The 72,089-nt window shown below is 35.4% G+C and overlaps 2 protein-coding genes across 2 annotated transcripts; both read left to right on the top strand.

The window, feature by feature from the left end:
- The first annotated feature begins 19,551 nt into the window (after positions 1–19,551).
- Positions 19,552–35,964, top strand: LOC144421870 (uncharacterized). Its single transcript, XM_078111378.1, has 9 exons — positions 19,552–19,968; positions 20,663–20,715; positions 25,207–25,247; positions 26,914–26,971; positions 27,871–27,931; positions 32,367–32,419; positions 32,934–32,992; positions 33,299–33,430; positions 33,903–35,964. Exons 1-9 carry the CDS (start codon positions 19,942–19,944, stop codon positions 34,133–34,135), a joined length of 717 nt encoding a protein of 238 aa, XP_077967504.1. The 5' UTR covers positions 19,552–19,941; the 3' UTR covers positions 34,136–35,964.
- Positions 35,965–37,819: 1,855 nt separating this feature from the next.
- Positions 37,820–63,286, top strand: LOC144421944 (uncharacterized). Its single transcript, XM_078111555.1, has 14 exons — positions 37,820–37,854; positions 39,895–39,953; positions 40,166–40,408; positions 40,874–40,922; positions 46,173–46,231; positions 46,550–46,684; positions 47,152–47,200; positions 51,519–51,550; positions 52,363–52,408; positions 59,935–59,995; positions 60,388–60,428; positions 61,071–61,330; positions 61,852–61,933; positions 63,001–63,286. The coding sequence occupies exons 1-13, from the start codon at positions 37,820–37,822 to the stop codon at positions 61,911–61,913; spliced, it is 1,131 nt and encodes a 376-aa protein (XP_077967681.1). The 3' UTR covers positions 61,914–61,933; positions 63,001–63,286.
- Positions 63,287–72,089: the final 8,803 nt, after the last annotated feature.

Raw genomic sequence — 72,089 nt, 5'->3', positions numbered from 1 at the left:
AAGGTAGGTATCTCTGTAAAAGTCAAGGCGGTGCCGAGATTCGGTTTCATGCATTTATTGAACTCGTATGCGATTTCGAGTCCACGTCATTTTTATCCATAATCTACTCTAATTTACGACTACGTTTTGTACTTTCACACCTCTAAAGCTCAGTACATTTCATATTTAGTTAAAATCATGGATTGTGTTTTAAAAAAATATGCATATATATAGGTAATGTTTCATTTATATGTAATATGAATTATAAATGTACTGAGCTTTACATGTACTGACCGAAAACCACCACACAGTTTTTAGTATAGTATTTTGTGTTCTGTAATATTTTGTGATTTCTTGCACGACGAAATATTGACGAACTTTGTACATATATACTGTAATAGCATACATATGAATGAAATCATGAACACACAAAATCATGCATTTCGAACATTTTATTTCGGTGAGAAGTACCCAGAAAAAAATAAAATACAATAGGGACAAAATCCACGAATTTTTATTGACAAAGCAAAATGATGATATTGAAAACAAATTGGGCTACGCCCAAATATATGGACACGTCTGTTCGCAGTACAGTACGGTTTACCGTACAGTCACAGTCTACAAATATATTCACACCGAGCGAAGCAGTACAGTAGGACACAAAATGGCGTCCGATGCCCGCAGAACGTTTAATGACGTCATAGCAAACAAAAACAAATCTCACAGAGCTAACAGAAATATTTAAAATGAATAAAAGTAATAGCATTCTGGGGAAAAATTTTATCTTCAACCACTGAAAATTTCAAAGCAATTGGTCCAGTATTCGAAGAGAAAAGCGATTTTTTTTAAAAATGATGGAGACAAATAACAATAACAACAAAATTTTTAAACGATCGTTATGTCCACTAGACCACTACGTGTCCAAAAACGAACTAGTCAGAATTTTTTCTAATTTGAAAAATTCACCTTTTTAACGTGTCACTGTAAGTATTCTCATGTTTGTACTAATTAGGCAACCTTTTAATGATTTGAATACCTTTTAAACTAAATTAATAGAGCCAAAACAATACTGTACTCGTTTTTGAACAACTTCATTTATCACCCTAGGTGAGTAAATGAAAAACAAGACACGATACAAAGTCTGTCAAATTAGACTTTGCTGAAATGTTATAGACCATCCTGCAAACAAATTATTTTGGGGAAGTTTCATAAAAACCACGAATGTAATAACAGCCCTTTTTTTTTATATTATTCGAAAAGTTCACTCGAATTTTACAGGCTAATTTTGTTAGCATCGCCGATTGTTTTCTTCATCGTCGCGTGAATATTTGGAGAATTAACATCGGCATTATGCCAATTTTGATTTGATAAGTATAGTTACAGCCCGTGAAAAGTTACCCTTGTTGCAAATTCAGTAAATACGATTATACGAAATTTTGGCGCTTCAACAGCGCCTAGAATAGCGATTATACAAAATTACTGGCTCATGAATCAAGAGTCGTGGTAATTCGTTAGTATTCACTGCTTTATTTTCAGTCAAAAATGTGTGTTTCAGATTTACTCTTTTACCGATAGATAGATACGACGATAGATAACATACTACGGCGATTTCAGTACTGGTCGAAATTAAACAATTTTCGGCGTTATATACCGACGAGACCGCACCCGACTTTTCTCCCGAATATGTTGATATATTAATATCTGCATTTATTCTACTAAATAAATTATACTCATTGCAATAATAGCTCAAATTTGATAAATTTGCATGATCGCAAAAATACGAATTAAAACTGGATTTATTCGTGCAGCAGTATAGGAGTGCTTTTATTTTAACGTAAGTCGACGCAATCGCGAGATACGTTAATTAAACACAGTTATTATTGAAAGACATTTTAAAATGCTCGAATCGGCCACAAATTGAATATTTTGCGCAATAGAAAAATTATTATCAACTGAAAAAGTAGGCCGTATTATCAGCGAGTGATATCTTCACAAATCGTATAGCAAAGTATTTATTATATAAGTATATTTTATATATTTATTTTGAACTACGCGGCGTAACAAAAAAAAAATCGAGCGGCATGTAATAGTGAAGTTCACTGCAGCATTCCACGGATAGCTAAAATATAGGCAAAGTAGTGTGAATAAAAGTTGGTATTGTATGCTCTGGAAGATTTCAGTCGCCACTCAACAAAAATATAGAAATCACTAATGCGCATATGCATTATTTATACTGCTCTATTATCCGGTTAACCGTCACAATAAAATCCGGATATCAGATAGCAAAATACCTCTCGGTTATCCGGATAACCGTTATCCGGATAATCCAACCCTAGGATGTACGTTGTCGGTACTTCAGATGGCCAAAAATAATATCATGCATCGTTTTTGATATCGTTTCAATCTGTGAAAAGGCATAACGCATCGCCAATTTTGATCTGAGATGTTTTATAAATTCAGAGAAAAGTTAACCAGAGATACGACGGATAGTTACCACAAGAGACAGAAAGATTAAATAAGTATTCCTCCACTGACAGTCAGAAATTTGGTTTGCACATTCACTAGTTTGAATTATCTTAGCATTTTCCCTAAAAACTAAACTAAAATGAACAACAGTTTTAAAACGGGATATTCACGCATTCAACAGTTGAAGCAGCGCACACGATAGTCCCAGATGAACGCTTTCAGTTGAGGTATGAATACACATGCTTCGAATCAATGTAATTTAGGAGCTCCCGAAATATGTGCACCAAGATGGCGCACAACAACATAGTGTGTGTACCAGGTTAGGGTTCAGGTTGTGCGCCATCAGTTCTGTAGGCGATTAGCCATCATGGGGGTGAGAGAGTGGAAGTCATCATCAAGGCTCAATAGAATGAGCAAGCAGTTAAAGCGGAAAAGGCTCAGGCGAGAGCAGCAGCCAAGGAGAGAGAGTGCAGAGATGAAAAGGAAAAAATAGTCGAAAGGAATCCAACCCCAACGATCGGGGCGAGATCATCGAGGTTAAGAAGAGCAGAGATGAAAGGAAATAAATAGTAGCCAGCATGGGAGTCAGCGAAAATCGATCAGCGGAATGGCCAAGCGATAAGGGTGGAGTAAAAATGCAGACAAGAGTCATCGCGGCGAAAGATATAGAGAGCAGTTGAGGGGAGAAAAAGGGTCAGAGAGAGAGAGAGCGGAGATGAGAAGGATAGGAAGGGTGAGTGCAAGTCTCATCATCAAGGCTCAATAGAATGAGCAAGCAGTTAAAGAGGAAAAGGCTCAGGCGAGAGCAGCAGCCAAGGAGAGAGAGTGCAGAGATGAAAAGGAAAAAATAGTCGAAAGGAAACCAACCATCAGCGGGGATGGCCTAGCGATCAGGGCGAGATCATCGATAAAGAGCAGCGAGCAACCGAGCCATCATGGGGGTGAGAAGAGATGATAATATAATAATGAGAGTATATTATAATCATATAATAATATAATCATGGGGGTGAGAGTATAATAAAATAATAATGAGAGTATAATATAATTCGCTCAATATAGCGAATGAGCAAAAAGGAAAATGCTCAGGCGAGAGAGCAGCAGCCAAGGAGAGAGAGTGCAGAGATGAAAAAGAAAAAATAGTCGAAAGTAAGTAACCCCAACCATCAGCGGGATGGCCTAGCGATCAGGGCGAGATCATCGAGGTTAAAGAGCAGCGGGCAAGCAGCGATGGAGAGAAAAAAAAAGAGGCGAAAAGTGAAAAAAATCACATTCCCCGGACACGACGTATCGAAAAAGACCCTCTAAATATGAAAAATCACCGCAAGGCAAAAAAGTGCGACAAAAATTACGAATAGAAAGCCAGGTAGATATAGAATAGAAAGGTAGGGGCGCGATAAAAATCAGCTGAGGGAAAAATTGAGACGGAATGAAAAAAATAATATAGAAGAACACTGGAAATCCCACAGAGTACGGAAACATTCAGAACTGGCTGGGTAGGAGGGCGCAATAAAAATCAGCTGAGGGAAGAAAATTGAGATGGAATGAAAAAAAAAACATTTTTACTGGGGAAGGGAAGTCGCGGGGAACCAAAACTGGTTATCGAGCAGCGACACCCGTAGTACCACTGTTATTATTGGATGAACAATAAATAAGGTGAACAAATTCGTTAAAAACAATCGTTTACATTGGGGTAGGGGGCAATTCTCTTTTGATGACGGCATATCTTTCCCAGAATAATCTGATATTCCAAGGCTAAGCTTACTATTGTTACCACATTTCGAACTATAGTTGAAAAATTTGATAGAACATTTGTCAATACGTTTGAGAACACGCCATTAGCGCCTGGCTATGTTATGGTAGGACAAGTGCCTGACAGACATTGTGACAAAACTAGGGGATTCTGAAACATATTTTGTGACATCACGAAGCGATGAAGTTGCTGAGCAATAAAGAAAAGCCTCCCGTCCGTTTGTACTGTTTGCTTATAATATTCAGATTATTTGAAGAACTACGGAGATGCCGAATAGAAAGGAAGGCGATGAGGATCGTGGATTTCAACATGTGTTGCACGCGAGCAGTTGTTCAACGCCCTTAGCGACAGCATGGAGCATCAGAAGCCACATTAAATGTATATTGGGACATGTGTTGACGTCTGAGGAAAAATTTAAGACGTGATTGAGAAAAAAAAACGCTGTATTGCTCGCAGGAAAATGCAATTGAAAATATTTACCTTTCATGGCTCTCCTGGGCAAAAAGGTTCCCGACCCCGACTCTAAAGCATAGCTGGAGCTGTAGTATGGTATTATTTTCAGACTGTCTGTTTGTTACATCACAGAGTTCCGTAAAGTCGTATTTCACGGGTGATAAAAGAAACTGACGTCCTGGTCGGGTATATCGAGCGAATGGGAGAATGGAAATAAATTAGAAGAATGTGAGTTATATATACTCCGAATTCTGGGTACATATATGTGTTGTGTTCATCGTATTCAAAAAAATCCCCGTGTTTAACGTTTGCTCGTGGGCCATCATATCAGAAAGAAGTTGCAGCTGAAAATTTATAATTAGACTAGCCTGATCATAGGTAGGTGAAACACGATTTTTCTATTCAGCTTAAACCGCAATAAAGTTCGTTTTGAACGTAATTGGGTATAGTAATATTAGAATGGTTAATCGGTTAACATATTTTAGATGGTTACCGGTTACGATTTTTTCCACCGTTTACTGTCATCTCGGGTAATAATCACCTTTATACTGAATAATTTCTGTGCGAACCGAAAACTCATATATATTGCCCCAACATATACTTTGTTGTTCCCATATATATATGCCGAAGAGGACATGATAGATAGTTTGGGCGGCGATTTCACGGAATTTCAAAGGTAGGTATCTCTGTAAAAGTCAAGGCGGTGCCGAGATTCGGTTTCATGCATTTATTGAACTCGTATGCGATTTCGAGTCCACGTCATTTTTATCCATAATCTACTCTAATTTACGACTACGTTTTGTACTTTCACACCTCTAAAGCTCAGTACATTTCATATTTAGTTAAAATCATGGATTGTGTTTTAAAAAAATATGCATATATATAGGTAATGTTTCATTTATATGTAATATGAATTATAAATGTACTGAGCTTTACATGTACTGACCGAAAACCACCACACAGTTTTTAGTATAGTATTTTGTGTTCTGTAATATTTTGTGATTTCTTGCACGACGAAATATTGACGAACTTTGTACATATATACTGTAATAGCATACATATGAATGAAATCATGAACACACAAAATCATGCATTTCGAACATTTTATTTCGGTGAGAAGTACCCAGAAAAAAATAAAATACAATAGGGACAAAATCCACGAATTTTTATTGACAAAGCAAAATGATGATATTGAAAACAAATTGGGCTACGCCCAAATATATGGACACGTCTGTTCGCAGTACAGTACGGTTTACCGTACAGTCACAGTCTACAAATATATTCACACCGAGCGAAGCAGTACAGTAGGACACAAAATGGCGTCCGATGCCCGCAGAACGTTTAATGACGTCATAGCAAACAAAAACAAATCTCACAGAGCTAACAGAAATATTTAAAATGAATAAAAGTAATAGCATTCTGGGGAAAAATTTTATCTTCAACCACTGAAAATTTCAAAGCAATTGGTCCAGTATTCGAAGAGAAAAGCGATTTTTTTTAAAAATGATGGAGACAAATAACAATAACAACAAAATTTTTAAACGATCGTTATGTCCACTAGACCACTACGTGTCCAAAAACGAACTAGTCAGAATTTTTTCTAATTTGAAAAATTCACCTTTTTAACGTGTCACTGTAAGTATTCTCATGTTTGTACTAATTAGGCAACCTTTTAATGATTTGAATACCTTTTAAACTAAATTAATAGAGCCAAAACAATACTGTACTCGTTTTTGAACAACTTCATTTATCACCCTAGGTGAGTAAATGAAAAACAAGACACGATACAAAGTCTGTCAAATTAGACTTTGCTGAAATGTTATAGACCATCCTGCAAACAAATTATTTTGGGGAAGTTTCATAAAAACCACGAATGTAATAACAGCCCTTTTTTTTTATATTATTCGAAAAGTTCACTCGAATTTTACAGGCTAATTTTGTTAGCATCGCCGATTGTTTTCTTCATCGTCGCGTGAATATTTGGAGAATTAACATCGGCATTATGCCAATTTTGATTTGATAAGTATAGTTACAGCCCGTGAAAAGTTACCCTTGTTGCAAATTCAGTAAATACGATTATACGAAATTTTGGCGCTTCAACAGCGCCTAGAATAGCGATTATACAAAATTACTGGCTCATGAATCAAGAGTCGTGGTAATGCGTTAGTATTCACTGCTTTATTTTCAGTCAAAAATGTGTGTTTCAGATTTACTCTTTTACCGATAGATAGATACGACGATAGATAACATACTACGGCGATTTCAGTACTGGTCGAAATAAAACAATTTTCGGCGTTATATACCGACGAGACCGCACCCGACTTTTCTCCCGAATATGTTGATATATTAATATCTGCATTTATTCTACTAAATAAATTATACTCATTGCAATAATAGCTCAAATTTGATAAATTTGCATGATCGCAAAAATACGAATTAAAACTGGATTTATTCGTGCAGCAGTATAGGAGTGCTTTTATTTTAACGTAAGTCGACGCAATCGCGAGATACGTTAATTAAACACAGTTATTATTGAAAGACATTTTAAAATGCTCGAATCGGCCACAAATTGAATATTTTGCGCAATAGAAAAATTATTATCAACTGAAAAAGTAGGCCGTATTATCAGCGAGTGATATCTTCACAAATCGTATAGCAAAGTATTTATTATATAAGTATATTTTATATATTTATTTTGAACTACGCGGCGTAACAAAAAAAAAATCGAGCGGCATGTAATAGTGAAGTTCACTGCAGCATTCCACGGATAGCTAAAATATAGGCAAAGTAGTGTGAATAAAAGTTGGTATTGCATGCTCTGGAAGATTTCAGTCGCCACTCAACAAAAATATAGAAATCACTAATGCGCATATGCATTATTTATACTGCTCTATTATCCGGTTAACCGTCACAATAAAATCCGGATATCAGATAGCAAAATACCTCTCGGTTATCCGGATAACCGTTATCCGGATAATCCAACCCTAGGATGTACGTTGTCGGTACTTCAGATGGCCAAAAATAATATCATGCATCGTTTTTGATATCGTTTCAATCTGTGAAAAGGCATAACGCATCGCCAATTTTGATCTGAGATGTTTTATAAATTCAGAGAAAAGTTAACCAGAGATACGACGGATAGTTACCACAAGAGACAGAAAGATTAAATAAGTATTCCTCCACTGACAGTCAGAAATTTGGTTTGCACATTCACTAGTTTGAATTATCTTAGCATTTTCCCTAAAAACTAAACTAAAATGAACAACAGTTTTAAAACGGGATATTCACGCATTCAACAGTTGAAGCAGCGCACACGATAGTCCCAGATGAACGCTTTCAGTTGAGGTATGAATACACATGCTTCGAATCAATGTAATTTAGGAGCTCCCGAAATATGTGCACCAAGATGGCGCACAACAACATAGTGTGTGTACCAGGTTAGGGTTCAGGTTGTGCGCCATCAGTTCTGTAGGCGATTAGCCATCATGGGGGTGAGAGAGTGGAAGTCATCATCAAGGCTCAATAGAATGAGCAAGCAGTTAAAGCGGAAAAGGCTCAGGCGAGAGCAGCAGCCAAGGAGAGAGAGTGCAGAGATGAAAAGGAAAAAATAGTCGAAAGGAATCCAACCCCAACGATCGGGGCGAGATCATCGAGGTTAAGAAGAGCAGAGATGAAAGGAAATAAATAGTAGCCAGCATGGGAGTCAGCGAAAATCGATCAGCGGAATGGCCAAGCGATAAGGGTGGAGTAAAAATGCAGACAAGAGTCATCGCGGCGAAAGATATAGAGAGCAATTGAGGGGAGAAAAAGGGTCAGAGAGAGAGAGAGCGGAGATGAGAAGGATAGGAAGGGTGAGTGCAAGTCTCATCATCAAGGCTCAATAGAATGAGCAAGCAGTTAAAGAGGAAAAGGCTCAGGCGAGAGCAGCAGCCAAGGAGAGAGAGTGCAGAGATGAAAAGGAAAAAATAGTCGAAAGGAAACCAACCATCAGCGGGGATGGCCTAGCGATCAGGGCGAGATCATCGATAAAGAGCAGCGAGCAACCGAGCCATCATGGGGGTGAGAAGAGATGATAATATAATAATGAGAGTATATTATAATCATATAATAATATAATCATGGGGGTGAGAGTATAATAAAATAATAATGAGAGTATAATATAATTCGCTCAATATAGCGAATGAGCAAAAAGGAAAATGCTCAGGCGAGAGAGCAGCAGCCAAGGAGAGAGAGTGCAGAGATGAAAAAGAAAAAATAGTCGAAAGTAAGTAACCCCAACCATCAGCGGGATGGCCTAGCGATCAGGGCGAGATCATCGAGGTTAAAGAGCAGCGGGCAAGCAGCGATGGAGAGAAAAAAAAAGAGGCGAAAAGTGAAAAAAATCACATTCCCCGGACACGACGTATCGAAAAAGACCCTCTAAATATGAAAAATCACCGCAAGGCAAAAAAGTGCGACAAAAATTACGAATAGAAAGCCAGGTAGATATAGAATAGAAAGGTAGGGGCGCGATAAAAATCAGCTGAGGGAAAAATTGAGACGGAATGAAAAAAATAATATAGAAGAACACTGGAAATCCCACAGAGTACGGAAACATTCAGAACTGGCTGGGTAGGAGGGCGCAATAAAAATCAGCTGAGGGAAGAAAATTGAGATGGAATGAAAAAAAAAACATTCAGAACTGGCTGGGTAGGGCGCAATAAAAATCAGCTGAGGGAAAATTGAGATGGAATGAAAAAAATAATAATATAGAAAAACGTTCTCACAGAGAAACATTCAGAACTGGCTGGGTAGGTAGCGCAGTGAAATCAGCTGAGGGAAGAAAATTGAGATGGGATGAAAAAAAAACATTCAGAACTGGCTGGGTAGGGCGCAATAAAAATCAGCTGAGGGAAGAAAATTGAGATGGAATGAAAAAAAAAACATTCAGAACTGGCTGGGTAGGGCGCAATAAAAATCAGCTGAGGGAAGAAAATTGAGATGGAATGAAAAAAAAAACATTCAGAACTGGCTGGGTAGGGCGCAATAAAAATCAGCTGAGGGAAGAAAATTGAGATGGAATGAAAAAAAAAAACATTCAGAACTGGCTGGGTAGGGCGCAATAAAAATCAGCTGAGGGAAGAAAATTGAGATGGAATGAAAAAAAACATTCCGAACTGGCTGGGTAGGGCGCAATAAAAATCAGCTGAGGGAAAATTGAGATGGAATGAAAAAAATAATAATATAGAAAAACGTTCCCACAGAGTACGGAAACATTCAGAACTGGCTGGGTAGGTAGCGCAATAAAAATCAGCTGAGGAAAGAAAATTGAGATGGAATGAAAAAAAAAACATTCAGAACTGGCTGGGTAGGGCGCAATAAAAATCAGCTGAGGGAAAATTGAGATGGAATGAAAAAAATAATAATATAGAAAAACGTTCCCACAGAGTACGGAAACATTCAGAACTGGCTGGGTAGGTAGCGCAATAAAAATCAGCTGAGGGAAGAAAATTGAGATGGAATGAAAAAAAAACATTCAGAACTGGCTGGGTAGGGCGCAATAAAAATCAGCTGAGGGAAGAAAATTGAGATGGAATGAAAAAAAAACATTCAGAACTGGCTGGGTAGGGCGCAATAAAAATCAGCTGAGGGAAGAAAATTGAGATGGAATGAAAAAAAAAAACATTCAGAACTGGCTGGGTAGGGCGCAATAAAAATCAGCTGAGGGAAGAAAATTGAGATGGAATGAAAAAAAAACATTCAGAACTGGCTGGGTAGGGCGCAATAAAAATCAGCTGAGGGAAAATTGAGATGGAATGAAAAAAATAATAATATAGAAAAACGTTCCCACAGAGTACGGAAACATTCAGAACTGGCTGGGTAGGTAGCGCAATAAAAATCAGCTGAGGGAAGAAAATTGAGATGGAATGAAAAAAAAAACATTCAGAACTGGCTGGGTAGGGCGCAATAAAAATCAGCTGAGGGAAAATTGAGATGGAATGAAAAAAATAATAATATAGAAACATGTTCCCACAGAGTACGGAAACATTCCGAACTGGCTGGGTAGGTAGCGCAATAAAAATCAGCTGAGGGAAAATTTGAGATAGAATGAAAAAAAAAATATTATAGAAAAACACTGGAACAGGAAAGCACTGAAAATAGAAACCACAGCAGCAACTGTTTTGGCACAAAAATCATGAAAAATAGTCGTAATTCTGCCCCGAATTTAGTAATGGAAGAATGAATACTGAAAGTCTTTTATATAAGACAATAACATAGAAAACACCAGTTTCATTAATATCATTTATATATATATATAATCTGACTTGCTTAGGGCATATAAAAACATAATCCGCCTTGATATTAAGGGCTTTCCACGAATATTTTGTTCCACGAACACGACGATAATTAATTATTACTTTTTTGTGTGATAAACAAGTTAGTATATTGTAATTATCGACGACGAGATGATAAAAATAATTAATAAAGAGGTGGGTCCGCAACACAAATTTCTTGATTGAAAAGCGGCAATATAAAATATTAAAACTAAAACGGAACGGACATAAGTTTTGTTCTAGCAAACTCCAGGCAGTTTTGATAAGTAATGATTTTTATATAGTCGTAAGTCGACTCAACCACAATTACATTTAACACAATTAAACCAATGAACAATGCATCGGTCATGAACTGCTCAATTATAAATTGTACTCATTGAGATTTTTACGCCGACCCTGGGATTTTCGGAATGGCGATATTTTGCTTAAAAATAATCTTGAGGGCTGAAAAAACAACACAAATCCAACGAATCAAAATATCGCGAAAATATGATTTCAATCTAAGTTATCAGTTTAGCACTTGTTTAATGTCATTTTAGAATAATAATATTTTATTTATCGTAACAGTAATCTCAACTCAAAGGCGAGTAACAATGAACACCTTTTAATAAATCTGACAAGACAATATAAGTGTTCGCATCGGCCACGGATTGCATATTTTATGCAACAGAAAGCTCGTTATCCGCTTAAAAAGTCTTTTTTCAACGAGTGGCCTAATCGCGAAGAATGTTACCCGGTAATTTTCGATTCCAAATTTTAAACCGGCTCTCTATTTAAAAGTCCTGGCTGCGCTGCTGCTTATAGATAATGTTATATATATATAATTGAATTGTCGCAATGTTGCCATATTTTGACGCCACAGTTGTCAAATTTCATTAATGTTGTTATTGCTTCTTTAGACAGTTACAAAATTAGCCGATCAGTAATCGATTAGTTTGTGGAACCCCTAGGTTTCTTTCACGGAGCCCTAGGGCTCCGCACGGATCACTTTGAGAACCTATGCTCTACGCCAGGGGTGTCAAACTCGTGGGTTCTCGTGGGCCGCATTGCATTTTTGGAATTGTTCGGAGGGCCGCAAACATTTTCTGGTAAATATTTAATAATGTATACTTGGAGTATATTTTTAGACAGGTCTAGTTTGTGACATATATTGTGATGCAATTAAACAGCCGAATAAAGTTTTGTTATTTTTTTGAATTTTAAATGCCATTTACATATTTATTTTTCCTTTTCACTATTACTTCAATTTACTGTATTTATCATAAATATCATAAATAAAAATCATAAATTTTTATGTACAACTATCCAAATCATTTTTGAACAAAGTTTTGATAAAGAAAGAATAATACCTACACTAAAAATGACTTAATTTAAATATATAAACTTAAAATTTACAAAAATACTAACTAAAGAATAAACTCAGTGTTTTTTTTTATTACACATGTCCCGACGTTTGGCATCTCTTGTGTGCCACCAGCTTACTAATATCAGGCTGAAATGATTTTACAGTAGCAACTCTAATTAATGAGGTCACATGATCATCGGTTACTCTGGATCGTTGAGAATGTTTGATTAATTTCAGTAAAGCAAAAATATTACGTTTATCATTTCATGTATAGATCAGTGAACAAGCAAATGACTGACTTTTCGGACCAGACATTTCCCACCACATTTCGCGACATTTCCTACCATTACGTGGCATCAATTTCACTTCGAAAAATGTAATATATATCTATATTTAAATGAAAAAAAATATTACAATAATTGTTAAGCGTTCGAGGGCCGCATTGGAAGTTCTCTGGGGCCGCATGCGGCCCGCGGGCCGCGAGTTTGACACCCCTGCTCTACGCTACCATGTCGGTAACAAAGATCAGCAGCTGCGCACCACAGGTACTTTGCCAGTACCGTTTTAACCTACCGACATCTGACAACGGCCGATATCGATTATTCTTTGACATATCTTAATCGGGGGTAAAGGTAGTTTTGTGGGAAATCTTTTTGAGTGAATTTTAGCGACTGGGGTTAAATTAGATTTTAAAGAAAATTTTGAAAAATAGGCACCAAAATAGGCTGCAAGCTTGATTTCAGATATACCTAGCGTCGCAGTTTGTTATGTGATATAAATAACAATTATAATAGTTAGGTATCAAAAATTACCCGAGCAATAACAAGAACGACTTTCAGCAAGGAATTTGCAACTGATAGCGACTAATGAAGTTAATTGCTCATCTGGCATACGGCCTCGTATAAATGGTTACTTATGTTTGTTTTGTTACACAAAAAACATCCCAATGTAGCCTATATAAATAAAAATAAAAAACGAAATGCCAACATAGTTTAGTTGTTCATTATATAGATACGTGCAATTGTGATTTTCTCGGATCTCGGGAATATTTTAAATTTTGCTCCAATTTGGTACATTGTATTCGCAATGCTGCATTCAAGTGATTTTCTGTCCGTCTGGACCGACGTTTTTTGATTAGTTAAGGTTCCTGACTGAAAACCTTTGCTCGCAGGTATGTGGATCCAAACAATCAAGCCGTTCTTATGGCATGTGACAGTAAGTTTGAATTTTTTTTGCCACTCAAACTTTAATAGAAATTTATAATGTTGTCATTGTTAAATTTCTTTTTTTTTGCTGCTGAATCTTGTTACAAATCAAGAAGTTCAAATTGCAAGCTAGCGTCGACCGCTTCTACATCACAATCGAATGGTGACGCAAACAACTTCAACTCAGTTCTAAAGTCAGCAAATCGACGAAAAAATTCCTCCAGTAGTTTTGTGATTATATCCACGTATTTATAATCTGAGAAAAATAAATTTGAAGTTTTTAGATAAGGCAATTTTAGTTCTCGAAGGTGTGTTTTAATAAGGCAATGTTCAGTTCAGTATATATAGAACGAACATCGTCGAACATTTTGCAATTTAGAGATAATCTTATTTTTTTCCTACAAAATTCGTCAGTGCTTAGCCAGTGGCAGGGGTGAAATATATAACATCTTTATAATCGGAATTAATACTTTCCAGAATATATATAAATTGGCGGAGATTAACCACGACTTCGAATGAAATTATACACAATATCCATCACATGTTTCATTTGCAATATGTGCATGCCCAAGGTAAAGACCTCCTGGTGTATGATGCAGTGGTAAGTAATCAATTGATTATTTGTCGCTACCATTTATATAAAAAACGTCTGGCATTCAAACCTTGAACTCCGGCGACCCCATGGTCCGTTCGGTTGCTCGACTCGGCGAGTATGTGGCAAAGTTTTACCGGGTCCAGGAAGTGATTAAGGGTCTGACAGTCGACTTTTTTAGATGGGCGACGCATAGGTCCGTGTGGTATGGGGTCAACTACGTCCTATGAGTCGCCCTAGTTCACGATAATCAATGACAGCAGTCTCTCCTGATCGAGAGAGGCAAGAAGATAATTTAGGTGTTGTACCATTTGTCCAACACCCGATGGTTTAGTCGGTCGGGCGAGCTATGGGACCACGGAAAGACTGTTTTCTGTCATTTCCGGTTTAGTTGCTCAAACATCAAACCACTTTCTCTCCACTTCTGTCTCTCTCGCTCAGTTCAAAATTTCGTCGGTTTTGAAAGCTTGATTAAGTCTCCTGCCGCTGCGATCCGTTCACATGTGGTTTTCGGCATATGTGAAACCACGGATGACTTGTGTAAATGTGGTTATGCAAACGAGACTCTTCTCCATGACCTGAATCACTGGCGTCCGGTGATGAATATCATAAACGAGCGGCTTGATTTGGTGCAGGAGCAGATCTGGATTTTGAGTGTGCGTCTGCGGGGGTCTCCGGTAATTAAGAACTCCATCCTGAGTTCCCATCGCGTCTGGTTTGGACTTTCTGATAGTGTCGGCTCATCTGATTTCTCCCTCTTTTCCGACACTGCATTATTCTCTGTATTATTTTCTTCTTGGTATGTATTGGTGTGTTTGCGAGCTTCCGTGTGTGTTTCGTGATTCAATTTGTCATATTTGCCAGGTTAATTTCCACTAGTGGTTTCCCTAGGTTGTTTGATACCTTCGCTCAATAAATTAAGTCCACGGATTCTGTGGCACAAAATTAGTTTCGTTGTATTTTATTCCTTTCTCCACCACTTGCCTCTACAAACTCAGGCTCGGCGATGAGCTTGCGCCCACATAGATGCCATATACATATTAGTTCATACCGCTTTATTTGCTTTTTAATTTGCAGTAATTGCAACACTTTTTCGCAGGGACTTATTATCGTGTTTCCCCGAAAATAGGCCTTGGTCTTATTTCAATTTTCTTCCGAAAAATACCACTAGGGCTTATTTTCGGGGTATGTTTTATATTTTTATTTATCAAAAACAAAATTATAAAGTATAGAATTACGAAATTTTCAAGTAAACAAAATATGGAAACCGATATCCATTTACTTATAATTAACAGTTTTTATTCCAAACAACTCCAAAACATAGATTATTGATCATTTAAAACGTGTGGGAGAGGTTTCTTGCTATCGGCTAGGTAAAAAAATATTCGTGTTATTGACTAGGTCTTATTCTAGGGGAGAGGGCTTATATTAAAATCATTTTTAAAATTCAGGCTAGGTCTTATTTTCGGGAAAACACGGTAGTTTGGGTATTTCCATTTTAATCTTATACTTTATCAAATTTTTCCATTTTAATTGTTTCGCTCAGGTTGCTAGAAAAATGCGAGCGGTAAATATAATTCAGTTGCATTTTTTTATGTTTAGAATCCATCGCCGAGTTTGCCAGCTTCTCGCAACGATTTTTTATTTTGTTATTTTTTGCATATGATTTTCTCTGTGAGTTGCCCGTGTCTGACATTGACACGTCCTTTATCCATCTTAAATTTGTAGAAAATTCGATTCCATTTATATAATTTTTTAAGATTTTTGGTGGCATGAAGTGGACAAGATTCGAGTTTTTAGAAGTCAACCCTGCCGAAATCGAAAGCAACTTAGGTCTTAGTATATATGTCCCGTTGATGACGTAGTATTGAGAACTCGTCGGCGTAATTTTGCATTAGGTCAAAGGCAATTGTGGCGTTCTGTGTTGGGGAAGGTGGGGCACAGCGGAAAATCAGCTTTCACACTGATACTATATCCGCAATCCTGTCCGCGGTTCGATGTTTCAATCCGCCCTTCGTTGAGTTACAACGTCCCCGCGAACGGACAACGGACGGGTAGAGCGGCGCCTGGTTTTGGGGGGTTAAAACTAAAATTTTACCGTTCCAGTTTTTCCTTTTTTCGACTTTAGCCTTTCCAACATGACAAACCACCGTCTGATATTTTTTAGCTTTAGTCCACTCTAAAATATTCATAACGTTGGCGAGTAGATGTGCCTTCCGAATTTCGCCGTGAGATGGTATGAAAATATTTGTTTCCTATGGGGAACAATGGACCGGGGTTCAGTGGGACATGCCCTACAGGGCACAATTCGAGAGTGTTTGATACAATGAGTGCTTAGAGATGCGTTTATTCTGTGTAATATTATGGTTTCCTTCTACCCATGGCCCAATATTGAATATATTCGAGAATCAATAATATTTCCACATTTAGTCTAGAGGAAGGAAATAATCAAATTTATTTGCAAAATTTTTGTCATAATATCTGAACTATTTCAGTTGAACATTGATTTTAAAAATATTAAATCTTCAAATTTGAAGTCTCCCTGTTCTTTAGACGATTATGCTAATTTTTAAGGGCATACTTCGTTGAATTTTGGCAGACTGACCCATTGTGCCCCGGGGTCTGTCCGAATGTGCCCCACAAGTAGGGTACAGTGGAACACTTGACGGACGTTTTTCAAAGCATTTTGGTAGTAAGATGTGTGTCGCAAGGAAATTTCTTAGTCGCTGAACAAAAACTACATTTACCCCTCTATGCATTAGTCCCCCCAACTTAAGTGAATATGCAGAATTAACGGCTCAAAATATGCAAAGGAAAAAAAGTGTCCCAACGTTCCCCACTTATTTTGAACCGTATGCTAGTTCTGTTGGGCGGTACATTTAGTAAACGATGCAGTGGTTCAAATATATATATACCAATATCTTCAAATAATATCATTGCATTATTAGAAATTACAGTAAACTTGACGATTCGAGGTCAAGATATACGCAATCCTTCTGCCGGACCTTTCGCCTAAACGTATTTCCCAGTGAAATAACGCATACAAGGCTATTTTTTGTCTCAAATCATCTAGATTTTATAATTTATGTAGGTTTATTCTTTTTTTTCTGATCCCTTAACCAGTCCTTTTGTAATATTGTCGGTATATATAGACTATTTTAGAAATAGCATATATATGTGTGCTTTCAAATAATGCGGATGTGTAGTTGGTGGTCACTTCAAAATTCACAGTGACGGGTCTGAATCAAATTTTCGCAACCAATCTGCTCTGATGTCTCCATGGAACTAGACGAAAGCCTCTAATTTGAGGATCGTTTTAGCCTTAAAATTATGTTGAAGTCAATGCAAACACCCGCCCACAGCCCGAAACAACAATACCTGACGCAGTTTATCAAATCGAGTTCTTGTTTTTTTACATTTTCTATATAATTTCAGCAAGCGATCACAAGTTTTCATCATGTTTATGTAGCCTCATTCATGTCAATAAATCTTTTCTCACAAATCTTCATTATTAATTGATGCCTCATGTTATAAATATTGCATTGACTTTAAATAGGTGTGCGTTGTCATTCCAGGAATTTTGTTCCAAACAAGCCTCTGTACAAATATATCCATTGATAATCAGAGACCAACTTTGTTCTGGATGGACCCAAAAGTTTCACTTATTGTGGAAATTACACAGGATTGAACTGGGAATCTCATCTTCTCTCTAGTTATACTCCGACATCGCTCAAGAAATGATCAACTCAAAGTGTACCCTTGATGACAGCTGGGCTGTATTGTTAATAGCAGTTTGAACTGGAAAACATAAAGTATACAAATTTAATTGATGAAACTGACATACACGGGGCCAGGCTAATATCTCCACACAGATTAGTAACGTTCAGCATGCAAGAGTGTCTTGTTGCATAATAATGTGAAATGAATAAAATAAACTATACTGTATTACTGGCATTCTCATTTTACCTGGTTAACTATCGGTATCCCTCTCTTGGTAAGTTGCAATTGCAACCATTTGTACTTTAGTTTATATAACAGTGTGACTTGATAGCATCATAATTTGACTGAATATTACATCAAACAGCCGAAAAACGGAATAAAATGGTAAAGACTTACTCCAGAATCAGTCACTTTTTCCTGGTTGAAGCTCACTATATTTAAATTATGGTTTCTAAACTGGATTCATTCAGCACGTCAGGATGATATATTCAAATTATTCCTTTTTCTCGATGTTTGTCTCTAACGTCATCTGCTTTTCAACTTGGCAAACACTTCTGTCGTTACAATATTTCATGCACGACGAAATAAAATATCTGAATCTTCAAAAGCTATTGCATGTGCCGGTAAGTTCATGGCATGAAACACCAATGCTTGATCCCCTTACAGTTAGATCTTCCTATACATTAGCATTTCTGTCTTATATTACATTATTATTTCAATCTTTTTGAAACTTAGGCGACAAGGGACTAGGATTAAATTCCAAAACACAGATAAAAACACTACAGTACTCACAAATGCGCGATGAAGGCGAGTCCTGGAAGTTCTCAGTACTACGTCATCAGAGGCCGGTTCCAAAATGCGGTGCATTTTCGGTGAGGCGGTTTTTAAAAATAGAATAGAAAACTAAGTCGACTATATGTAAATAATGGGCGTCAAATTCAATCCCTTTTTTTGTATCGATATGTAATACTTTTACACGTTCAATTCCATTCTAAATTAAGGTTTATATCCTATATATTTGTATTTATTTTCAAAACATATTTCCCCCTGCGCTGGGAAGGTCAGGGTTATTGGCGAATGTACTATGGATAATTTAATAAAAGTACATAAAATCAAAACACGCATCAATTTGTCTCATTTTCCCGACAATTTACCGGAATCCCAAACACAAAAATAGCAACAACAAAATATAGTTATCATTAAAACCGCCATCCTGCATCTGCATAAGGTTGTCCGGATAATCCAATCCTAGTTATAACTATGGAGTTTCTGAGCAAATATTACTTTTCTTTTTAAATTTTAAACGGATAGGAAGCCCGCGCGTTCTGTAATTTGTCAGTATAATATAGCGAAATTTGACATAAAAATAGCATCAAGCAAACACCGAAGTATTGTCCAGTTCTTTTTAATGAAACCCAGCTGTGAAAATCAAGTTCATGGTGTTAACTGTTAACAGCAATGTTGATATAGACTACTCTTAAAAAAGAAAAAAAAAACGGAAAAGAAGCTTGATTAGCCATTATGGTAATAAATACTAGCAGCTCGGTTTCACTATTGTGAAAAAGTACCACCTCCGCTTGCTTAGTCCTGCGATCAGTGTCAACGCATTTACGGTCAAAATCATAAAATTAATTTTGATAATGTAATCAATGAATGTAATACAGTGACTTTTGACCCGTGTCCGTTCGTGTTTACCCTGAAGGTGACTTTTAAGTTTATATCGCCTACGTACCACGTGTACCGTACCGCATACATAGGGCTACCGGTACGTTAGCTGTTACCAGTACTGTGTGCATTAACGCCACGGCGATGGACATTTAACGTTAGCTCGTTACCGGGACTGTCAATTTTATTTGTATTACTGAAATTTAGGTACCGGTATAGCGTATAATTCAGTAATTACGTATAACGTTAAATCTATGGTGCCAATATCCTTGGGTTCTCTTATATTTTCGAAAGTTTTTCACCACTGCCGGTTTGAATTTGTGTAGTTGACAAGTTCTGTGAAAGTTATTGTATTGTTAATTTTGTATGTACTTTTTTATCATACAGTCATAGTCTATCTACTACGGTACTATAATTACATTTTTCAGCTATTATACTAAGGTGATTTTAATATGGGAGGAGTAAGAATTGTTGAAGAGGTATGTACAGCATGTATATGTAAATAAATTATTTTAAAGCTAAATTTAAAAACAATACACTATTCAGCTATTTGTTTTCATTATATATTTTTTGATTGTAGGCTATAAGAAAATAGTTTTGCCCCAGGAGTCCTTATGCAGTTATGTGTTCCGAATATTTTAATCTTCTAAATCTTTAATATTCAAATTCAAAATTAGAAGTTTTCATCCAGTTCATCTGAATTCCTGCTTTCAGTAAAACAACTATCAGACTATGGCTGTCAGATGGCTTGCCCAGATTAAGCAAAAAAAAGAATTAAAATTCCAAGATTCTGACCCGAGCTAACTTCTGAACTTCAAGATAACCAAATTTTGACTGGATAAACTGATAAATATTAAATTTATATTAGATAACATTACAAATTTTAAAAATGGTAATATTGTGACTTTTCAGTTCTGTTCAAAACATTGACTCGCAACCTTATTTTCAAAAATTTATTTCAAAATCATAGTTCAGTGGTTTTTGGGTTCTGTGCGAAATAAAGAAGTGACTATATTGAAAATGATTGATTATAATATTTTCATGCATTTTAGACACCGGGATGTTGTTTAACCGTTTTCATTTTCAAGGCAATAGACAAAATAAATTATCTGCACCCAGAATCGCAAAAATGTCTGTATTTTTGAATGTTATTAAAATATTAAACTTTTTCAGTTTAAAGAGAGGAGAACGAGGAGGGAGGAGGAGAAGAGAAGTAGAGTGAGAAGGTAAATTGATTAGATAAATAGATTACTTTCCTTGGAATGATGAGACAAATTTTTCCAGGTAATATAAGAAGAGTGTGTCAGGACAAATCACTCTTGCATTTTCCCAAGAAGAAACAGTTACCCATTCTGAAATATCGATGAACAATCTTTGAATGTTTGAATCAGTGTTCACTATTAGCGCACTTTTTTGCGAAAATTGCGAAGCACTTTCGCAACTTTTTTTAGGGACTGCGAAATAGCACTTTTTTCCGATTTTGAAGAGAAATAGCACTTTTTTCCGATTTTGAATGGAATAAAAATTCAAAGTTAACAAATATTTTCGAGTATTAAGTTGACAAATAAGTAACATACTGGTACTTTTGTAACTCAATTCTGCATATCATAAGGTGAATTCAAAATGACTATAAAAGTGTTAGTAACGTGTTATAGTCACTTTGGATAAATTGTGACCAAACTGCACGATTTTCAAATCAGACGAAACTTTTAGCAGCATGGCACAGATTTGCAAAATCACCAAATTCACAAAATACCATTGAGTGCCATTTTATTGTAATCAAATGTTGAAAGGACGTGGCATTTTCCGGAATTTTGCGATATTTACACAACTATTTCTCATTGATATGCGAGTAGGGGTGGGCAAAATTCAATAATTTTTTGAATCGAATATTTTTAAGGAGTACGGAATAAACGTGGTGGAAACATTAAAAAATCGGCAACAAAGCCTTTTTACTGGTTAATTCCGCTGTAATCGCTAATTGTTCTTGTCACCGAGGCGATATCCAGGTTTTGGGTAATCTATATTCCCGCCCTCTATTTTTCACAAATATGAATTCTTGTGGGTCGGCGGACATCGAAGTTTTATATTTCGGGTTTACCCGTTGGTTGACATCGGCAACAGCTGTTGAAGACATTGAGGACTCAAATTAACATTTGCGTTGGCTTTAATATTACCTATCAAGATTTGTAAATTTACCGTCCCAATTTTATGCGAATGGTAATATTATTATCCATACCGTTTTGCAGATATTTATTAAGACGATAATTAACTTTCTCATGTATTTCTATGGTGATAAACTTCGCAAATCTGAAATTGTGCCAATACTGAATGTTGATTTAAAATAGTGATTGAATAATTCGGCAATAAAGGCATTTCTGCGTGGTCATAAGACGAGATGACGTTAATGAACAGCACTTCTTTTACAGGATATTTTACGTATGCGACTTAATGCTAAAAAGATTGGGCTCGAGTGCTTTTTTTCGAGTGCCTAATAGAGGTCAGGCGCTAATTGTAACTAATTCCCTCAAGTTTCAACGTGTTTTCAACAAAACAATACCCCGGCGATAATTATAGCTAAAATGTTACCGAGCAATTCACAATTTTATTTATGGAATTTGCAAATTCACCAGTTTCTTGACGATTTTGATATTGTCACGCCCTAAATATTAGTGCAAAAAATACTCCCCTTCTTCCGCGGCGGTTTGACGGGATCTTTGTTCCATTCTTCAGAAAGTTCTGACACGGGGATATAGAATACTGAATCCGGAGGGTTGAATGGTACTGGTGATTTTCCGTTTTGAAATGCGTGAAACATTCTCTATTTTAAATTAAATGACGTTTCGCGGGCTAGAGTTCTCCCCGAAACTGATGTGTTCCAGACTTAGTTAGACGATAGATAAAACATTAGATTAATAAATTTCGTGACACCCCGTTTTCGAAAATACAAAGTTATATCGCAAAAAATGCGTTATGATGCATTTGGAATGAAACATTATTTACGGTTAATTCAGATCATATTTTACTCTTCATGACACCCGGTATCCGAAAATACAGTTGTATCTCGAAAAATGTGTTTTGTTACATTTAAAATAAAACATTTTTGCGATTAATTTAGATCATATTTTACTTTTCACGACACCCGTTTCCGAAAATACAAGGTTATATCGCGAAAATGTGTTTTGTTACATTTAAAATAAAACATTTTTGCGATTAATTTAGATCATATTTTCCTTTCAGGACACCCGTTTTCGAAAATACAAGGTTATATCGCAAAATGTGTTTTGTTACATTTAAAATAAAACATTTTTGCGATTAATTTAGATCAAATTTTACCTTTCACGGCAACCCGTTTCCGAAAATACAAAGTTATATCACAAAAAAAATGCGTTTTGTTACATTTATTTTGCATTCCCAATAAAATACATATTTTCCCTAATTAAAGGTCGTCGATGAATCTGTTCCTGTCGTTCAAGCTCGACACACGTTTGGACGAGTGTGGGGCGGTTTTTTGGTCGACGATCAATTAAAAAGTTGCCACACGTTATTTGTATAACGATAATAACTGAAAATTAAGATTTCATAATAGAAGTGAATTTGTCTCAAGGTGGTATTTTACGATTCCTGCCCACAGAAAATAAACACGCCGACAGGCTTGGTTATAATTGATATTCGTTTAATTTATTTTACACTATTAATAAACGCGCCACACCAATTGCGACCATATAAATTGCAGTCGCATCGGTATGGACTGTATGTTTTTGGCGCTCTCACATTAATAATAATTTTCAACAAAACAATACCCCGACGGTCATTATAGCTGAATTCGTTACCGAATAATTCGCACGATTTTGATGATGTCATGCCCTAATTATTACTGCTTAAATGCCTCAAAATACAACAAATGTAATCATTTTCGACGATAACAGGCGCAACAATTCGTAAACGAGCCGTTATAACGAAATTCGCGATTGATTTTACCTCTCTCTTGTTTACAATTTTAACATCCCGCCGGCCATGTATGGTCGAATAAAATGTTCACATATTCGAAACATGACTTGGCCAAGGATGGAAGGGATCACAAAAGAGCTAATAGAAAGTACATCCGCGAGGGTATGATATTAATATCGAGAATATTTGTGAGCATATCACAGGACGGAAATAGGGGCGTCGTAACTCCCGTTTATTAATTATAAATTTTTTTACATTCTGCTTAAAAAACAACCGCAGTCATCTCACGTAACTCTCGCGATCAAATCTTTTTTGTTTTGTATGGCATCGTCTTGACGAATTTATTGCCGACTGAATTTTAATTGTGTTTTAGGTTAGTTATTTTCTGTTTGTTGGTTTCTAAACTTTACAAACTTGGGTAGCAATTACTATTAATGTGAGATTTGTGCATATGAACGATTGAATATCGCGACTGGATGTCCGATATCTGAGAATGCGTAATTCTCTTTCAACATTAATTTTCAGAATATCAGCGTTCATGTGGTCGAATAAAAATTATTTATCAAATGGATTGGTATTTCGAGACACTCTCAAAATTATTTGGGATCCATTATCATATCATTCGTTTATTTTTTATATTCATGTTTTTCTCAAGAATCACCCTCGTTATATTTAGTGTACCTTCGCAAAAGAAAACTCCTTGATGTCATCGTTCCTATTAGTGTAATTGAAATATATGGAAACCTCGCAAGTGGCGTTGTGATGCGAATATTTGATACTAGGTCAGCAGCATTACAAAGAGTGCTATTTATGAATGCTGAAAGTACATGACATTACTAAACATTTTGCCAATATATGATGTTTTCTGCCAGATTTAAACTAACTCGCACGCAAACCAAGGCACGTGGACATTTAAAAATTACTTGTCTTTGGGTAAGCTCTGAAACAGTATAATGTAAATGAGAAATTAGGTCACGATAGCTCCCGAAACGGGAGGATTTTCAAAGTGATCTTGTGTAATATTTCGGAGAAAAAGTTTGAAAAGAAAGTAGGTCAACCTATCTCCTAAAACAGGGGAGTATCCTGCATAATATTTCGGAGGGAACGTAGGTTAACCTATCTTTTAAAACAGCGGGTGGCGACTTTCAAAGTGGTTCAACATCACAAATTAATAATTATCAGATTAGGTTTAGGGATGAATCGAAAAGTTGAATTTCCAGCGCACCTAACCCTAATTAGTTGATTGCTATTTATATTTGGGGGGGGGGGGGGATTATTTTGCACCGGATTTGTACAAACGATCCACCCTGTAACTAATATAAATGGTTTCCAGTCGGCCTGGTGTCTGTTAGATGGAAGGAGTACCAAATGTGAAAGTCTTTGCTGTTTACGCGAATAAGCAACTGACACCGTGATACATTGCATGAAAGTTTTGTCCGCGGCAGGTGTTAGCAGATGTCATTTGGTTGCCGATGAATTGGCTTGTTTTAATTAAACATGAATTCGCTTAAAGGGAACTCGTTAACGAAAAGGCTTCTCTTTAATTCATAATATTAACCGGAGGAGCGCTTCTTCGAGTATCTATGCCGTTTTAAATGGGTTATATGAAAGGCTAGGGCACCTAACTTGTTAAAATCGGCAAAAGCACTTTCGCACTTTTTTTTTGGACTGCGAAGCACTTTCGCACTCATAATTTGCTTAGAGTTAACACTGGTTTGAATACATTTCCATTTTCAAGTTCCATTGCAAATTTGTATTCTTTTTAGGCAAAAGATAATGGAAAAAGCAAAAATTGTGCAATCACCAGGTATGTTTTACTATTATAAAAAGAAAAACTTTAAATAAAGAGAAAATATCCTCACGACCACCCTTTGTTTTGTACAGTGTTTTTTATTAGGCAAGCAGCGGCACCTGAAGTTATTATTTGCAATATCTGTTTTGAGAGAGTACAAGGGAAAAAGGCAATTTAGTATCCACAGAAAACGATAGTTTTATAAATAGAATTAATTAGAACATGTCAAGTCAGTATCCATAGCAACATGGTGCTGCTCACTCACAGCTGAAGCACGCATTGTGGGGATTTTATGATGGCCATACTTAGTATTTATCATCCAGTAACAAGACAAATAACTGCACTCTTGCATTTTGATGGCTGTGTACAGTAACAATAAATTCATCAAATAATAATGTCATCATCAAACTAGCTACAATTTTGAAAATCTTTGGTTAACATTTTTTTTTATATTAATGGTTATTTAATATTTTGACCAAAATTACACAAAAATCTCAAGAATTAAGACTAATGATAATAGGATTAAAATAGTACATACAGGCTACAACTGCCCTATTAAAACTGAATCTATTAGAATTGAGTAAATAAGGTATTGAGAGTCTGCAATTTTCAGCTTTCAACACTCTTTTTGGGGAGACATGTGATTTCCATAGGCCTACTCCATTTATAACTCTGGAAACATAGTTATGCAAAATATCAGCACTCAGCAGTATTTTAAATGTAACTGCATATACGTTATTCAAATATCGAAATGGAAGTATTTTTGGTACAATAGAGACAGATTTAGTAAAGGGCAATAATATTGCCCTAGTGTTGAGTAAGGCTCTTTATTACCTCGTGTTGTATTGCTTTTATGTCTAAATCATTAACGTATCTCTCCCCTAACCAGTTTGACTTTGGTCCTAATAAAATTCCGATTTTAAAATAGAGAACATCTTATGCACGGCTGACATGTTAGGACCTTTGTCCTTGTTGTTGATAACACCCACTTGGTATACTTTCAAATTTTGGCCTGCAGGAATACCTGAACGTCATTATGAATCCTATGGTATGTGGGGGCTTGTTAAAAATATATGGGTAGTAGTTAGGGGTGGGCCGATCGAATATTTTTTTGAATAAAATAGTTCGAATATTTTTTATGAATACCGAATATCCACGAACATTTTTTTTCATACACAACCAAGGTCTAGAATGTCGGAGGTCGATAATCACTTCGGAAATTTAAAGAAACATGAAGAGCGTTTTTTCGGCAACAGAGCGGTTTTTACTTGTTAAATTCACCATGGAGGCTATGTGTTTTTATCACTGCGATCAATTTTATTGCGACACCCCAAAATTGGTAATCTCTAATCCCACACTTTCTCCATTTTGGAGGTATTAATTCTTGCGAGTCGGCGAACATTAAAGTCTTATATTTCTGGTATACCCGTGTGTTCACATTGGCATCAGCTGTTAAAGACATTATGGACCATTTTCAAAACCCAGTACTTATTAATTCTACTCATACACTGATAGTCCACCAAAGTAAAGACATAATATGAATCATTTTTTTATAATACTGTAAATTTAAATTTTCTAAGTTACCCTATCATACAAAAATACAATCTGTGTGTAGACTTAAGACTTGGGAATTTTAGATCAGAATCCCATAAAAGCTCATCACATTTTTTTGAATTGATAGGTGCAACGAAGTCAGCAAAAAAAGCGGCTCCAACAGGAAACATCTTTGCTGAAATCAAGTATGATATGTTTTCTTAGTTGAGAGTTACACATGTTTATGCAAAGATCACTGTGTTGAGTTCAGATCAGAGTTTCATATAATACAGTAGAATACTGTACCATACCATTTTTTTAGATTTCTGTTTTCCTTTCTTCCCGAAAAAGGCTTTGTACAAGTATCCTTTGATATCTACCAATATGTAAGGAACTACTATTCTTGAACAGACTTCCACCTTTCTGGTTCAGCATTGCTTTCCTAATTCATTCGATCCAGGGTGATTTGAACTCTATATATGTAAATTGCAACACAAGCGCTGAATTAAAAAAAGAAACAGAAGCTAGATTTTAATAGTTGGAGATCAGTGATTGTTAATGTTTAATAGAGCGAGGCCCATAGTCTAAGTTTCGAGTTCTTTCAAATTGCAATCTAAAAATTTTGAAATTTGTTCAACGTTGCAAATTTGAATTTGTACATTTCCAGCTGGAACAAAGATAAAACATGCTTTTCTGGTTAAAATTATATTATCGTTCAATCAAAAATTAGTGAGTTGATTTGCTTTTAACCTAAATCCGAAGCTAGAATTGATGTATTTGGGTCTGTGTGAACATTTTTCTGATCGAAGCATTGTTTTCTAGGTTTATTTTCCTCACAATTTTTTATACAGCATTTTCTGTGGCTTTTGCTCCAAACAAGGTTTTGCACAAGCACTCACTGATTGGTACGAAGCTATTAGAGTTTTTGAAGTATTTTTACTAATATTTTAACACATGATGTTGATAAGTCTGACGCTTTATAACCACTGCCTGCCTACCTGGCCACTGATATAGCTGAAGTAGAGAGTCTATGCATAAAGTCTCATTCAATCTACTTGAAGTTATTATTGTTTGAGGTGATCTATAATTAAAATTTTTGTTTTAGATATACAATTACAATGGATAAAAAGATGGCCCACAAACGGACTCATTCGCCGGAAATTACTGTAATACAAGCTTTTAAAAATACTTTACTTGTCAGTTTCAAATCTATGCCATTTATATACCTCAGATTCTGACGACTTAATATGCTTACATCATTTTACTAATTAATTTTTGTTAAGAATTTTATATTCCGGTCATGCATGAAATGGCTAATAACATGCCACCAGCCAGAATTGAAAAAATTTGCAGAAGGTGTTTGTGTGCCTTTTTCAAAATGGGGAATTGAAATGATGCATCAGGTGCAGAGAGAAAGCAGAAACATCATAGCAAAAATACAAATTTTTTTTTAATTTGTCTGTTATTGAGCACCGTGGGTAAATTCTTGTGCAATTCACGAGGGAATTAGAGATGCGCGAATTACATTGAAATTCAAAAAGGTGCAGGTCGCCTGGTACCGGACATTCGAATAGTAAAATGTCATATATTCGCTATCTGTTATAAGAATATTGCGCCAAGCCCTATTCCTGACACCTTCCTCTTTCAAAAAACCTGAATGTCCCCAGTGTAGAGCTCGACCGATATATCGGCCAACCAATATATCGGGCCGATATTGCGTGTTTGCCAATATATCATATCGACCATACTCAGCAAGTGCCGGGCTGCGTGCTACAACGGCTCCCGCCCCTGCGTAATTGGTTTCCCATTATTTCTCTCGCTTTCATTTTGCGTTAAAAAGGTGTCTCTCCTAATTTCCGGTGTCTCATGATTAGCCTTTTCATGCATGATCATAACTGAAAAGTTATTATTTGGAGTAACAATGCGTTTTATAAAGTGATGTTTTTGAGAGAGCACACAGTGAGAAAAAGGCAAATTTAATATCAGCATTAAACGGTGGCCCTATAAATAAAATCGATTTGAAGCTGGTGTGTTAGTAATCACAGAAACATGGTACATGTAGCTCAAAGCAATGTCAGTTCCGAATTTGTGACCTCCCCAAATTCAATTTTGAATTTCTGGGGTAACAGTTTTATCTACATTTACTACGTTTACATGGTCACGATAATCGTTTTATCAAAAAACGTTTCCACATCGTATTTCGGACAATCGAACGCCAAAATATGTCTCGTGTTTACATGGACACCATTGAATTTCGATCCGGTTTAAAATCGTTGGCATCGTACTTGGAGTTGAAAACAGTTGCCAGTTTCATCTTCCACGGCTGCTTTTAAATTCGGTTTAACTGCTGAAATGAATTCATTTTTTGCAAAATGTTTTTAATTTTACAAGTTAACTATCTTGTACGTGTTTATAAGTTTCTCATTCATACGAAACAGAGCAAAGATACAAATTTCGCGAATATCCTGCTAGTTCTTCATATATTTTATCTGACATATTCCGAAATATCAGTACATATCAACTACAAATGCTGGGCGATTTTCAACGCTTTACTACACTACAGCAACATTTCCCAAGCAATCTGGGATTATTGCTTTGGTCACTGACTTTATCTATTCTACCATGGTGCTCATTTATATACAGATTATAAACCATATTAAAGAGTTCAAAAATGGGCGTGCAGAGGCTTTGCACAACCGTTCTAGTCTATCTGCAGAAATTTATTCAAATTGTCCCCCTGCAGTCATTCCATTATGTTGATGTGCAATACCTTCCCTTCATTAAGCTTTCTGGTGGAGAAAATCTATTTATATTATAAAGCTCGCCTATACCCCCACACTCTGATCGGACCATGCCACAACACAATGGTTTTCATTTTATTACTGTGCAATGCAATATATGTAATAAAACAACAACATTGGATCCACAGAGCTAATCGTTTCAGTTTCTCATGCAGATGATAAACGAATTTTTGATGCTTCAACTCGAACTGCTTTTTACAATCGGGTAACCTTGTTGTCACACAATCATCCATATTTACTCCTCAGACCCTTAAAACAAAGTTTACAATTAGATCTCCAGATTATGTGTGGCAGTAGGAGCGGGGTGTATTTTAAACATATTACTTCCTGATTTTTTACAAAGCAGTTGGTTACAGTCGAGGGAGTAAATTTTTTTAAGGGAATTTCTTTATATATACGCCTAAGCGAAACATAAGCTTTTACGCCCCACCAACAGAATGCAGACTTACTATCTTGTTGAAAGTAGACCATAAGGCCTTCACTTTATAGTGTATTTGTTGGAAACTACAATTGAAAAAACATCTAGCTTTAGTAACCAGCCAATTGAAAACATACTGCTAGTCAAGAATTTAACATAGTTCGTATCTAATATTATTTCAACAAAATTCAATTGCAAATGTCTAAAAATTAAGTAGAAATAACTTTTTAGAAATTACTAAAATATATGAATCGCAGAACTGAAACTGTATTCTGTATAACATAACGATTGTGCTTCCAAACCTTTTCTTGTATCCCTTCGCTGTCAACTGTTTCTCAACTTCTTTGTACAAAACTTCTGATCTAGACTCCTCTTGGTCAAGCAGAGCAACCAGATTCATTTCTCGAACAATGCCAAGCATTGTTTTAACCTCGTTGTCTTCCCACTTAACTTTCAGATTTGACATAGACTCCATCTCACTCATGAACATAAACTGCACTACTACTTTTCTGCGATAAATATAAATCAGTAAACCAAATAACGGTTTGCTATGAATGGAATTTATTATGTCAATAAATTACAGTTGGTAAATTTTCAAAATCAAGAACAGTACCGGTCAGATACCGGTACTGTATTTTTGATGTAGCCTATGAATATATCAGTATATATATATATATAGACTAACATGCCCTACATTCCAAATTAGAACGTAGGGCACGTACATCGTTCGCTTTGCTAGCTGTGGTTGAAAAGCTCCACACATTCCTGCCCTGGCTGCCCATAGCCCTATTCTTGTCTCGTACTATTCCCTGACTCGTATCAGTTCTGCTTAGGCTACTTGATTTTACAGATAAAACATCCTACTGTCTGACTGTATCTTTTGCTAAATTTCATAATCCACGGAACTTGAACCCTTACATACGTTTCAGCCATTTATGGCACTAGAATTCTGCCACTTTACTTAATATTTTATACCGGTATCCAGTTACGGCACCGTACCGGTATTGCATTGTGCAGGACAGGCCGTTGTTGGTTCAGAAAGAAGTTTAACATATTTTTCGCAAGTAAAGAATTCTATCTAGCGTTACTGATGATTACTTCAAAAAGCTCAAACTCGCTTGCAATTACAACGCTGTCGCGCTGCAAGCATTACCGGTACGGTACTGCATTAGGTCCACAGAAGCGCAGAGCAAGCGTCCTAGAAAACGCTGACGTAAACCCGTCAGCGCGCCCCCGTTCGCGCGTGTGAAGAAAGCATCGTGTTTGCAAATCTACCCTGTGCAATCGTGCTGGAATATCACAATGCAAACACGCTGAGTCATGATCGGCCACCGAACCAAAGTGTTTACATGAACACGACTCGCTCAAAATACGGTTTTGGCACGATAATCGTTGCCATGTAAACGCACTAATTGATGGTTGTTTATCATTTTGCTGAGAATTACAAAAAAAAACTCAATTCATTATTATTGACTAAATAAGGTATTAAGAGTCTCTGGAAACAAAGTTATTGAAAACTTCACATGTAACTGCACATATGCTATCACAATATCAAAGGAATTTATCATTATCACGATTCACTGTAAAATATATCAATTTATAATTTTTCTAATGCCCTATGCCCATAGATATATTTAAAATCGTCAAATTAACAATCCTTTTACTGGAAATAGCTAGACTGATATTGAAGTAGCAGAAAAAGTTACAGAATAACATTTGTTGAGTTAGTTAAATAAAAGTTCTACTGCAATGATAATAGATATCAAAATGAAACTACTACACTCATGAGGTACATCATAAAAGCCCATTTTGTGGCTCAAAATATGATTTATATCAATATTGGCATAGCAGTATCGGTTATCGGCCACTAGCTGGCCGATATATCGATATCGGTATCAACGTCAAAAAGTGTTATCGGTGAGCTCTACCCGAGTGTATTCACATTTACTCAAAATTGCCATGTTTAGCGATAGACAGTTGACAGAAACAAGTAATATACATGATTCAACAAGTTTTTTGTTATTATGGTTTTGAAAAATTAAATGGCTCTAAAATTAAATTTTTTATATAAATATTTTGAATAAATAAAGTATTCTTAAAATCAAGAATTGTAATATAACTACGGTAATCATTTATAATCGATAGTTTAAATTTTTGGATTCAATTTGGAAATCCCTCAGCTTGACCAAAAAAATTTCTCATGTTTTTTGATGAGGTATTCTTTTGTTTTCTTTGTTTGTATAAACATTTATTTATTTATGAAAAAAAGTATTAAAAGCACATTTAGTATTTACTGTTGAAACTTTGTTCAAGAAAGTTTCCCTAATAGTAAACCTAGTAGTTGTGGGCTTGTATTAAATTTCCCTTGTGTTTGATTTTTAGAACCAGAACTTGAAAAAGATTAGGAATCTAAACTACTGGATGCAAAAGTACAGGTGAAATTTTTACTTAAAGTTCGTAAAATATCCACATGTGAATATTTAACTTTCAGGGTCTTTATAATCATTTTCAAGTAATTTAGCAAAACCGATATATGGTGCAAGATCGCATATTTTTTCATTGATTTACCAAAAAAGATAGATGTTTCATTATTACATAAACATTCCTAATAACTGATATGGTATTTAAAAATGTTTACAATACGCCGCAAAGGGTACTGAGAGGAAGGAACATTCAATATTCTACTCATGTTGGCACAGGAATTTATTCAATTCGATTATTCGAGTTTAAAAGAAAATTTAAGATTGAAAATGTATTTAGATTAAAAATTTAGGAACACGCATTGCAGGTTTTGAGAAAGCAGAAATATATATAGCTTGGGTGGTCAAAAATATAATATGGTCCTTATTATTATGTAATGGTAATTAAAACTTCTTTGCAGTAATCACCCTTGTTCACCATTTTACATTATTTTGTATTTCATTCTATTTGTTATCTTTTGCTTCACAGCTCTATGTCACCAAGGTCAATATTAAAACGAAAGCTGGAGGAAAGGGAAGAGTTAAGAGGTTAGTTAGTCAGTTAAATGACTTTACTTTCACCCCCTGAAATTCGAAAATGACTCCAGGTTGAGGGAAATTTTGACTCCAGTCTGTAAAAACACAAAAACTAATATATAAGGCATATACAAGCCTTTTTATTTAACTATTGAGAATTTTCAACATAAAGCTATTTGAAATTCTTTCACAAAATATATGAGTTTTGAATTGCAACTCCAGACTCTGGAAGATTCAAACTTTTGACTTTGACACCTGCACCCAATTCTGTACCAATTGATTGTTTTAAATATGCTAATATTTATGCATTTCATTCAGATGTAGACATCATCCACAGTGAGTCGGAAGATTCTAGAAGATCTTCCGACTCTTATTGTGTGAAGAAGAGAGTTCGATTCTCTCTTACACCATCCTCCAGCTTTTTCAAAGATAAACAGGTTTATTCAAAAAGTAAGTATTTTCAATAGCAAGGCAAAATACTTTGCTAATAGAACAACTCACAAGTATTGTGCAAGCATGTGTAAAATCATCCCTCCATGCTTACAAAATCGTGTATTATTTTTTTCATTTAGTGTTTACTCTTTTTGCTCTGAACAGGGGCCCCAGACAAGCATCCACTGATATCCAACGATTTGTAAGGTGGTACTATTTTTGAAAAAAAAAAAAAAAAATTCTTTTTACTGCTTGCCAACACAATTTCCTATACCCTGGGTTTTGGAATGGCCGCTGCATTGGATTTGATGATATATTAGTGTCTCCTTACTTTCTCTACGTCTTAGTATGCTAGAAATATTGTAACCAATTTTAGATTTTATATTCTATTTGGCTAAAAATTAAATTGCCTTTCAAATGATAACTTTACAAATTAACTTTCATTAACAACCTGAATTTGCATATATTAGCATTCTTTTTTTTATTCCAGTTATTCCACCTTCAAATAAAAACAAACCTGGCGAAGACAATATACTTGGGTATGTTCTTAGGTTCTACAAAGTATTGATTTTTACATTAGTAAGGATATTTTTGACCGTTAGGTCATATGATAGGATTGACATTTTATCTCGGAGGAGAGGAAAGCCGATAAGGAAGCTTAATAACCTTATCGGAACCCACGGTCTCCCGTCCGGTTACCATTCCATGTCGGGTATGGTATAAGTTAGTTATTTGTTTTTTCAGAAGCATGGACTTGATGGTGGAGGAAGTCGTAACCGACCACCGGTTACGTGTACCACCCTATGGCGGCAAAGGTCTAGCAATCCTCTCACACATAACTATCCCTTCATGGGATCCCAACCTCCGAATCCATGCAGGGTTATCAGAGGTGCGGTGGCAAGCATATTCCTAACGCTTAGCAACATGAGCCACACCGCCACAACTACAGGTATCAAAACTACAGGTGAAATTTTTATTTAAAGTTCGTAAAATATCCACATCAGTGTTAACTAAAAAAGTGCGAAAGTGCTTTTGCTGATTTCAACAAGTTAGGTGCCCTAGTTTCTGCTCAAATTCTTTTCAAACAGAGTAGATACTCAAAAAAGCGCTTCTTCGGTTAATATTACAAATTAAAAAGGTGCCTTCCTGTTAACCGAGTTTTGTTTAAACCAGTGGTTCTTAAACTGGAGGGCGCGCCCCCCTAGGGAGGCGCGAGAGGTCACAAGATGGAATCGGAAATTTACATGTAACGGCTCCTGAAACGGTCTCCGCGTTCGTTAAAAATACCGGCTTTTTCGTGGTATAATGTTTTCTGTCTCGTAATAACTAAAATAATTCAAAATGTCTCTCTATTTTAATTCATTTGTGTTCAAGGTAACTCGCGGTTGCGGTGACTCATCTCAAAATAAACTCATTACCGATCTAAAATACCACGCCAATCCGCGGACATATCAAAGTGTGATCAACTGCCCGATTATATTTCGTTTTGATATATATTGCACTCATGCGAATTCGTTAACTTTATTAGAAAAATCTGGTATAATATCCCAGAAAGTATACTTAATTTAGTACAATAAAAATACATATTCATCGACTCGAAATCCCCGCGGTACGAATCCTGAGTCTGTCCTCGACATTACACCAGTCGTTATAAGAGCCGACTTTGTCAACGGATATGTAATGGTTTTCGTGTTGAATAAAATATTCATTTAAAATTGTTGCTTTATTCATTTGATTGTGATAAATTAAATCTGCGATTGCGTCGATAAAATAAAAGCACCACTACTCCAAAATACCACGGTAATCCGCAACCATAAAAATGTGTGGCAAAGTGCCCGATTACATTTTGTTTTGATTTGTATTCTTGGCAATTTCACCATTATGAGGTGTCCCTGCAACTCTTACTCCGCTCTATCGCAATGCTCGATTAATTCCTTAGTCTGCGATAAAATCCCACGGAGTAAAATTTATTTCAAGTCGGTAGTTTTAGAACACTACTGGTGTGCCGCAGGCACAAGGAATTCATGAGATTTGCAATGTCTAAGAAAGTGTTTTTAATCTTTCGCGGTCCACCCCAAAACAAAACTCATGGTGTTTTCCGTTTTATTTTTAGTATTTTATAATCTCGCTTTTACAATAAAGAAATATTTGGTTGCAGATTCACTACTTTATTCTATCTTTAGCATCTCGTCGCTGATGATTATATAATAAAAACTAATTCGTTTTCCTCAGAGGTGTCATGGTTCTATTCGAAAATAAAAAAGTAAATATAATCGTCTTCGTGACACAAGAATATGTCGAGGGAAATTTCTGATTTAGGGAGAATAAACACCAAAATCAAGATTTTTACGGCATAGCAGGCCACGCTTACGAAAACAATCGAGATCTAAACTAAATGCAATAGCAAACGCCTTAGCGACTTTATTTTTCAGTGGTCAAGGGCCGAGGAAACGTCCACATTCATAATAACTATTAAAAAATGAACTGCTTTTAAATTTACATAAATTCATTTGTACTTCTCCATTTTGTTTGAAACGTTAGGCAAGCCAAGAAGTCTGTAATCGTTGCTTATTTTTAACACACAGTAAATAATTTTGGCATCGCTCAATAGTGATGAAGTAAACAATTGATTGGAATTTTACGTTCATATGTAAACGTTTAAGCAGAAAATACATTAAAGCATGGGTTCATTGCGTGTTTAGATTTACTTAAAAATTAGTTTTACTTTACCAGGTATTACAAACTGAGGGGAAAAACGAGAATGTATGATGACCAACCATTATTTGGCTTTATACATACGACAGTGAATGGCAAAGTTGTACTCCGAAGCGTTTTATGCCTAAACAATCTGAGCAATGACGATATGAGACTAACACTCTTATAGCGCCATCTTATTAAATAGCAACCTGCCCATCACAAAAGCATTTTTTCAAAGCAAAAATAGGGGGGGCGCGAAGTTTGTAAATATTTTCAAAGGGGGGCGCGGCTCAAAAAGTTTGAGAACCACTGGTTTAAACCCTTGTTTAAAACAAGCGAATTCATCGGTAACAAAGGACACCTGCTAAGCTCACATGTCGTGAACAAAACTTTGTGCAATCAACCAACCGTGTCAGTTGCGAACGGTACTCCTTTCCCTGAATAGCAATGCCTCGCAAATTTCCGTTACTCCTTCCATCCAACAGACAGCGATTAATACACACAGCAATCGATATTAGTTTAACCGGCCATAGTCAGAGAGGTGGTCATTTGTACAAAGCATGTGCTAAATAACATCACCGGTCACCGATGTGGATTGATGTCATGTTTATTCATCCTATTTCATTTTTTGAAAGATCACACGAATTCGCTATGAAAGTCGGCATCCCGCTATTTTGAGCCATAGGTTGACCTACTTTATAATTCAATAATAGTCATAAAAGGACTGTTATAAGCTAATTTAAGACCTTCTCTTCAAACTCCCTACACAATCATTTTCATTAGTTCAAATCACGACGCATTAAAAAGCAAGATCAAATTTATTAACATTAATTTCGAAGTAAGAGTTACGAGGAAGAATTCACCTACGACTGTCGCTAACAGACGGAAACGATAAATATGAGAAATCTTTCAGTTGTGGTGATTTTTTTTCTGCGCCTAGCATATCAGTTCAATTCAAGCGCTTCAAAGCCGTTTTTACGTTTAGAAACGTCAAACCAGATAAAGTAAGACAGGTGAATAATGTATTCTATGGAAATTTCCAGAGAGTTCAGGCGGGAATATTATTTTGACCATGTAGAATTGCTATCATTGCCGATTTATTTAATCAGTATATTTGATTCAAAGCAACACTGAGTATTCATGAAATGGCGATTTTGCAAAGTGTTTTATTTATTATTCATGATTTAATACGAAAATACCACACAAACGCTAGAAATTAAAATCATAAAAAGTCAGCTATTGTTAGCTTTATAAATATTTTCATCACAGGGTCAGTAATGATATTATTGTTCGCTAAAAACTCGGACCGTAATTTACAAACTGTTATCGAACCAGATGATGAGATTGAAATAAAAATAAAATGTTTATGAATTCACTACTTAATAGTGTCTTTAATATTCTCGCCGATGTGAACTCATAGTTCGGCTTGAAATTTAAAAAAAATTCAATGTCTACCGCTGCGTGAGAATTATTGTGATAAAAGTGCTTTAAAATATAGTGCAACAATAATTAAGATGTCGGCCACTGAAACGGTCACGATGACAAAAAATAATCCGCGATTGTGACAAAATTAGACAGTTAAAACTGCGCCTTGTTACAGAGTTTTCAGTCTTTAGTAAGTTTCTATTAAAAAAAAAATATTCAAATTATTCCATTAGAAAAAATCTGATTTTGTCCGTCTCTAATCACATGTAGGTAAATACTCATAGAATGGCAATGAAGAGATTAACATTGAATTACCACAAGTAATAGTTTCACACATTTCATGCACATTCAATCAATGTTTTTTTGCATATAAACAATTGTAACACCATTGATACTCGCGAGTTTTACTTTTCTCTTAAAATGATTTCTCCATTAGAAAAAATCCGATTTTGCCCGTCTCTAATCATGTGTAGGTAAATACTCATAGAATGGCAATAGAAAGATTAAGCGGGTATATTCTTGAAATACACATACCAAATATTCACCAAACGACTACAGAGGGAGGCGAGCTACACGAAACTCTGCTGGAATTTATTTAACAGACGTCTTAAGTCGCTGTAAATTGTACGATTAAAGCACTTACCGGTATTTAATTTTACCATAAGACCCCCGTTGGAAAAATCTTGGCTGAGCGCCTGCATGTGGCATCTGTTAGTTGTGTATGAAATGTAAAATTCTGTATTTGTGTGTTCCAATTTCAATAAAATCAAATTCGTTTTTTGGTGCACCATCCAGGTGGTTGCATACAAAACAAAAAATATTTGGTTGCGAGAGTTATACATTAGATGTCTGTAAACCGACGTTGAATGAATGTAATGAAAACCCAACAAGAACATATAATTAATACACAGATGTAAAATATAAACATTCAATAAAAAAGTTATTATTTAGAGAGGACAACATGATCGTACAATTCTGCCACATGTTGGCCAGTGAGATGATAAATAAATGCTTCCCGTGTATTCGATCAATCAACTTTAGCGAATTGTTGTTCTGCAAACAGCAGGGGTGCAAAATATTTCTGTCCAGTGATATACTCACAAATATTCTTGGCAATAATATCATAACCTGGCATATCAGTGAGAAATAGTTGCATTTAATTTTTGACTCTGGTCTAAGTTCGATTTATCGAGAATGAATAGATAATATTAAATATCACAAAATGGCACGTGCTATTTGGTGATTTCGCAAATCTGTGAGATGCTGCTAAAAGTTTCTTCTTAATTCAAAAAATATTGGCCTAAGTTTACATTCGTTACGAAAAACAATGCCGTATCGGGTATCAGAACTTTCTGAATGGCTCCAATAAATAAATTCACTACGGAAGGACCAAATCCCGTCAAATTTGCACTAGAAAATCGAGTACTTTGGTCGCAATTCATCGATGTCATTGACAGTCACATGACCACTCTCGCTTGAAGAAACGCACTGCGTTGTATTCGGACATCTGGTTTCAAAGAGGGCGCCAACTGTTTTTGTGGGAGAAGCGGAATCGGTGTGCTTGTATAATAATCATATTATAAACAAGAATTTTTCCGTTAATGCAAAAGCTTTATCTCAAATGTATGTACCACATAGATTAGAATTCCAGCAAATATCATTATGTAATGCAAAATTGGGTTACAAAAGTACTAGTACGCAACTTATTTGCACTCACATGAAAATAATTGTCAACTTTGAATTTTTGCCCTTTAAAATCGGAAAAAAGTGCTATTTCGCAATCGCAAAAAAAGCGCTATTTCGCAATAAAAAAAGTTGCGAAAGTGCTTCCCACTTTTCGCAAAAAAGTGTGCTAATAGTGAACACTGATCCACATGTGAATATTTAACTTTCAGGGTCAAATCATTTTTAAATAATTTACCAAAACCGATGTCAAGCGAAAACCCAAATATGGTTCAATTTCGCATATTTTATTGATTCACCAAAAAAGATAGATGTTTCATTATTACATAAAAATTCGTAACTAAAATATGGTTTGTAAAAATGTTTACAATACGTGACTCATGGGTACCAGGAGGAAGGAACATTTAATATTTTGCTTATGTTGGCACAGAAATTTATTCAATTCGATTATTCGAGTTTAAAGGAAAATTTATGATTGAAAAAGTATTCAGATTAAAAATTTAGGAACACACATTGCAGGTTTCAAGAAAGCAGAAATATTTAACGCTTGGGTGGTGAAAATTATATGGTCCTTATTATTATCTAATGGTAATTAAAACTACTTTGCAGTAATCACCCTTGTTTACCATTTTACAATGATTTGTATTTCATTCTGCTTGTTATCTTTTGCTCCACAGGTATCCGTCACCAAGAACAATATTAACACGAAAGCTGGAGGAATTAAAACGATTAAGAGGTTAGTTAGTCGGACGAGAAAATTGACTCTACTTTTACCTCCTATTAATCAAAATTTGAAAATGACTGCAGTCTATATTTTGACTCCAGTCTATAAAAACACAAACTCTGGCATATACAAGCCTTTTTATTTGACTATTGAGAATGCTCGTTCAACGTAAAGCTATTTGAGATTCTTTCATCAAAAATATGAGTTTTGAATTGCAACTCCAGACTCTTGGAAGATTCAAACTTTTGACTTTGACACCTGCACCCAATTCAGTACCAACAATTTGAATGTATATCAATTATTTGATGCTAATATTTATGCATTTCATTCAGATGTTGACATCCTCCACAGCGAGTCGGAAGATTCCAGAAGATCTTCCGACTCGTATTGTGTGAAGAAAAGAGATCGATTCACTCCTCTTACACCATCCTCCAGCTTTTTCAAAAAAACTCAGGTTAATTCAAAAAGTAAGTATTTTCGATAGCAAGGCAAAATACTTTGCTAGTGGAACAACTCACAAGTATTGTGCAAGCACGTGTAAAATCAGCCCTCTATGCTTACAAAATCGTGTATTATTTTTTTCATTCTGTGTTTACTCTTTTTGCTCTGAACAGGGCCCCAGACAAGCATCCACTGATAAGGTGGTACTATTTAAAAAAAAAAAAATTTCTCTTCACTGCTTGCCTACACAATTTCCTATACCCTGGGTTTTGAAATTGCCGCTGCATTGGATTTGATGATATATTAGTGTCTTACTACTTTCTCCACTTCTTAGTATGCTAGAAATATTGTAACCAGTTTTAGATTTTATATTCTACTTGGCTAAAAATTAAATTGCCTTATGTTTAAAATAAAATCTGCTAACTTTACGAATTAACTCTTTTAGTAACAACCTGAATTTGCATATATTAGCATTCTTTTTTTTATTCCAGTTATTCCACCTTCAAATAAAAACAAACCTGGCGAAGACAATATACTTGGGTATGTTCTTAGGTTCTACAAAGTATTGATTATACATTAGTAAGGATATTTTTGACCGTTAGGTCATATGATAGGATTGACATTTTATCTCGGAGGAGAGGAAAGCCGATAAGGAATCTTAATAACCTTATCGGAACCCACGGTCTCCCGTCCGGTTACCATTCCATGTCGGGTATGGTATAAGTTATTTGTTTTTTCAGAAGCATGGACTTGATGGTGGAGGAAGTCGTAACCGAACACCGGTTACGTGTACCACCCTATGGCGGCAAAGGTCTAGCAATCCTCTCACACATAACTATCCCTTCATGGGATCCGAACCTCCGAATCCATGCAGAGTTATCAGAGGAGCGGTGGCAAGCATATTCCTAACGCTTAGCAACATGAGCCACACCGCCACAACTACAGGTATCAAAACTACAGGTGAAATTTTTATTTAAAGTTCGTAAAATACCCACATCAGTGTTAACTCTAACTCTAAAAAAGTGCGAAAGTGCTTTTGCCGATTTCAGCAAGTTGAGTGCCCTAGTTTCTGCTCAAATTCTTTTCAAACAGAGTAGATACTCAAAAAAGCGCTTCTTCGGTTAATATTACGAATTATAAAGGTGCCTTCCTGTTAACCGAGTTTTGTTTAAACCAGTGGTTCTTAAACTGGGGGGCGCGCCCCCTAGGGGGGCGCGAGATGCTCACAGGGGGGGCCGCAAGAGGTCACAAGATGGAATCGGAAATTTACATGTAACGGCTCCTGAAACGGTCTCTGCGTTCATTAAAAATACCGGCTTTTTCGTGGTATAATAATTTTTTCCGTCTCGTAATAACTAAAAAAATTCAAAATGTCTCTCTATTTTAATTCGTTTGTGTTCAAGGTAACTTGCGGTTGCGGCGACTCATGTCAAAATAAACTCATTACCGATCTAAAATACCACGCCAATCCGCGGACATATCAAAGTGTGATCAACTGCCCGATTATATTTCATTTTGATATATATTGCACTGATGCGAATTCGTTGACTTCATTAGAAAAATCTGGTATAATATCCCAGAAAATATACTTAATTTAGTATAATTAAAATACATATTCATCGACTCGAAATCCCCGCGGTACGAATCCTGAGTCTGTCCTCGACATTACGCCAGTCCTTATAAGAGCCCACATTGTCAACGGATATGTAATGGTTTTCGTGTTGAATAAAATATTCATTTAAAATGGTTGCTTTATTCATTTGATTGTGATAAATTAAATCTGCGATTTCGTCTATAAAATAAAAGCACCACTACTCCAAAATACCACGGTAATCCGCAACCATAAAAATGTGTGGCAAAGTGCCCGATTACATTTTGTTTTGATTTGTATTCTTGCCAATTTCACCATTATGAGCTGTCCCTGCAACTCTTACTCCGCTTTATCGCAATGCTCGATTAATTCCTTAGTCTACGATAAAATCCCACGGATTAAAATTTATTTCAAGTCGGTAGTTTTAGAACACTACTGGTGTGCCGCAGGCACAAGGAATTCATGAGATTTGCAATGTCTAAGAAAGTGTTTTTAATCTGTCGCGGTCCACCCCAAAACAAAACAATGGTGTTTTCTGTTTTATTTTTAGTATTTTATAATCTCGCTTTTACAATAAAGAAATATTTGGTTGCAGATTCACTACTTTATTCTATCTTTAGCATCTCGTCGCTGATGATTATATAATAAAAACTAACTCGTTTTCCTCAGAGATGTCATGGTTCTATTCGAAAATAAAAAAAGTAATTATAATCGTCTTCGCGACACAAGAATATGTCGAGGGAAATTTCTGATTTAGGGAGAAAAATCACCAAAATCAAGATTTTTACCGCATAGCGGGCCACGCTTACGAAAACAATCGAGATTTAAACAAAATGCAATCGCAAACGTCTTAGCGACTTTATTTTTCAGTGGTCACGGGCCGAGGAAACGTCCACATTCATAATAACTATTAAAAATGAACTACTTTTAAATTGACATAAACTCATTTGTACTTCTTCATTTTGTTTGAAACGTTAGGCAAGCCAAGAAGTCTGTAATTGTTGCCTATTTTTAACACACAGTAAATAATTTTGGCATCGCTCAATAGTGATGAAGTAAACCATTGATTGAAATTTTACGTTCTTATGTAAATGTTTAAGCAGAAAATATATTAAAGCATGGGTGATGGGTTCATTGCGTGTTTAGTTTTACTTAAAAATTAGTTTTACTTTACCAGGTATTACAAACTGAGGGGAAAAACGAGAATGTATGATGACCAACCATTATTTGGCTTTATACATACGACAGTGAATGGCAAAGTTGTACTCCGAAGCGTTTTATGCCTAAACAATCTGAGCAACGACGATATGAGACCAACACTCTTATAGCGCCATCTTGTTAAATAGCAACCTGCCCATCACAAAAGCATTTTTTCAAAGCAAAAATAGGGGAGGCGCGAAGTTTGTAAATATTTTCAAAGGGGGGCGCGGCTCAAAAAGTTTAAGAACCACTGGTTTGAACCTTTGTTTAAAACAAGCGAATTCATCGGTAACAAAGGACACCTGCTAAGCTCACATGTCGTGAACAAAACTTTGTGCAATCAACCAACCGTGTCAGTTGCGAACAGTACTCCTTTCCCTGAACAGCAATGCCTCGCAAATTTTTGTTACTCCTTCCATCCAACAGACAGCGATTAATACACACAGCAATCGATATTAGTTTAACCGGCCATAGTCAGAGAGGTGGTCATTTGTACAAAGCATGTGCTAAATAACATCCCCCGATCACCGATATGGATTGATGTCATGTTTATTCATCCTATTTTATTTTTTGAAAGATCACACAAATTCCCTATGAAATTCGGCATCCCGCTTTTTTGAGCCATAGGTTGACCTACTTTATAATTCAATAATAGTCATAAAAGGACTGTTATCAGCTAATTTAAGACCTTCTCTTCAAACTCCCTACACAATTATTTTCATTAATTCAAATCACGGCGCATTAAAAAGCCAGATCAAATTTATTAACATTAATTTCGAAGTAAGAGTTACGAGGAAGAATTCACCTACGACTGTCGCTAACAGACATAAACGATAAATATGAGAAATCTTTCAGTTGTGATGATTTTTTTTTCTGCGCCTAGCATATCAGTTCAAGAGCTTCAAAGCCGTTTTTACGTTTAGAAACGTCAAACCAGATAATGTAAGACAGGTAAATAATGTATTCTATGGAAATTTCCAGAGAGTTCAGACGGGAATATTATTTTGACCATGTAGAATTGCTATCATTGCTGATTTATTTAATCAGTATATTCGATTCAAAGCAACACTGAGTATTCATGCAATGGCGATTTTGCAAAGTGTTTTATTTATTATTTATGATTTAATACGAAAATACCACACAAACGATAGAAATTAAAATCATAAAAAGTCAGCTATTGTTAGCTTTATAAATATTTTCATCACAGGGTCAGTAATGATATTATTGTTCGCTAAAAACTCGGACCGTAATTTACAAACTGTTATCGAACCAGATGATAAGATAAAAATAAAATGTTTATGAATTCACTACTTAATAGTGTCTTTAATATTCTCGCCGATGTGAACTCATAGTTCGGCTTAAAATATAAAAAAAATTCAATGTCCGCCACTGCGTGAGAATTACTGTGATAAAAGTGCTTTAAAATATAGTGCAACAATAATTAAGTTGTCGGCCACTGGAACGGTCACGATGACAAAAAATAATCCGCGATTGTGACAAAATTAGACAGTTAAAACCCTCCAGTTTAAGAACCACTGGTTTAAACAAAACTCGGTTAACAGGAAGGCACCTTTTTAATTCGTAATATTAACCGAAGAAGCGCTTTTTTGAGTATCTACTCTGTTTGAAAAGAATTTGAGCAGAAACTAGGGCACCTAACTTGTTGAAATACTTCCCGTGTATTCGATCAATCAACTTTAGCGAATTGTTGTTCTGCAAACAGCAGGGGTGCAAAATATTTCTGTCCAGTGATATACTCACAAATATTCTTGGCAATAATATCATAACCTGGCATATCAGTGAGAAATAGTTGCATTTAATTTTTGACTTTGGTCTAGGTTTGATTCATCAAGAATGAATAGATAATATTAAATATCGCAAAATGGCACGTGCACGTGCTATTTGGTGATTTCACAAATCTGTGAGATGCTGCTAAAAGTTTCTTCTTAATTCAAAAAATAATGGCCTAGGTTTACATTCGTTACAAAAAACAATGTCATATCGGGTATCAGAACTTTTTGAATTGCTCCAATAAATAAATTCACTACGGAAGGACCAAATCCCGTCGAACTTGAGCTAGAAAATCGAGTACTTTGGTCACAATTCATCGATGTCATTGACAGTCACATGACCACTCTCGTTTGAAGAAACGCATTGCGTTGTATTCGGACATCTGGTTTCAAAGACGCCGCCAACTTTTTTTGTGGGAGAAGCGAAATCGGTGTGCTTGTATAATAATCATATTATAAACAAGAATTTTGTCGTTATTGCAAAAGCTTAATCTCAAATGTATGTACCACATAGATTAGAATTCCAGCAAATATCATTATGTAATGCAAAATTGGGTTACAAAAGTACTAGTACGCAACTTATTTGCACTCACACAAAACTAATTGTCAACTTTGAATTTTTGTCCTTTAAAATCGAAAAAAAGTGCTATTTCGCAGTCCCTAAAAAAAAGTTGCGAAAGTGCTTCCCCCTTTTCGCAAAAAAGTGTGCTAATAGTGAACATGTGAATATTTAACTTTCAGGGTCAAATGATTTTTAAATAATTTACCAAACCGATGTCGTCAAGCGAAAACCCAAATATGGTTCAAGTTCGCATATTTTTCCAATAATTCACCAAAAAAGATAGATGTTTCATTATTACATAAAAATTCGTAACTAATATGGTTTGTAAAAATGTTTACAATACGTGACTCATGGGTACCGAGAGGAAGGAACATTTAATATTCTGCTTATGTTGGCACAGGAATTTATTCAATTCGATTATTTGAGTTTAAAAGAAAATTTAAGATTGAAAAAGTATTCAGATTAAAAATTTAGGAACACAAATTGCAGGTTTCGAGAAAGCAGAAATATTTAACGCTTGGGTGGTTAAAATTATATGGTCCTTATTATTATCTGATGGTAATTAAAACTACTTTGCAGTAATCACCCTTGTTTACCATTTTACAATGATTTGTATTTCATTCTGCTTGTTATCTTTTGCTCCACAGGTATCCGTCACCAAGATCAATATTAATACGAAAGCTGGAGGAATTAAATCGATTAAGAGGTTAGTTAGTCAGACGAGAAAATTGACTCTACTTTCACCTCTTAATCAAGATTTGAAAATGACTGCAAGTTGAAGGCAATTTTGACTCCAGTCTATAAAAACACAAACTCTGGAATATACTAGCCTTTTTATTTGACTATTGAGAATGCTCAACATAAAGCTATTTGAGATTCTTTCACCAAAAATATGAGTTTTGAATTGCAACTCCAGACTCTTGGAAGATTCAAACTTTTGACTTTGACACCTGCACCCAATTCTGTACCAAAAATTTGAATGTATATCAATTAATTGATGCTAATATTTATGCATTTCATTCAGATGTTGACATCATCCACAGCGAGTCGGAAGATTCCAGAAGATCTTCCGACTCGTATTGTGTGAAGAAAAGAGATCGATTCACTCCTCTTACACCATCCTCCAGCTTTTTCAAAAAAACTCAGGTTAATTCAAAAAGTAAGTATTTTCGATAGCAAGGCAAAATACTTTGCTAGTGGAACAACTCACCAAGTATTGTGCAAGCACGTGTAAAATCAGCCCTCTATGCTTACAAAATCGTGTATTATTTTTTTCATTCTGTGTTTACTCTTTTTGCTCTGAACAGGGCCCCAGACAAGCATCCACTGATAAGGTGGTACTATTTAAAAAAAAAAAAAAATTTCTCTTCAGTGCTTGCCTACACAATTTCCTATACCCTGGGTTTTGAAATTGCCGCTGCATTGGATTTGATGATATATTAGTGTCTTACTACTTTCTCCACTTCTTAGTATGCTAGAAATATTGTAACCAGTTTTAGATTTTATATTCTACTTGGCTAAAAATTAAATTGCCTTATGTTTAAAATAAAATCCGCTAACTTCACGAATTAACTCTTTATTAACAACCTGAATTTGCATATATTAGCATTCTTTTTTTTATTTCAGTTATTCCACCTTCGAATAAAAACAAACCTGGCGAAGACAATATACTTGGGTATGTTCTTAGGTTCTACAAAGTATTGATTATACATTAGTAAGGTTATTTTTGACCGTTAAGTCGTATGATAGGATTGGCATTTTATCTTGGAGGAGAGGAAAGTTGTTAAGGTAGCTTAATAACCTCATGACAACCCACTGCCTCCCGTCCGGTTACTATTCCATGTCGGGTATGGGATAAGGTAGTTATTAGTTTTTTCAGAAGCATAGACTTGAGGGTGGAGGAAGCCGTAATTCTATTGTCATAATGAAAGAAATTCAGTGTAAACCATCATTCAGAATAGTTGATTTGAATGAAATAAGTGATTGAACTCTGATCTGAAAATGACCCAATTTGTGACACGTCGGTAAAATTAAAACATTGCACCAAAATTGCAATTCACGGCGATGAATCCGTTTAATAAACTAAAGTGAATGGTCGTTCACAGCGAAATTGCACAGAGCCCGCCACTTTTTGCCTGACGGTGTTTGTGGCAAATATTTCAATTAAATCGTAGTCAGCAGTTACCTGCATTTAGAAATAAAACATTAAAATCGCGAAAATTAATTTTAGAGAGAACTATAACTCGCAGATGTCAGCAGCGTCATAATGGTTTATATCAGGGGTGGACAACACATTGATCGCGACGTCTCAAGCAGTCAATCGCGATTTGTGTCGATGTTAATAATAATGTGCCAACAAATCCTTGTTGACAGCCGTGGAATTTTTTGTATACGTGTGTGCAGTTATCTGCATATTCATCTGATTCTCATCTTTTGTGTAGGACTTGTATCACAGTTTGTAAATTACGATCCTAATTTTAAGCGAACGATATTATCATTACTGACCCGGGGATGCGATATTTGTGAAGCGAATTAGTAATCTCTTTGAAAAGTTTATTTGCCCCAATGGCATATATATACACATATACAGGTCCTTCATCAGGCCTGATACAAACTATATTGCATCATCACCAAAGCTGTACCCTCACACAAACATGTAAACAAGTAATAATTATCAAGTAACAACAAGTAATGGCACTCTGATTACAAGTGTCTGGTAAAGTAATCAGATCAAAACATTCACAAACTCCCCATTATTTAATATTAAAAGTAATTAATTTTATTGCATTGTATAATGTTCAGCAAACTTGACGATGATGACCCTTTTTTAGTCAAGTTATCTGCAAGCTGTTACAGCATCGGATTCTGGTAATCTCTTGTTGGACAGCATCTCTTTCAACATTGCTACTTTATTCTCAGTCGTCAATCTTGCACTTGCTTGGTAAACTTTATAACATGTGAAGAGAGCGATTATCAGTTGCAATTTTGATGGCCAGTTTTTCAAGATCTATAACTCCATGCATGATTTCTTTATACAGTTTTATACAATGAGCTAACAAAGCTTGCCTTATCTACGCCAGCTGACATAGCAAGTGTTTCTGCAGCCAAAGAAATTTTAACAACTCTTTTAATCCGGAGAAGAAGATCCTTTACATCAATCCTTTACAGAAGTTTAAATCTACTGAATTTGATTTTAGTTTCCTAATCACTTTGTTAACTCTGAGGAGATCTTCCACAGTTGTAGACTTTAAATTTGTGGCCAATACACAAGTATCAAGTAAGATATCAGGTCGTGCTTGAGTACTAATCCACAACAGTTGACCTATTTTAGACTGATGGACTTTGCTTTCAAGATGAGTTAGTCTTGCAAAGCGAGACAAATGAATAGGATTCAAGGATGAAATGTATTCATTTTGATTTAATGAGACTCTATCTTTATGTTCGCTGATTAGAAGACCCACATACTTGAAAAGTTGAAACACTATGTTTCTTCATTTCCCACTTTGAATGTTTCTCGTAATTTCGTGATAATCTTCCTTTCAAATGTTTGACTGCCAGACCACATGAAGTCATCAACATGTACAGTGAAAATTCCTTCCAAATTAATGTCATTATGCCAATAAAAAACTGCAGGATCTGCAGCATAAACAACTGCAGGATCTGCAAGAGTAGTCTTGCATCCAATTTCTAACATAAAATTTCAAACTCTGTCATACCATTTCAGTGAAGCATCAGTCAGTCCATATACACTTTTTTCAATTTTCACACAATTTCCTCTTTACAATTTGCTTCTTTGGGTGGCATAAGATAAACATTTCGCTTAAGCTCCAACTCTTGTAGAAATGAGGTTTTGACGTAAATACATTTTAATTGCCATCATTTTTGTTGCACAATAGCTATGACGGTTCGCATTGAATCTTTACAACTTGTTGGGTTGGTGATTCTTTTTCAATATTTTCCAAATTACTCTCTTCAAAACCATGAGCAACAAGTCTAGCCTTTGGGAACATTTTATCAGCATTTTGTTTCATTGTGCAAACCCATCTTACAGAAATACACTTCTGATTATTATATGGAGATTCTTCATATACACCATTTTGTATCCAGCTTTGGAGTTCTCAATTTTTCGAATCGAAACTGCAGTTTCTGTTTTGGGGAATCCCCTAACTTTCGATCAATAAGTTTCGGTCTCTGACCGATATTCTCGTTTTTATCTTGGTCTAAATTTATGATTACCAATGAATAGGCTTTTACGGCCCAAATAACACGCTGATGAAAACAATCCGTAATTTTAGAAGAAGGCAATTGCACGCGTTATTGGCGACTTCTTCAGTTTTGACAATTCCGTGCGAGTACAAAAATGAAATACCATATTTCTTGTCGAATAAGTCTACCTGGCAAATAAGCCGAGGTCCGTTTTTAGGCCTGAAAAATGGGTTTTTGCATATAACCTCACAATAAGACGGGCAATAAGATTGCATCAAAATCCGAATTTCAAATTACCATGCAACAGCTTCTGAGCAGTTGCTGCGTTTGCGCATTCATTAAAATAGCCCGTAATATCGTTTTTTGGTAGGGTAATCTTCAATTCATGACAGCTGCGGGAATTCCAACTGCCTTTTAATTTTAATCTGATTGTGCTCAAGATAACTCCCAATTGCGTCCACCAAATAAAGGCATTGCTGATCTAAAATAACAAGGCAATCTGCGGACATAACAATGTGAGATAAACCGCCAGATTATACTTAGTTTTGATACATATTTTTGAGCCCTTGCGAATTCGTTATCGCCGTTATGAAAATCCCAAGATCTGTCATAAAGTCCGAAAAAGTACAATTTAATTAAGGACAATAAATATACAGATAAAGTATCAAACATACGTCTTTATCACCTCAAAATCTCCACAAAGCGAAATGTATTGCTTCATTAATTTATTTAATCTGTGATTGCGACTATATATAAAGTATCACTGCTCCAAAACACCAAGGCAATCCGTGGACATAAACATGTACGATTATATGTTGTTTTGATTCATATATTTGCAAATTGGAAACATATTGTAGAACACAAAATGTTTGCAATGTCTAATGTATCAATCATCTATGAGTATGACCTTCACTCATGATGCACACACAAATGCGGCAACTTCAAATATGATAATCACAGCGTTGAAATTCCAGATTCACAGCGCGAAAACGCCGATTTTTTAAACTGACTTGATCGGGACGTTATGGGGATGCTATCGCCTAAGGTATTTTATGGTCTGAATTGAATAATAAGCCGACCCCGAAAAAACTGAAAATTATTATACTCGCCCAGATTCCTTTTCACCTCGACTTATCAGTTTATCCTCCTTTTACACATTCTGTTTTCATTAGTGTACAATATTTCATGTATGGTGGATAAAATAAAATACTGATTACTGTGAATTTGGTGATTTTGCAAATCTGTTCACTCTTGTTCAAAGAAACTCAGTGCCTAGTATTCCAACGTTTGGTTTTAAAGACGCCGCAGAGCGTTTTTGCGGGAGAAGTGGAATCCGTGCGCTTGTATATTAATCATATCATAAACAAGAATTTTGCTGTTAATGCAAAAGCTTCATCTCCCATGTCTGCACCACATAGGTTAGAATTACAGCAAATTTCCTTTTGTAATGAAAAATTGGGTTACAAAAGTACTAGTACGCAACTTTTTTGTCAACTTCATACTCACACGAAAATGTTTGTTAACTTTGAGTTTTGGCCCTTCAAAATCGAAAAAAGTGATTTCGCAGTCCCTGAAGAGAAGTGTGAAAGTGCTTCGCAATTTTCGCAAAAAAGGTGCGCTAATAGTGAACACTGCTTTACTGCTAACGATGTCCATATATTTGAGCATTGGTTTCTTGTTTGATAAGGCAAATTTGCTTTAATATTTATTTTGTTTGTTCTCATACTCTACATACTATTTTTATTCCAAATGACAAGTAAAATAAATATCCTCTTTTTTTTATGTAGGAAATCTCACTCACCGAAACCTTCAGACAAAAGTAAGTACATTTTTTCTACTTTGTTTACTATTACTAAGATAATCAAAACGATTATTTAGTGCAGTGGTTCCCAAGCTTTAGGACTCGTGGCTTCATTTCAAAAGTCTTTAGCACTCATTGCCCCCCTGTTTATCGTTGTAGTGCAGGGGTGGGCGAAATTTTTTAGTATAAGAGCCGCATGCAGCAAGTCAAAAATATGTGGGAGCCTCATCATTTTTGAAATTAGTTATATTAGAATACCACGAACTGAAGAACTTTACGCAAACGTATAATAACAATATTGCAAAGTATATATTCTTTGACCGCTTAATGAATTAAAAAAACTGTTACGCTACAGTTTCTCTTAGTTAAATATGGATAATATGTACCAGTATTTATTGCCGGCGAGAAAATCCACACAGAAACTCCGGCGAGCCGCATGTGAGCAGCGGTTCGCTCACCATCGTTATAGTGGTATTTTGGTTGGTAAATTCCAAATCCATTATGTTCAAACAATTCACGTTCAACAAGGGGAAAATAAACTCCAACTGGGGTCATGGGTTGAGAACCACTGACTAATCAAAGTCGACTCAGATTTTCAATTGAAGGAAAGATTTGGTTTTGCAATTGCTGCTGCATTAGATTTAATGATAGATTAGTGTCTTACTACTTTCTCTACTTCTTAGTATGCTAGAAATAGAGCAATTTTAGATTTTATATTGTATTTGGCTAAAGATTGAATGTTTGAATTAAAATCTGATAACTTCACAAATTAACTTTCATTTACCAACAACCTAAATTTGCACATAATAACATTCTTTTATTTATTTCAGTTATTCCACCTCCAAATGAAAAACCTGACAAAGACAATATACTTGGGTATGTTCTTAGATTCTATCAAAGTGTTGATTATACATTAGTAAGGATATTTTTGACTGTTAAGTCATATGATAGGATTTACATTTTCATCCCGTAGAAGTGAACATAACATAGAAATGCTTTTAGTCAAAAAATGTTATTGTTAAATTAAAAATTGGGGAATTGATTTATTTGAACTATGCATCAGAAGATTGAATTCATCCATTCGGTTAGGGCTGTTCAAACGAACCGAATATTCGCAATCGAATTGATTTTTGGCCAATATGCGAATCTAAATAAATGTGGTACATCAAACCGAAAAAAGCCCCACTAACACCTTTGCACGGCATATTTCTCGAGTGAGAATGTGACTCTCCTAATGCCCCGTGACATGTAATTATCCATTTCATGTATGGTCATAACTGAAGGATTATCGATAATGACGTTTTCGAGAGAGTACAAAAGGGGAAAAGGGCAATTTAGTTTCAGCAGAAAATGCTAGTATTTTAAATAGTATAGATTTGGAGCTATTGAGTCGGTAATCATAGGAACACGGTACGTGTAACTTGAAGCTGGGATACATGTTGGGGGATCCTTATGATGGCAATACCTGTTTTAATGGAATTTGTAATTACCCATGATGGCAATACTGTGTATTATACGTCTATTACTATTACAAATAATTGCACTCTTGCATTTTTATGGCTGTTGTACAGTAACAATACCATCATCAAATCCCTCATCCCTAGCTCCGATTTCGAGACATCACTAAATGCACTTTAAAATTTATTGGGCAACAGTTTCATCAATATTAATGGTTGTTGTTAATCATTTTGCAGAAAATTACACAAAAACCTCCAGAGTTAAGATTACTAATGAAAATGAGATTAAAATAGCACCTGCAGCCACAGGCTTTGCATTCCTTATTAAAACTGATGTCATCAGAATTGAGTAAATAAATTATTGGGAGTATGTGCAATTTTAAACTCTCAACACTCGAAACCCCAATTTTAAGGACCTTTTTTGACAAGTTAATGGAGACGTCATCTCGTTTTATAACTCTGAAAACATCAATATGCACGATATCAGCAGTAATTTAGTTATAACTGCACATAGGTTATCACAATATCGAAGGAGTATTCATTGTACGATAGAGACAAAATTAGGGTTGCACAATAATATATTTTCTGTGTGAGATTGTCTACCTCGAGGCTTCCCAAGCTTTTGAGCTCGCGGCCCCTTTTAATATATTGAAATTTTTCGCGGCCCTTGTTCACATTACTAATGCTAAACAGTTCGAAATATGCATTTCTATATTTTATTGACACAGCTAGTTCTCAACTTTTAGTAAGTCTACTCAAATAACAAAAACAAGCATATATTTATTCAGATTAATGTTACTCAATTATTCAGTGTAATGGATGCAAATGCTTTTTGCTGCATAGCCAGTCCAGCCGTGGCTCGTGTTTGTTTAAATAAAGCAGGCCTAAATGGTGAATTACGATGTCTGGCCACCGAGGGCATGGTCCTTATCTGGAATTGTTCACTCTTATTGATTAAACTAGCATAAGGCAGTGCGGCTCCAAATTATCAGGAAAAACACACCTACACGAAAAATATGCTGCTCCTAAATAAAACACAATTTTGTCATCGTTAATATGTACTTTATGCCTTTTGAGGTTTATAAACATATAGGCCTAAGGAAAAAAGGCAAAAGGTTAATTTTTCTTTTTTACCTCTGCCTGGTTTTTCTTTAAAATGCTAAAAAATCACTTATGTTCGATAAACTCGGTTCAGCAAATGAATAAATGCAGCCTACAAAATTGCAGCATGTAGGGTTTACCTCTTCTGTTACGTAACAGAAAGTAAACAACATAGAACGGTCAAATGAATTTGATCATTCTCATCATTTGCAACAATGAGAAACTATAAAACATTTACAATAAATAAAATAAGTGATATGTTTCGAGGCGCACTTAGCAAATGGCCTTCGGGAACCGCTAGCTTAACGATTAAAGCCGGCATTGTTATGGAAGCAGGCGTAAATCGGGTCTTTAGATCAGAATATGCATTGATCTGCAAGCGCGATGATTCTACCTTGTTTCCCCGCAAATGAGACCAAGCCTGGATTTTAAAAATGATTTTAATGGTGACCGTACATTTGAACCCATGTATATATCCGCAGGTTCAATCTATGTGTGGGTGCTAAAACCCATGGGTTAGGGTTAATATGGATTCAAATATCCGTAAAACAAAAAATATTTCCATAGGTGCAGTAGCATGCAGGTGAAATTGTCATGGGTTCAAATGTGATGGAACCGATTTTAATAGAAGTGCTCCCTTTTAAAAAGTCTTAGTCGAAAGCGCATTTTATGACCTAGTCCCTTGGCAGTTCGTCATTTCAATTTTGCTAGGGTGTCGTAAAATTTCTACCATGGCCCATTGAAATGTGATTTCACTGACTGTCGTTAGGTTTTGTTTGTTCGTTTAAAATTAAATGAAACTCATTGTAATAAAGGTCCTTTGTTGAAAGGTATCAATACATATTTTTCACGGGGAGTCGGAACTTGATCATATTTTTGTAGGGCATCACAATACAATGAAGTTCGATAACCATCGAGTCCTAGTCTATAGCAAAAAATTTTTTCCATTTTTAAATGGTTACTAGCCTATATGTATCAGTAATTTTAAATCAAAACGTGCTATTCATAAGTAAATGGAAATCGGTATTCATGTGTATTACAAAATATCATTATTAGGACCTCCTGAAGTATGCGCACCAAGATCAAGGCACACAACCTGAACTCAGGTTGTGTATCAGGTTAGGATTTCAGGTTGTGCGACATCTTGGTGCGCATACTTCAGGAGTACCCAATATACTTTACATCCCCCCAGAATGAGCCCTAGTGTTATTTTTGAAAGAATATTGAAAAGACTTTTTTCGGGGAATATTTTCGGGGAAACCGGTATGATGATGTATTCACTCGAAATCGTGAATGTTTTGTTTTACACTATTTTTAATAATTTTATATCGAATCAAGAGTCGAAAAAGTACAATAAATATGGTACCTTGTGTAAAATTCGTATTCTCTTTGCGGCCCCTAAAATTCGTTTTGCGGCCCCTTAAATTCGTTTTGCGGCCCCTTCCAGGCAGGGCTGGGGAGCTGGTTCGAAATCATGATTGCTCCGGCTCCAGCTCCGGAGTCGCAGTATATTCAATCTTTATCTCCAACTCCGGCTCCAGAGCCATTATCAGTAGTGCAGCCCAATAACGCATTTTGCTAATTGTTTTCTAAGTGTGGCATGTTATTTAAGCTGTAAACACCCTTCAAGTCGGTGTCATGATAATTCCTTTTTGTTCCTGCATGTAACTTTTGGAATCCACTGAGAGTTATTATATGCTGTATTTTCGGGCGAATCGGTCTACCCAGCATATAAGGGTTTTACATATAACCCACCCCACAATAAGACGGGAAGGAAAATCGGCTTCTGGAATGGTCGCAGCGTTTGCGCATTCGGTAAAATAGCTCATAATGACTTTTTCTACCACATAATATTTAACCCATAATAACTGTCTTTTTATTTTAATTTAATTGTGTTCAACATAACTGGCAATCATGTCGGCCAAATAAAATCTGTCGTGGGCCATTTTAAAGCAAAACTTATGGTATTTTCTGTTTTATTTTCAGTATTTTATAATGTCGCTTTTTAATCAGGAAAATTTGGTTTGCGTATTGACTTCTTTATTTATCTTAGAATTTCATCACCGATGATTATGTAATAACTCGTTTTCTCACAAATATGGTGCGCGACACAAAACATATGTCTTGAGAAATTGTGATTAAGGGAAAAATAAACACTGAAATAAAGATGTTATGGCCTAATGTTTATGGCGACTAAAACAATTGACGCTTTTCACGAAATGCAACGCACATGTGATAGTAACGGCAATAGCCCTTCAACTCATGATAATTTAAACTGGCCTGACGGGGAGGCAGTATTTTATGGTCCAAATTGAATAAGCAGACCCAAAATAATGGAAATTACCATCGTCACCCAATTAGATGCCGTCCCCCTCTCCCAAATCAGGCCAAAAGTTGGTTCTAGAATCGAGGCGTTTTCATAATTATCAGCGATGAGATGTTAAAGATAAATAGAGAAGTCAATTCGCAAGCCGAATTTCCACATTGGAGAGTTATTATAAGATACTAAAATGAAAAGGAAAACATAAACTTTGTTCTAGGAGACTCCCAACAGCTAAAAAAATGCCTTGTTAATCTCATTATTTTTTTTGCCTACGACATATTATTTACCGGTTGACTTTGAAAATTATACAGTCACTAAAATAAATCTAAACGCAATAAATCTTACTCGCGATATACTTCTTAAGTTCTTATATATTCAAAAAATAACAACGGAAATTGATGAGACTTTTCTCCAGAACATGCTATGTTATGGATCAAAACAAGATACTATGGGACACTTTGCCATACATTTTTATGCCAGGGGACTGCTGCGGAGCATTTTGGAGTAGTCAAACCTTCCTTTTGTCGTAAAACGACTAAATCTCGAGATACGTTGAACAGAATTGAAGACATTTGAAATGGATTGGATATTCAACGCCACGAAAAAATCATATGTTACATGGAAATTCCAAAATCACTTCTTCGAAAATCCCTGGCCATTAGGGTTTTTGAGCTTGACCGCAATCATGAAAAATTGCAGCTTAGTGGAAATGAGAATCAAAATTTTGATAAAAGTGAACCGCTTCAAATTTTGATACTAAACTTTCAAACATACAGAATAACTGAAAACTAAAATTTTTAAAATGAATTATAAGCTGAAAAGAAAAGATTTTATCATTTGTAACGCTATCAGAAAAAAATTATAAATTTGAAAAACAAAAAATGAGATATTTAGGAGCTGGAGCCTGGAGCCAGGGATGGTCAATATCGAATAGTTCACTATTTCGAATACATTCAAAATTATGTTTTTCGAATATGAAATTTCGAATACTTCGAAAATAAAATCCACTAATTGAAGCTTATCTAAATGTATGTAGGAATTTCCATACAATAAGCAATGGATTAACTGCTATCTAAAGTTACAACGCAGCCAAATTACCAGGCATTTCATATTTGCAGATTATTGTAGTATATATTTTATATACCATGAGTCATGATAACAAAATTAAATTAATACGACAATAGTGGTATCGATGATGAATTTGAATATTTCCGCAACACAAAACCATCCTAGTAAAACGCCCATACTTTTAAATACCAACCATTATCCAAATTATTTGTCAAAGAGCGAGATAGAGTATGAGGTATTTTTCCGACTTGTGACAATTTTTTCGTGAGTACAAAAATACGAATCAAAAATTAATTATATTCGGGAACTTTACCACACATTTTAAGTCCGCAGATCGCCGTTGTATGTTTTAGTAATAATACTTTTATTATTTCATAAATATGAAAATAGGAATCAAAAACTATTTATAATCGGGTAGTTTACCACACATCGCCGTTGTATTTTGTAAATACGAAAATAGGAATCAAAAATTAATATTAATCGCCAGTTTGCCACACAATTTATATCCACAGATTGCCGTGATATTGTGCCGAATATAATCAGTTTATGATTCTTATTTTCGTACTCTCGAAAAATTGTCACAAGTCGGAAAAAGAATTTATACTTTATCCCGCTCTTGGGAACTAATTTGGATAATGATTGCCATTGGTTTGTATTTAAAAGTATGGACTTTTTACTAGGATGATTTTGTGCTGCGCAAAATATCCGAATCCATGACGGATCCACTACTTAAAATGCCTTACTGTGTTATTTAATTATATTATCATAACTCAAATGTTGGTAAATCGGCAGTTTACCACACATTTTAAGGCCACAGATCGCCGTTGCATTTTAGAATTATAATAGTTTTATTATTTTGTAAATACGAATCCGAAATTAATTATAATTGGGCAGTTTACCACGTATTTCATGTCCACAAATACCCGTTGAATTTGGTATTAATACTTTCATTATTTTATCAATATAAAAATAGGAATCAATATTTTATAATATCGGTCAGTTTACCACACATTTTATGTCCACAGATTGTCGAGTACGTTGAGTTACGTTGAACAGAATTAAATTAATACGGCATGACATTTTAAATGCTGGTACCAGTCATGGATTGGATTATTTTGCGCAACAAAAAATCATCCTGGTAAAGGATCGATACTTTCAACTATCGTTATCAGAATTATTTGCCAGAAATTATTTTCTAATAAATCGACTTGTTTTTCCAACTTGTGACAATTTATTGGATATCGTAAGAATGACGGCTATAAATACCGAATTTCCCCGCTAATAAGTCCACATGGCAAATAGGACGATGCCTATTTTTAGCACTCAAAAAAGGGTTTTTTCCATATAGGCCTCACATGAGACGGGTTGAAAAATTGTGTCCCTGTTGTTCAGTAATGCTGATATGCGCTTTTTATTTTTATATGTTTAGAACCAGATCATGTTAGTTTGGTAGAATCATACTCACAGAATTAACTATTTCTAACAAATGAGCGGTAAATTTAAGTTGTAAAGCAGCAATCATTTTAGACAACCTATTAACCCGAATGTCGAAATAATTTTGGAATGTGATAAGTACTACACTGTACGTCCACGAGTTATTTCACGGCTGTGTTTTCCTATCCCTGTCGTGTTCTGCTGAATCGGCAAAACGAAAGGGTCACAAATCACTTTATCTCGGTGGCCGTGTTTCTCTTTAAAGTAACGATAACCAGCCTGCGATTAAATATCATGATTGGCAGACCCTAAGACCCAAATATAAGGTTACACAAATCATGCTTGAGAAGACTCATGCGAATAATAAGCAGGCCACATAGAAATAAAATAAACATACTTTCTCAATTTTTCGACGTAATGGAAATGAATTTGTAAATTAAAAGCCACGTACACGAATGTCGGCAATGTCCGCCCACGCAAACGTGTCGGTACGGTCGCACGGAATATAAACAATCAAAGTGCCGATTCTATTTCATCGTCATTACAATACGTGAGACAGCGTAAAAAGTCGTCTGAAGATTCTCGTTAAAAGGAAACACCACGTTTACGGCGAAAAGTGGCTACTATTCGGAATTATTCGAAAATCAGCCGAAAAGAGTATTCGAATACTTTGATATTCGAATACATTCGAATATTCGATTCGTTTTGGACAACCCTGCCTGGAGCCACTAAATTTTTGGTAGCTCCAGCTCCGGCTCCAGTTCCATCTGTTATGAAAAGCTTGGCTCCAACTCCGACTCTGGCTCCATCAGAATGTAACGGCTCCAGGCTTCGACTCCAGCTCCGGCTCCCCAGCCCTGCTTCCAGGTCCTAAGCCCCTAGTTTGGGAAGCCCTGGTCTACTTAATTCATTACCATATGGTGATGTGCCAACTGCCAAGCTTAGAATTAGAATTTGAAATTTGAGTTTTTCTGAATTGCAACCTTGATATATGCTTTAACCACTTTTTTTCTTTTCAGACTCTCATTTTTCAATAAAAAACAGAATTATCGTCAAAAAAAATCAGATAACATAGCAAAGGTAAAATACTTTCTTTATTTTTCACTTATCTAGTTTATTCGATATTCTAAATTTTTAAACCTCAGCTATTTATGCCCATTGACCAGAATATGCCTCTATATTACAAGCAGCAACTGATATGAAAGTAGATACAAAGAATTTTTTTTCAGTTTTTAAAAGTTGAATGAACTAAATAGTTATTTTTATATAAAAATTTCGAGCCTACGCCAACGTAAGGTTTGTGTGTTTTTAGGCTTAGTTTATTTATAATATAAAGAGTGTTTAAATAAGAAAAAAATTAGGTTAGTATTGGAATTTTATTCAAGAAGATTCACATAGTGTTAAATTCTGTAGCTGTGCTTCATCCCTGGCTGTTGGCATGTAGTTAAATATTCTTTGTACTTGATTTTCAGATTCAAACTGAAAAAGTTTCAACTTCCAATCATGACTCAAGGTGAAGTTTTTCATTGAATAAAATTCAGAATATTCCATATTGTATTTGTATAATATCATATCAAAAGTGATAAACACGGTCATAGGCACTTGGAGAAATATTGGAAAAAACAGAGATCCAAATAGATAGTTTATTTTGGTTGATATGACAAAATTATCAAGTAATAGTAAAAGAAAGTAAGAAAATTTTTTTAAGCTGGGGAAACTATTGAAAATTGCTTTCTGGAATCCTCATAAAGTTGGCAAGTAGCTCAGGACAAATTTTTGTTAGTGAGCTTGCAAGGTCATTACGGCTTCAAGTAAAATGAAACTTCACTCCCAACTATTTTTTTGTAAGTGCTAACAAAACTGGTTGCAAGTTACTTATCCCAGAAAATAACCACCAGGCTAACCAGTTAATTCTCAAATAACACTACTAGATTCGAATGCATACATCAGTTGATTAGCATGACTTTATTTTATTTCATCATTTCACTGAAATTTAAGATCAACGTTCCAGAATTCAAAAAAGCAAAATTTATACCTCACATTTGTGGGTAAAATTTTATACTCATTATAACCTAATGCTTCTTTGTAGTAACGGCTCTTGTTCACCATTTTATATGCATTTGCATTTTTGTAATTGGTATAATTTTCTTTGCAGCCATCCTCCAAAACCCAGAAAACAACCTACGAGAATAATGACTCGGATAAGACGTCTAAAACACCAAAACTTGTCGGACAAAGCTATATGGGCGGACCTCCTAAATCAAAACATTCCATCGAAAAAAAACACCAAAGTTCAGAAACAACCAAAAAACAGTGGGAAGCAACAACATAATAAGAAACATAAATTTGGAACCCAACAGCAAAATAAGAAACTACCGACTCTGAAACAATTCATTCAGCAAACAAATTTTAAACGTAAGTATTTTCAATAAGGACATAAAATTTACCACTTCTAAGAAGTGAAGAAAAAATACTTCGCTAGTTGAACTCGTATATATTATGGAAATGTGTGTAACTCTAATCTAAAGTTCAGCCCTTGGTAATTACAAATAAAGTTTGTGCAGCATTTTTCACTCAACACCTATTCACACCTTTCGCTTTAAATAAGGTCACAGAGCAGGCATCCACTGATATTTAAGAATTTGTAAGGGACTGCTGTTTTCTGAAAGACCGCAAACTTTCTGGTTCTGTATTACCTACACAATTAACACTAACACTTTACCTGCCATTGTACCATTAAAATCCTTTTGACCCAGCTGTCCCTCATGTGATGTCAAAAATAAATCAATTCCTCAAATATGGTTGAAATTGGATACAATCAATATGATATTTCTTTGTATGTTCATTTACTTTGATATTTGTTTATCAGGAATAGTTTATGAAATTTTGCATTACTAAAGTTATGACAAACTTATTCAATTATAATTTTTTCACAGCGGTACACAACGGGAAACACATCACGGATGAATTGGAGATTTTATGCCTTGGAAGATTGTGATGTGTTTCAGCGTTTATAAGGTATCCATTTATAATGATTTTTTTTTCTGATTTCAGTAATGAGTTTTGTTAATTGAGGTATTTTTAATACACAGTGATTCCTTGTTAGTCAAACATAACTCGTTCAGAATTGGTGTTGAACTCTTATTTGTTTGGGAGCCGAAACATATTTTTTCATAAGAAAACAATTGTGAATATTTCAATTCATTCATTATCTTTACAACTCATATTCATTCAAAAATGTACATAATAAAAATAAAATCATAAAGAATAGAGTTGCTATTTCGGCACCAGATTTGAAATCCTGATTTTCCAAGATCTTCACCATATAATCCTGGAATTTCCTGCGATTAATAAAATTGAAACGACGTACACAAATATCGTAAGCAATCATTTTCATTTCCTACAAAACTGACGCAAAAACTCGAGAGTGGGGTCATTTGGACGATTTCTGATTTTGTTGGTGAAAAATCCAAGAGCACACCTTCATTCCTTTTTGTTTTCATTGTGTGAAGCGAGAGCTTGAATATGAGCTAACATCAGTAAAGTGTCTTTTTCAACGCTGCTATCTTTTTTGATCAAATATTTAGCTTTTTAATATTAATAGTGTCCTAATCAAATACCTCACTACAGAAATTTTTTTAAAGACTGTTTAATGTCTAAAATATTCAATTAGGATTATTTCTAGAAGGATTAAAATGTTAAAAAATAATGGGGAGAGCGACTAGTTAAGGATCCATTAAAGCTGTAATAAATAAAGTAGTTTTTATACAGTTGGAAAGGGGAAAAAAGTTCTGAAATATGCGAATATACTAGTCTGAAATATTATGAAGGTTTTCAAGTTTGCTCATGTATGAATACATCTAAAATTATTTATATTTAATAATGCAGATTCATTAATTTGGGGACAAAATGGAATGTTTTTGACTATTTGACATATTTTTGCTTTCATAGTGGTACTAATTATGCAATTTTCCTTTTGGACATTTTAGATATTCTGCAATCAAATATAGAATATTTTGAACGTAAAAGCCAACTATTCAACCATTTTCCATCTTTTCATTAATAAATATAATATTTTCTTGCAGAAATCAGACTCCATCTCAAACCTGCTGAATTCATTGACTGAAACAAACATAGTGTTATTTTTTGTATGTATTGAAGATAAATAAAGCACTTGCATGATATGAAAAAGACGACACCGTCTTTCAATTATGACAATTAAACCTCAAAAGTATCTCTGTGGTAAAATTCAAAGAATAATATTTTTCTGTAGAGTGGTAAGTTTTCTTAAATCCTGCTGTTTTTATCAATCAATGCTGTGATCTGTCGACAAGGTATGCTTGGTAAAGGTTGAATTTCACAAAAATACCTAACCCAATTTTAGTTTTTGTACCCTGGCTGTCAAATTCAGGTACTCAAAGTATTGATAGCGCTTCCAGCTATTTATTGATCTAAAAAATATTTAAAACATGTCTCAATGCGCCAGTTATTCTAATAGATAGGATGACTTACATATAGCTCGAACATGATGATCCAACTCCGAGCCCTATATTTGGATATTTACAATTAATGTCTATAGCAGCGATTCTCAAAGGGTGTGCCGCGAAAATGAACATAATTTTGTTGAACATTCATTTTATCTTTCTATGTCGTTTACTTTCTATTATGTAGTGTGTGCCTCTATTGTTACTCAACAATAAAGATAGTCACTACTTGCAGCAGCAGTTTATTTATATGCTGAACCGACCAAGTTTAGCAAACATTATTAAAATTAATTAGTTATGATTAGTGCTTAAACTCAGTCTTCCATTCATCCAACCAAGCTCATATATTTATTAAGTTGTGTTTATGCACATTATTATTAAGATACTAAATAAATTGTCGAAAGTGTCAGAAAAGCAAGTTGATTTATTTGGAAGTTAGGAAAAATAACTTAGAATAATTGTTTTAACAATATACATATTCAAATTTTTCAACATAGTATAATGTGTGCCGTAGTGATTCAAAGTCCTTGTGATTTACATTAGATTTGGTGTTTAAAATATTATATTTGTCCCCGTGGTCGTAATACAAGAGTGATTGTGTAATGTGTGCCGTAGAGATACAAAGTCTTTGCGATTTACAATAGATTTGGCATATAAAATATTGTATTTGTCACGGTGATCCTAAAACAAAAGTGATTTTTTGTTTAGTGCTGACTTTACTGTCTTGGGTCTTGCTTGCAATTGAAAGTATCCAACCGGAAATGAGAAAATTAAAAAAAGTCTAAATTTAACCGCCAGATTGGAGGTTACTGTTATTCTATCGTTTATTGTATGCAAATTCCATTTACACTTAAAAAAGCTTCTATTACTTGATTGCAAGATAGATTTCTTTAAAAAGATATTTTTGGTAATTGCTGTTCTGTAAATGTTGCTTGAGAGTTTCACTGCATCAAAGAAGTCTGTAGTTGGGCATCTTTGTCTAATTCTCACTGCTAGTCCATGAGGAATGTCCTGGTAAATATGCTTTGTGTTGCAGGATGTAAAAGATATTGGTGTCTGGTGTGTGTGTGTTGGTTTGGAATGAAGTTTTCAGTTAGGTGGTATTTGTTAGGTGAACCATTGTATCTAGAAATGATACTTTTATGTGTTTGAAACTTAATTTACAAATGGATAAATGGTAGAAGTAAACTATTTGAATTAATTTTCTCTGGGATTCCGTTGCATTCGTAAATCCTATCACAATGACAAAATTGCAAAAAAAATGATCAAAACTAAATAAAATTAGGCATGTTTATCTCATATTTTTATGTCAACAGCTGGTATTTTTATAGAAGTAATGTTTTTCTTTTGACCCAAGAAGACGTAACCGTGAGTTATCTTGGACTCTATTATATTAATAGGAAAAGAAATTTTAGATTTTTGTAGCTGACATGATTGAATATTTTATGTGACGCGTGTTATATGCTGAAAAAGTTGGCTCTTTTAAAGGAGTGCACAATTGCGGTTGCGGAATAGAATGAGAATTTCTGGTTTTGAAACCCCATGTTGAAAATCTTGGCTGCGTTCCTGGGTGTAGCAAATATACTGGGGGAAGTTCTGGTAGTTCTCTTGCACACTGGTTGTATCACTCCAGTAAGAGGTCATTTAATTTTGTAATTAGTTTCTCTCTCTAGTTCATTCAGAGCCACTTTTTGTACAAATGGTAGTATTGAGGTTGATATGTGATGTAACCAGCAGGAATGTATTATTCATAAATATATATGTCAGTGGTATTAAACTTCCATTTTCCCATGCTATAAGAATCATCAGAAAAGGGGAATTCTTAGACCATCTTATTCTTACTGACCAATGCTACAGTCTAAATAAAATAATCCATAGCCAAAAATAAGTCAACCACAAATGGACGTGGGCAAGACTTTATGATTGGCACATATTTTCCATTTCATCTGTAAGCTGACTATGTCTAGAACACTATTTTCTTTCCAGCATTGATCATCAATCTTTTCATATTTTCTTTTATGTAATGCCCAAACTGTTCGTTAATTTTCATAGTTTTGTTTTATAACTTTTTAACCAGTTCTCTGACGATAATGACGCAATCAAAGGCAGCTCACCAGACCCATGCCTCTGAAATGCAATGGCTGTAGAAGCAATGAACAGTTCATTCGATCAGAAGAAAACTACATTGCAAGACATTTTGCAGAGCCTGAGAGGAATGTGGCATAACGAATCACTTTGCAACATGGTGTCGACTGAAAGATTCTGCAATGGAGGTAACAGCATCTGCCAATCATTCTGAACAGAAAACAGCATAACAGAGATCTTAATCAATGTCACCATAACAGCTTATGAAGGTAATCTTGTGTGACAAATGTATTTCTACATATTTAGATTGTGTAACCAGGATATGTCTTGCAGGATTAGCCTTTGAACACATTCTTTTCACAACAATGTAATCTAACACCATGTGAGAAAGTTGTGCAGACAGTCGAAAACTTATGACTGGCATGTGACGGCTCTGCAGTAGGGTGCATAAATATGCTCTCCACCGCACCTTTGATTACCCTGTATTAGTTCGCAAGTTCGAATCTCTTGAGTGATGGTTATGTGTGAGAGGATTGCTGAACTCCTCGCTGCCACAGGTGGCTCGTGTTACAGATGGTTGGTTATGGCTTTTCTTCACCATCAAGTCCATGCTCCTGAGAACAAAATACCTGGCCAACTAATCCCATACCCGACATGAACTGGTAACGGGACGAGAGGTGGTGGTTCGTCAGATGATTAAACAGTCTTATCGGCTTCCCCCTCATCCGGGATAAATATGTAAATCCTATTCTATACTTCCATGCCACTATCTAATTCTCTACTAGGCAGCAAGTTCACAGACCAAACCGTATATTTCTCCCGAAATTATACTCTAGCAGAGATACATGCATTGAACTCAACATCATTTCCAATTCCAAGGGACAACCCCGTTCACTGCTGCATTAGACAGGAAACATGGACCCCTCGTCCCGAACAACCAGTATTCTTATCGTTTCAGCTATCTGAAAACAGTATGTGCGAAAAGCTAAACCTAGAAGCACTTTCAATAGCACTAGTGAATTTTCCTTATAGGGTAGGTAGTTGTTCCCTCATCCTATGAGGGAATGCACCAGTCTTGTTAAAAGGGCTTTTGGCTAAGGATCCTTAATAGGTTTTTAGTTTTTCGCATAGATTCTTTTCAGATAGCTATAAAGGGTAGCATACTGGGGGTTGGGGTCTGTTGTGTTCGCTAATCAAAGTAGCTATGAACAGAGTTGTTCTGTCCTACCTTCAATCACATTTCCCTTATGATAGTGATTGGATGACATCTATTGGAATTGGGAAGGATGCCGGGTTCAATGCATGTATCTCTGCTAGAGTATAATTTTGGGAGAAATATACAGTTTTGTCTGTGAACTTGCTGCCTAGTAGAGAATTAGATAGTGGCATGGAAGTATATGATAAAATTCACATATTTATCCAGGGGAGGGGAAAGCTGATAAGACATTTTAATCATCTGGAGAACCACGATCTCTCCGTCTTGTTACCAGTTCATGTCGGGTATGAGATTAGTTAGCCAGTTATTTTGTTTTCAGAAGCATGGACTTGATGGTGAAGGAAACCATAGTCAACCATCTAACATGAGCCACCCTGCGGCGGCGCGAGTCCAGCATTCATCTCACACGTACCATCCCTCATGGGATTCGAACTTGCGAACTCTCGCAGGGTAATCAAAGGTGCGTTGGCAAGCATATTCATGCACCCCACCGCAGAGCCGTGATAGGCCAGACGGAAGTTTTCAACTGCTTGCACAACTTTCTTACATTTGTGTTAGATTACATTGTTGTGAAAAGATTGTGTTTAAAAGAGCTAATCCAGCAAGGCATATGCTGGCTCCACTGTCTAGATATGTAGAAATATGTTTGTGGCGTAGATAACCATCATGGGCTGTTATGGTGGCATTGATTATGATCTCTGTTGTGTTGTTTCTCTGTTCAAAATGATTAGCATATGCTGTTAACTCCATTGCAGAGTCTTTCTGTCAACACACTGTTGCAAAGTGATTCGTCGTGCTACATTTCTCTCATGTTTTGCAGAATGCTTTGCAATGTAGTTTCCTCTGGCTTGATGAATTGTGTTCATTGCCTTTACAGCCACTGCATTTTGAGGTAAGGGTCAGGTGGGCTGCATTTGGTTGCATCTGTATTTTAAGAATCTCATTCGAACAGCTACCATGTCTTGAGAGTATCGAACTTGGCCTAGTCAGCTTGTAGGATGTAGATAGCTGGGGCGCAGCCAGGATTTTTTATACCCACAATGTCGCAAGGTGTTTACAAACTAAAAGTTGTGTGCAGTTCACAGCAAAGCTCTATTGACTAAATTCCAGATTGAGCATGTAGCTCGCCTCCCTTTGCATCTTGTGCATTTCACCTGGAGACATTAATGTTTTTTTTTTTTTCTCATTTTCCAGTCAAATTAAAAGCTACTAAATTGGGGTCATCGTGGCTGTAATCTTAAGTGGCTTGAATGTTCCGTTCTTTGTGGGCGTTTCATGCGGTATGATCATGTGCATCAATCAATATATTGTTGCATGTATTTCTTGTTTAAATGATAATCTTGAAGGTATAACCAAGAGGTGATATGGACATCTTTGGACAGTTCAGATAGTTGCTGTCATCTAGTCCATTCCTAACAAAGAGCTCATTCAATGTATATGACAGATTGATCTTCTGGAATACCTGCTTCCACCTGAAATTCACCCTTTACTTTTATTTACTCATGCCATGAACAAAGTAATATCACACTCTTTTCATTCTCGCTGGGTTCACCTTCGGACAATTGCGTTTACTCTCTGAAAAATAGAAAAGATATCTTATCGGTAACTTTTAATGTGCCTTAAAAGATTTATTATCACCCAATGTTATGAATTCGAAGACTTGGGTAAAGAACTCCTTAAGAAGTAACATTTTAACCCAGTAGAAGCTTTGTTCCTGACATTTTCCACTCTTCCGCAATAAGTTAAGAGTCTGATGAAGATTTAAAATATATGCTTGATATGCTGGTACAATGTGGGGCATCGAGTTGCTGTACAGGTCTTTGTTTAGAGGTTTTATTTTAGAGCCTAGGGAATGAAAAGCTTCATAGTTTCAAAACTGGTCCCACATTCTATCATCTATAAATGACTGTTCATTCAGAGTATCTTTTTCTAAATGGTGATTAGGAATTCTGTGATGTCTTGATTTTTTGCAAATGTGTGTCAGAAGGGTCGGATGAAAAAATATGGATCATTTGTGTGAATTATATTTCTATAGTGTTTCACAAATTTATGTGTAGAATTCCTTACTGATTTCGTCTATCCCAGATGATTTGTTGTTTCGCACTGATTTTATAGAGTTGTAATTTCGTCGCTGGTGAGGTGTTGTTCCAACATAAAAATTTCTTGTTTGGATATTTTGGATGAGCTCATTAGCGATATCATTGGTGGTAATCATTTGTCTCGACCCAATTTATATGAATTATAGATATTGATTCGGAATGATAAGTGAAGATTTGTTTTTATCAAATACTTCTTTCAGAAAGTGTCGAAAATATTATTGGTTTGAAAAAAGTTTTGAAAAAATTTTCTGGTGATCGAAGTTTGAAGTCTCTTTTAGCGTTTATTGGTTACAAATTAATATTAAAGTCTCCCATTATTAGGAATTCGTGAGAGTTGCAATAGCTGCTCAATATATCGACCAAACTGTTTTTATGGGCTCGTTATTTGCAGGGCCATATCTGTTGAAATTTTTTTTTATTTGACTATCAATCTGATGTTGTACCCCAAGTTAGTTTCCCAATGCTCTACCAATAATTTTTTTTTGGTTTATGGTGTTCTGGTGATGGTATTTTCTACATTAACTAATATTAGGATCTCTTGTCTAAAATTTGTATGGTGTTTTTCTAGTTTGTCCAAAGTAGATGGTGTTCTGGTGATAGTATTTTCTACATTTGAATAATATTAAGATCTCTTGTCTAAAATTTGTATCGTGTTTTTCCAGTTTGTGTCCAAAGTAGTTGGTGTTCTGGTGATGGTATTTTCCACATTGGTGATGATATTTTCTACATTAACTAATATTAAGATTTCTTGTCTAAAATTTGTATGGTGTTTTTCTAGTTTGTCCAAAGTAGGTGGTGTTCTGGTGATGGTGATGGTATTTTCCATATTAAGTAATATTAAGATCTCTTGGCTAAAATTTGTATGGTGTTTTTCTAGTTTGTCCAAAGTAGATGGTGTTCTGGTGATGGTATTTTCCACATTGGTGATGATATTTTCTACATTAACTAATATCAAGATTTCTTGTCTAAAATTTGTATGGTGTTTTTCTAGTTTGTCTAAAGTAGGTGGTGTTCTGGTGATGGTGATGGTATTTTTCATATAAAGTAATATTAAGATCTCTTGTCTAAAATTTGTATCGTGTTTTTCTAGTTTGTGTCCAAAGTAGATGGTGTTCTAGTGATGGTATTTTCTACATTAACTAACATTAAGATCTCTTGTCTAAAATTTGTATGGTGTTTTCTAGTTTGTCCAAAGTAGATGGTGTTCTGATTTCTGATGATGGTATTTTCAACAATACTAGTATTGATATCTCTTGTCTAAAATTTGTATGGTGTTTGTCTAGTTTGTCCAAAGTATTCTAAAAGATGTTGTACCCCAAGTTAGTTGCCCAATGCTCTACCAATAATTTTCTAGTTTGTCCAAAGTAGATGGTGTTCTGAATTATGATGATGGTATTTTCTACAATAACTAGTATTGATATCTCTTGTCTAAAATTTGTATGGTGTTTGTCTAGTTTGTCCAAAGTATTGTAAAAGATGTTGTACCCCAAGTTAGTTGCCCAATGCTCTACCAATAATTTATTTGGCTAGATGGTGTTCTGGTGATGGTGATGGTATTTTTTATATTAACTAATATTAATATCTCTTGTCTAAAATTTGTATGGTGTTTGTCTAGTTTGTCCAAACTATTGTGAAAGACCTTTTTTTGCCATGTCTGGTCTTTCTGTACACTGCTTCGTTTTCGCATTCTGTATATCTGTGGTGATAAGCATGATGATAGTATTGTTGACAGAGAGACGATCTTGTACTTCCCATCATTTTCTTAGATTCGAGAATAAAAGGTTTTGAGTCTGAAAAACTTAGATTGTATTTGATGAATGTGTGACTGGTATATTTTGTATGCTGTGCATGTGAGAATAAATTGCTTATGGTCCCTATGTCATTTACCAGGGTTGTGTTAAATTGTGGATCAAAAATGTGAATGTGTGCTCTTTCAGCCAAGGAGTCTTGAATTTTTTTTGTTCCATCTAGGCTTTTGTCTGAGAATATAGCAATATGTGGTCTATGGTCAGTGGTTACTATTAAATGCAGGCATCCAAGGGTAAAAATGTGAAAGGCCCCAAGCAATGGAAAGGGATTTCTGAATGGATTCTACCCAGTTTATAAAGCATGATGAGCATCTAGGACGGTTTTCCTGTTGTGTGGTGGGCTCTGGCATGCCAGCATGAAGGGTTGCTGATTTATTCATTACTGCTGCCTAGTCTTAAAATTCTTGACTGTGTTGTCAAATGTTTTGAGGGCAGCGGATTTGGCTAGCATATCTGCCCGTAGGATGTCACCTGATGGGGCCCTGATAAAGTGATTCGTTGTGGCATGTTTTGAAAAGTCGTATTTGCATTTTGTCCTGCTGTATTAACAGTCTGTAATAGCCTGTAGAAACCGTGTGACAAGATGCCGTATCGATTCTTTGTCTTGTTGCATAATCGCATGTATTTTAATACAAAGTGATGATGAGCCAATTTCAGACCATTATTATTTTGGTTCCAACAACTCACCTCAGTGCAGATAACGCCAAATACCTGATTTTTTGTCTGCCAATACTAATAGAGTGCCAGTAGGTGAATGATTCTCATAACAAATACTAACTAGTTCATAAAAAAACATGTATCCTATCTCCTATGTATTGTTTCTAACAGACTTTTTGCAAAAATATTGTAAAACTGGGAAAAATCAAGAATTTTTCACAAACTATAGAAGTTATTTATATAGCTGCCGACAGAATTATTATGATTTTAAAATGTAATTTGAGTAAATACTTACCATTCAGATTAGTTTGATAATAATTAGTCCAATTACGTTTTTATTCAAAAATTGCAGTCAAGTGGATTCATTTGCCGACTAGTGACGAAGCGTAGGCCAAAGTGTCCTCTGAGCAAAATTATTCCTGTTGTTAGCTGGATTGGACCCTGTTAACTGTAATGACCTCTTTGTCTAATTTTGAGGTCTCTGTATATGAGATGATGATAGTTGAATCGCTAGTTGCCACTGAGTACCGGTAATGAATATAAATACTATGAATATTTTGACATTAGACTTCAATCACATTCTTTGAAAGATAAACAATTATGAATGGGCAACTATTGATTGTGTGCTATTTATATATATGGCATTTTCTGATGCTAATAGATTGGTAACTGCAAATTTCCCAAGGAATCAAATGTTCAATTCGTGTTCAAGCGTCCGCAGCGACACACATGTCACTACAAATTTTATCAATATATCAAAATTTATCAACATTCGAACCTATTAATAATTTGGTAATATTAAAGTCTGGGTTACCTTAATTGTCC

The sequence above is a fragment of the Styela clava genome, chromosome 4 (assembly GCF_964204865.1).
Source record: "Styela clava chromosome 4, kaStyClav1.hap1.2, whole genome shotgun sequence".
NCBI lineage: Eukaryota > Metazoa > Chordata > Ascidiacea > Stolidobranchia > Styelidae > Styela > Styela clava.
The sequence above is the reverse complement of the archived record's forward strand: the minus strand, read 5'-3'. Positions and strand labels throughout refer to the sequence as shown.

Coding starts and splice junctions, on each gene's coding strand:
- LOC144421870 (XM_078111378.1), top strand. CDS start 19,942: ATGGGAGGAGTAAGAATTGTTGAAGAG. Junction 19,969..20,662: donor GAGTAAGAATTGTTGAAGAG/GTATGTACAGCA, acceptor AAACTTTTTCAG/TTTAAAGAGAGGAGAACGAG. Junction 27,932..32,366: donor CTCATTCGCCGGAAATTACT/GTAATACAAGCT, acceptor TTTGATTTTTAG/AACCAGAACTTGAAAAAGAT.
- LOC144421944 (XM_078111555.1), top strand. CDS start 37,820: ATGGCAATGAAGAGATTAACATTGAATTACCACAA. Junction 39,954..40,165: donor GGAATTAAAACGATTAAGAG/GTTAGTTAGTCG, acceptor TTGCAACTCCAG/ACTCTTGGAAGATTCAAACT. Junction 47,201..51,518: donor GGCGAAGACAATATACTTGG/GTATGTTCTTAG, acceptor TTTTTTATGTAG/GAAATCTCACTCACCGAAAC.